Source organism: Microtus pennsylvanicus, chromosome 7, assembly GCF_037038515.1.
Source record: "Microtus pennsylvanicus isolate mMicPen1 chromosome 7, mMicPen1.hap1, whole genome shotgun sequence".
Lineage (NCBI taxonomy): Eukaryota > Metazoa > Chordata > Mammalia > Rodentia > Cricetidae > Microtus > Microtus pennsylvanicus.
This window is the reverse complement of record NC_134585.1, coordinates 120,874,919-120,947,007: the sequence shown is the minus strand read 5'-3', so window position 1 is coordinate 120,947,007 and position 72,089 is coordinate 120,874,919. Positions and strand designations below refer to the sequence as shown.

Sequence of the window (72,089 nt, the reverse complement as noted above, 5' to 3'; positions counted from 1 at the left end):
TCTCTGGGATTGTGATTATGGGCTGGTTTTCTCTACTTTATATTTAAAAATTACTTATGAGTGAGTACATGTGATAATTGTCTTTCTGTGTCTCGGTTACTTCACTCAAAATGAAATTTTCTAACTGCACGTGGCGCAATCGGTTAGCCCACGATACTTACATGACAGTGCAGGCAGAACTTTCATTTTTAATTGAAAACAATTCTTTTCATAGAATATATTCTGATCAGGTTCCCTCCTTCTTTGTATACTCCCAGATACTCCTCACCTTCTTCAAATCTATGACTTCTTTCTCTCTCTCTTTAGAAAGAAATCAGGCAAGTGAAAAACAAACAAAACAGAATAAACAAGGCAGGGGAGAAGAGGAGAGAACAGGAGGGAATGGAAACTGTATCATTATATAAAATAAATAAAATCAAATATAATAAATTTAAAAATATAAAAAGAAAACACACTAGAAACATATATATGTGGAGCCAACAACATTTGTTCAAATGTAAAATTCCTATAAACACAAAATCAGAAACCATAATATATAAATAAAAGATCATTAGCATTTAAAAAATGTTCAGCTAAAACATTATGAGACAAAAGTATCCAAAATACCACTAAGTCCATTGCTGGTTATTTGATGCTGCATGCAGCCTGGCCTTAAGTCTGGTTTTTACATCCAGTGAGATACCTAGGAGAAAGCCTAGTTTTTCCCGTGCTGGCACTTGAAGCTTGGAGATGGCTTCTGGAACAAGGACGGGGGGCTCTGTCTGTTAGGTCCAAAGTGTCCCATCCCTCACAATGGGAGTGCTGGTGACAATATCCTGAACAGAAGGACCCTCACCAGGTAGAAGAATTCTTATTGGGTGACCTGACCAGAAGTCAAATTCAGTTTTACTTGTAATCTGATAAAGCACATTTCTGTTTACCATAAACTTCATTCCTTCTATCCCCAAAGATCAGCAGCTTCAGGCAAGGGCATCTAATTGTTGGCCAATCCACACCCATACATGGTTGTACTTTCTTCCTGCTTCGCAGGGATGCTTCTTCTGCTGGCGCTGGTGTTTGCAGACTGTAGAGACAACTACACTCTGGATCAGACTCCTCAGACCTTATCAGAACAACAATTTTGTGCCATCAACACAAAATTCATGCAGTGCATCACAGCTGATCAAAGTTCAGAGAAGAAGTATCTGCATATTATCAGTCAACAATGAGACATCTGTGTCACACCCCTCCCAAGACTCAAGGACCATTACAGAGGGGGTTGTGATAAGATTGTCACAGTCAGAGGTCAGGCAGGGACAAAGCAAAGCCTTGTCGACAGGCTCATTCATAACAACCACAGTAGATGTGGCTGTCTGCAAGCTGAGTTGATGTAGACAGTTTTGACTTCAGGTTTAAAAGATCCAGTTTTCTGCACATCCGTGGCCACTCCCAGGCTGTCTTGCTCCAGAGGATGTCTCCACACTCAGGAGTCTATGAGCAGAGCAGAATTTCGTGTTAGTAAACAAAACCAAGAAGAGAATTTGAATTTGGAAGAAGACATAAAAAGATGTCTTATAGGTCTTAGTGCGATGAAAAGGGGTGAATATCATCAAAGTGCAAGACATACACGTAAGAAAATTAATGAATTAATAAATATTTTATTACAGCATTGAAAATAGAGCACATTGAAAAATAGTTTACCATAGTGGTTGGTATGACTTCATAAATACTAAGATGCTTGAGCAATTACTAAGCATTAAATGAAACAGAGTGTACGGATAGACTTAGACAGGATTGTGAAAATCTTCCCCACTGGTGGCAAAATGACACACCAAACTCAAACATCATTCATGATTAAGGCGCTGAGGAACCTGGGTGTTGGTGGTGCACACCTTTAATCCCAGCACTCGGGAAGCAGGGACAAGTGGGTCTTCATGATTTCGAAGCCAGCCTGGTCTACAAAGTGAGTTCCAGAACAGAGTCCAAAGCTACAGACAAATCTTGTCTTGGAAAAAAAAAAAGTCCTGAGGAAATTAGAAAGAGAAAAGATACCTCAACCATTTTCTGGGTGAGGTAAATGTCAAGCGACTTCCTTTATAATGTGTACCATGACAAGAGTGTACACTTCCTCTACTCTCAAATCTCAGCTAGAGGTCTGGTAGAGAAAGACAGAAGATAAATTATCTGTTTGCAGACTATAGTATCCCATATGTAAAACGCCCTAATTTTTAACTGGAATAAATTTCCATACAATGTTCAACAAAGTGATATCGTACAAAACTATATTCCAAGTTCAGTGACATCTCTGTAAGCCAACACTGAAATTTTTAACAGAGAAATCGGGAAGAGCCATGTTCATGGAATCTTAAAAAGAAAATAAAGAAAGAAAACCTTGGAAAAAATAGGAGCAAGGAAGTATAAGAGTTCTTCAATGAAAGCTTCCTAAAACGAAAGAAAATGTGGTGTGCATAATCAATGGAATTGTATTGAGTCCTAATAAAAAGTTAAGTCACTTACAGTTGAATATATGAGCACAGCCATAGCATTATGGAAGGAAAAATATTGCACATTTTCTATCATTTATGGAGTTTAGATTGAAATACCTGTGCATGTGTAGGAATGTGTAATGTGTATTATATGTTTCTAAACTGAAATCTTCAATCAATTCATTGGTGCTTTCTATAACATATAATTAATTTTATTGAAATTATGTTCAGTTGCAGTTTCATTTGTATGTTCTAGGAGGACTATTCTCTTTTATAAATTGCTCAAATAGCAAATGACAAGTTCTCACAATAATCACAGTTTGAGCAATATTACTCTTTATGGCATATAACTCTAAATGATAGGGGAAGGGTAGTTCAACTTTTCATTTATATAATGAATTTCATTGTGTTTAAATTATGTATAACACTGTGATTTAAATGTTTTAGGACATATTTAAATGTTATTACACATGTGTTTATAAACTTAAAACAGAAGGTTGAAGGACGAAAGACTGCATCTGGGTGCCGCTTGAATGTGAAGTGACACTGGGAAAATGACCACAAAGCCTGTTTCCTACTAAGGACGGGGGAGGGGGCAGAGTTAGAGACCTGAGGGTGTCCACAGTTCAGTGAGACCATTGTCTTAGTGCAACTTCAGTGACTTGATTTGAAAACAAATCACAGAAGATGGGGCAGGCACAGGCAAAGATTGCTCTTGAGTGCTGATCTCCTCAATGTCAAGATTTCCGCAGCCCCCAGCAGAAGGGAAGGAGGGAGACCATTGCAGTGGTCAGCTGTGCGGAAGTTCCCACATTGTAACAACTCAGCTACAGCAGCAAAATGAAGGGATGGAAACTATGCTAATCTTTACAGCTCTAGTTAAAATTTTGTCTAAAAAGGAGTGCTAATAGCTAATGTTGAAGAAAAGTGGTCGGTGTGTTGTTTTTTCTGCTTTAATCACAGGGTTTATCCTTGTCCTTCCAGTGAGTGCCTCATAGGGAACATTCTCCTTCAATTCCATTGATCTGGGTTTTTGTCCCCAAGTCTTATAATTGTGAAGAGTGACTGCCATTTTTAAGTTATCAACCCCCCCCCCAAAAAAAAAAACAAAAATCAGTTCTTACAGATACAGCTGAACTGCTGGTACAAAGTTATAGATGCACATACGTGTCTAAAAGGGTACAAGAACTCAGAGTGTCATTCTCTGTCAGCAGAAAAAGATGACTGTTGTTTGCAGGGCCGCTTGCTGGTTCCTAGCTGCTTAGACCAGAAACAATCACACAGAAACCATATTATTTAAATCACTGCTTGGCCCATTAGCTCTAGCTTCTTGTTGACTAACTTTTACATATTAATTTAATCTATCTCCATTCATCTGTGTATTGCCACATGGCTGTGGCTTACCGGCTAAAGTTCCAGCATTTGTCTCTGGCGAGGTTACATGGCTTTTCTCTGACTCTGCTGTTCTTTCTCCCAGAGTTCAGTTTAGTTTTCTCGGCCTAGCAAAGTTCTGCGCTGCTATAGGTCCAAAGCAGTTTCTTTATTCATTAATGGTAATCACATCTTACAGAGGAAAAGCCTACATAAGATGACTAAGGCATGGGATGAGGATGATGCTGAGAAATGAACAAGAGTCAGGACTGGTGGCCCAAGCTTTTTTATTTGTAACAAAGAGGCAAAGCAGCACTGTTATCTGGTGAGTGGAATACAAAACCTTTCACAGATGTCAGCATCTCAGAGCAAAGCCCAAGGAGAGAAACCAGAGGAGAGGGAAGCAGGCCTGGACCAGTCTGCTGAGCTTGGCTTCCTCCTGCAACACTTAATGAAGTCTTCTTCAGCTTTAGCAACAACCACCAGACTGTTGGCTACTGCCACAGCATCCACTGCTGCCACCACCGCTACCACAGCATCCACTGCCGCCACCACTGCTACAGCATCCAGAGCTCTGGTGTCTGCGACGGAGAGATCTGCGGGGCCTGTGGTGGCTCAGGCAGCAGCCACCACCGCCAGAGCTGCAGCAGCCTCCAGAGCTTGAACCACAGCAGCCTCCGGAACTGGAACCACAGCAGCCCCCAGAACCCAGACTGCAGCAAGAAGAGACAGGAGGGCACTTAGGGGGACACTTAGGAGGACACTTTGGGGGACACTTTGGTGTCTGGCACTTGGGAGGGCACTTGGGAGGAGGCTGGCACTGCTGTTGGCTCTGCTGGCAGGACATCTCAGCCTGTGGATGCTCAGGAGCTGCAAGAGAATCACAAACATGTCAGACTCTGTGGACACTTGAACCATTCTGGCCACACAGAAATTTCACTGGTCAGCATCAAATAACTTCTACAGTTATTTTATTTTGTTTATAAAATATTCAATCTGTCACATTGTGTTCATTATGAATTCAGAACCTCAGACAACCATGTAAGTGAGATACTAATTGTCAAGTTGTATCCAGCATGCTAAATGAACAACTAAAGATATGGCAAAATGTCTGCCTTTCTTAGTCCTCCTGGATGTGCCAGTATACGGGTTATTTCACGGAACAGTGACTGTAAAAGGAAAGAGCAGACAGGACTTGAAGATGACTTTAGTTTAAGGTCAATATTTCAATACACCTTCTATGTCACTGAGGGAGTAAGCTCAGCCCCTGAAAGAGAAAACTGTAAGCCCTCTCAGATACCATGGGAGTACAAATCCCTGCTTTGAAAGTTCAGAGGTATCCAAATCATCACCTTCTTAGGCTAAGGGAGGCAAGGTGTCTTCCTGCTGTGAGCAGATACCAGGACCAGGGCTCTCTTTTTCCCCCAAGTGAAAGTGAGACCCTGTTGTCCTTTCCTGACTCCAGTTCTTCTTCAGGAGTTAGGGGAAATTTTCTTCACAGGCCCTTTCTCCCCCTCCCCGAGCCTGCCCAGATGCACAGTTCTCTGTGCTCAGTGTCTTATCCTGACGGTTCCTGAAGATACTTTGTTCTCTCCAGAGCCAGAAGGTCCCTACTGTTTCTCATGTCTCTCAAAATCAAGGCTGTGGCTTCTGTGTGTCCATGTCCCCATTTCCTCACCCCTCACTCTTCACCATGTTTTATGATCTATCAATATGGCCTCGAGGGGGAGGAGACCCTTCTGAGGCTCCTCTCCAGGTCTAGTCTGGCAACCCCTTGGGAAAAGTCTCTGCTCTTGCCTCCCATGGTCACTTACCAAGAAGACAGGCAGCTCACGGTCTGTGAGTATCTCAGGAGGTGAGTGATGGAAGTGCCCTGTCCCTCAGCCCTTTTATTCTGATCGTGAGCTCTGCCTCAGCACACAGTGTCTGGACATGGGATGCTCTGCCTCCTACCCCTACATGATCATGTGACTGGTGATGACTAGATGTTCCTCACCAGCCTTACTCATATGTAAATTTATAGTTCTAGTTGCTGCCTCTTTCTTAAATCATGGCTTATGAGTAAGGGGAGGAAGTGGATTTTTGGATCCTTAAACTTGGCATACCAGCAGAGTAACCAGTCATTTCTCCATCTTCTTCCATTTCCCTCTGGTTCTTAATGTGATATTTACAGCCTGTAGCCCAAGTGTGTGTGTGTGTGTGTGTGTGTGTGTGTGTGCATGTGTGTGTGATGTGTATTTATAATGTATATATGTATGTATATATTGTTGTGCCCAAAGTTGAAAACCCCAAAAGACCACCAAGAAACCTGATTTGATGCAAAAGCAAAGACGCTTTAATGCAAGTTATCTTGGGCCTCTCCATCAGTCTGAAGTGACAGCAACAGAGCAGGAGAGACCTCAAACAGCACAGGACATGGGCTTTTATAGTGGCTAGTCAAGAGGGAGCTGGGGGATTCCAAAGTTGCATAGTTACAGATTTGGAATTGGCTCAAACCCTCGTTAGGAGTATCTGGACTGAGCTGATTGACGATCTTGGATCTGGGAAACTGCAATTTTTTAGTCTCAGCATGAGGACACCTAGAGTTGTTAGTTTCTGATTGGCCTCTCTCTGTGGGAGATTGTTTATGGTTCTTTCTATAACTAGGGCTAAGGTCAGGGTCAGTCAGGGGCACTGAATCCAGCTCAGGTCTTTGCGCCATGGCTGTGGTTCTGCTGAGGCCTGGTTCTCTTACATGTAACAAAAATTACTGAAAAAAGAAGTCATAGATTTGAATGAGAGTTACATAGGGTTACATAGGAGACTTTGGATGGAGGAAAGGGAAGGGAAAATGATGTAATTATATATACTCTCAAAAGTAAAGAAATAATACTAAGGAATCAGTCCTTAATAATTTACAACAATGTTTCTGTGTTGTTGTTAAACCTCTGTGTTCTTTCTCTGCCTCTTGATTTTCATTGGTTTTCTCCATGTGCACAGGTTGCACATGAAGCTACTTTGAACTTGTGCTTTTTTTGACCTTTAATGGAAACAGTCTGTGTTTATTATAGAATGGCATGGTTGTAGAGAATCATACTTTAACAGTACTCGAAAAGAAAAAAATCAGTGAAGTGTAGACAAAGGAAATTCAGTTCAGACTTGGTAATGAGCCAAGTCTCTTCTCCATGAATGCTGGTTGACTCTGGAATTGCCAAAATTTTGAGAACAAGACGAAGCAGGGTAACTTGAGAAGGATTAGCTCGAGTGAAATGTGTTAGAGATACATGGATATTTCTAAACATGTGTAGAGCGTCTACATAGAGAGATGCATACCTATCTACCTTCTACCGTTTATCTATTTATCATCTGTCTGTCTACTACCTTCCTTTTCTAAATGCATCTATTCTTTACACATATCAAAAATCCTATGTCAATCAGCTGTCTTGCCCTGTCACTCCCCTCCTCGCCTTTTGAACTAGATTCTTGTCAACTGAGACTGCTCTTTCGCTTCCCAGACCCGAATAATCACACAAAAACTGTATTAATTACAATACTGTTTGCCCTATTAGCTCAGGCTTCTTATTAACTAACTCTTAACTCTTAAATTAACCCATTTCTATTAATCTATGTGCTGTGGCCTACTGGTAAGTTTCCAGCGTCTTTCTCCTTCAGCAGCTGCATGGCATCTCCCTGATTCTGCCTTCTTTCCTCCTCTATTTCTGCTCAGATTTCCTGACTTACTATATTCTGCCCTGCCATAGGCCAAAGCAGGTTCTTTATTAAACAACAGTAATAAAACATATTCACAGCATACAGAGGCGAATCCCACATAGATTCTCAATGAACAGGAACATGCAGATTTGGCAAGATAAACTAGTAAGCAAGTCTCATGGGTCCTCCTGCCTCTGCCTCCCCAGTGCTAGGGTTATAGGCCCAGCTTTTTACATAGGAACCAGAAACCCAAAATTAGATTGTCCCATTTTCACAGCACTTAACCAACAGAACCACCCCTCTTAGGACACAATCTTTCTCTAAACCCCAAAGTACCCCCATTTCAGTGGATTCTTTATTTATTTATTTATTTTTGGTTTTTTTTTTTTTGAGACAGGGTTTCTCTGTGGTTTTGGAGCCTGTCCTGGAACTAGCTCTTGTAAACCAGGCTGGTCTCGAACTCACAGAGATCCTCCTGCCTCTGCCACCCGAGTGCTGGGATTAAAAGCGTGCGCCACCACCGCCCGGCTTGGATTCTTTATTTTTCTTCATAACATAGGTATAAGAAATTTGTCACCAAAAACAAAAAGCTATCACCTTGACAACAATCTATATTTTCCATTACACAAATAATCTACCTATTAAGCCATCTTTACTCCTGTCCCAACCTGTTTTAAATCTCGTCTCGGTTCCTGTACCTATTATTCCTTTGGTGTTTTTTCTGAAAACTTAAACCAAAAAGATTTAATGGTGACAAATTACATCAGATTGATTGCTATCATAAAATAAATCAGAATTTAAAATTAAAAAAAATCCTATATCAAAATATGGCACCCAAATCTCCTTTGTCGAGCAGTAGTTCAATGCAACATCAGACCCAATTTTAAAAAGCCTTAAACAGTTCTAACGAATACTAAGTTGCTAACAAAGACTTGTTGAGGACTGCATCCCACATATAACAGATAGATAGGCTTTTGTGGTACCTCTTCCTGGACCATTTCCACCTGCTCTCAACACCGTTCTTAGGTCAATGATGTTATTTTTGGTACTTTGGTTATGATTTTCCCTTAAACATATGCCACACACTTTAAGTGCCAGGGTAATGTAGCTGGGTTCCACTTTTGTTCTTTTAATCCATCATGTTTAATGCAGTTATCATTCATTCATTGGCAACATTTGTTAGGGGCTGTATGTTTCTTATCTTCAGTAGTTGAACACAGTACTATGTATGCAGTAGTGGTTTTATGCTGTCTAAGCCTCTCACTAACATCATCATTGATGTCTCAATGTATAGAGAGCTATTCCTTATGACTCAGGTCACCTCATAGGTGACCTACTGAGACAGACTGAGGCACGTGTTTCCAAATGGCTGTGACAGACCTGGACTGACGTTTGCTGTCCGTTCAGGTTGTTCCAAAGTCATTAGTAACAGGGAGAGACCAGGAATTGGTTCCTGGCTTCCATAATGACAGCTCTGCTCAGCTCGGCCCTTGACTTCTAAGGCAACTGCCATGAGATGTATCTGGTCCAAACCTGTGCCTCTGTACATGACAACATCCAGGTCCTCAGCTGACACGCATGGGTATAGGTATGTAATGTGTGAGTAGCATGCTCTCTGAAAGAAGACTGGGGCCCTGTGGACTTGGGCTTTATTTTATATTAACATCTTGACTACCAGTTGTCACACTCAGGGTTTTCAGCTATCAAGGTGTTTCCTAAAAGGAAAACAAAGGCAAATTTTCTTTGTCACATTGAATATAGGTGAACAATGACAGCTCTATGCAAGAAGCAATTCAAATGAAAAGTGTTCTTCTTTCACGGAAATACAATAGAGATTTTTATTGTTTTGTTAAACTACTTAACAATTACAAATTATGAAACAATGCTCTTACAAGTAAATTCAGGGTTTTTTTTTAAAGCTCTTTTTATATTTTGTATATTTCCCTTCTATCAGATGTGTGGTTGGTAAAAAAATCTTGTCCCATTCTGTAGGCTGCCACTTCATCAAAGTAATGGTGTCATTTGCCCTGCAGAAGCTATTCAGCTGATTGCTGAGTTGATCAACCCATCAGCTCTCCTTCTTTCTAAACACCAGGGTGAGTTCTCCTGTGCCACAACTGTGACACCTGCTGGCCAATCAAGCTTATTACACCAACAACAATTTTCTGAACATTATAATGGAGTTAAGTTAGTTTGATAAATAAATAAATTTGAATTTGTAAACCAACCCCAAGATAATTTCAGATAATATCATCATCCAGGAATTTAACAACCTGTTTGTTTCTACTACGGTTGAAATTCTGTAAGAGCTATATGACCTACATGGTATATATATTTTTGTGGTTATGGTAGCTTTTAGTTTTGTTCTTCATATTATATCCTTAGAGAAATGGTTTAATAGGAGAGTCAAGAATGAGCAATTTTAGAAGTGGTACAGTCTTTATCTGAAAGTAGTCATACTATTGAAAATGATAACCTTAATTTGACAGGCAAAATTCAATTCAGGTCAATGGGTTATAAAACTTTACAAAGTGGTACTGAGACATTTTTCTGAAAGGATTCAAACTGCTGAAATTGCCAATCAAAATCTGTTAAAAAGTTATGATAAAATAGTAGATAGAACATCTCTCCAGGAAGGCAATCTACAAGCCATCCAAATAATATCTAAGGATGTCATTAATGGAAAAATTTAAAATCTTGGAATCACATGTGCAGAATGAGAACCAAAAATTAATTGATTTCACAAAATCATTAGAAATATTCACAGGCCAAGAGATTAAAAATTTACAAAAGACAGTGTTAAAAAGATTTCAATCAATCAAGGAACTTGTCAGAACTGATAAGCAAGGAGAGAAGGTACAGGCAAAGAATTTAGCATTGCTAGTACCTCTCAGAGTTAGAGATACCGACCAAGATTTTTAGCTACTTATCCTGTTATTACCTCTGAAAAGCCAGCAAATATTCAATGCCCAAATGGATACACCAAATATAAATGGAAACCTATAAGGTATGAAAGATCTAAAAGATATTAAGCAAGCAATAGTATCTTATCACACGCATTCACTATTTGTTAGGGAATTAGTAAAGACATTTTAAGCAATAGGGTCACTCCACATGATTGGCTTCAATTAGTCTCAACTGTGCTAGAAGATGGGCCACAGTAACAGTGGAAGTGCTATTGGAGAGACGAGGCTAAAGTCCTGGAACATCAAGTCAAAAGATTTGAGGCCTCTCGAGATCAAATTCGTGGTGAGGGACATTAGGCTGATTCACAGAGTCAAGCTGTTTATAATGAACACATCTTGTCCCTAGGACAGTATTCAAGAACTAGGAATAAATTTTGAATTGTATACTAAAATCATACAAAACCCAAGAGAACCCTTTAGTGACTTTTTACAAATATTAACTAAAGCTGTACAAATAGGGGTAACAGATCCAGAAGATAGGCAAGTACTTATTGAATCTCTGGATTTTGAAAGTGCCAACTTAGAATGCAAAAAGATACTTGGACTTTTAGAGATCAAATCAGCACCAATGAATGGTTCATTTAAGTTGAGGTCGTCTATGGTTTTGTTATCTTTATTATGTTGAGGTATGTTTGTTGTTTTTCTCTTCCCTCTAGGACTTTTATCAAAAAGAGTGTTGGATTGTGTCAAAGGCCTTTTCTATATCTAATAAGATGATCATGAGGTTTTTGTCTTTCAGTTTGTTCATATGGTGGATTATGATTAACAATTTATTCATATTGAATCATCTCTGCATCTCTGTGATAAAACCTGTTTAGTCATGGTGGGTGATCTTTTTGATGTATTATTGGATTCAGTTTACAAGTATTTTATTTGAATTTTCACATCTATGTTTATAAAGGAATTTGGTCTGCAATTCTCTTACTTTGTCTGGTTTTTATATGGTTTAGGTATCAGGGTAACTGTGGCTTCATAAAAGAATTTGGACAATGTCCCTTCTGTTTCTATTTTGTGAAATATTTCAATTAACTCTTCTTTGAATGTCTGGTAGAATTTCTGCACAGGGGGTTATAGGTCTGTTTAAATTGCTTATCTGATTTTTGTTAAGTATTTTCTTCTGGCCAAGAAACCTCTCCACTGACACAAATAATCCCAATCAAACCAAATCAGACCAAATTAAAAGATGCCCGTGTTTAATGGATGGCAATACTCCCAGGTATCCCTGAAAAACACTGAGAAGGGAAAACAGAGAGGGGGAGACCATGGGGAACCTGGAGACCACAGGTTCATTCTCTGGGGGCAGGGGTGGTTTAAGTAGCCCGTGGGAGTGGTCTTGACCTTCCCTGGGGAGGGGTTACCATTTGGTGGGCTTTCTCAGAGGTGAAGTTTGGACTGAAGTAACTCCCAGGGAAGAGGGGCTTATGCCAGGAGCTGGGTGAAGTCCCCAGCCAAACAACCTAGACTTTTTGTATAAAGGGATATCAGGGAGCTGAGGTGTTGCTTCGACCAAACAAATTTTGACTTAGCTTTGGTAAATGGTATATTTAGAGAAAATTATCCATCTTTGAAATATTTTCCAATTTGGTGGAGGACAGGTTTTTAAAGTATGTCCTTATGATTCTCTGGATTTCCTCAGTGTTTGTTGCTATGTCCTTCTTTTTACTTCTAGTTTTGTTAACGTAGATATTTCTCTGTCTTTTAGTTAATTTAGATAAGTATTTGTTAAGCTAATTGATTTTCTCAAAGACAAATTGATTCTTTGTACTTTTTTTTTCATTTTTACCCCGAGTTTGATTATTTCATATTGTATATTCCTTCTGGGCATTATTTCTTTTTGTCTAGAAATTTCAAGTGTTCTGTTAAGTTACTAGTGTGAGATTTCTACCTTCTTTAAATGTAGGCACTGAGTGCTATGAACTTGACTACTAAGACCACCTTCATTGTGTCTCATGTGTTTAGGCATATTATGTATTCATTTTTATTTAATTCTAGAAAGTTGTTACTCCCTTTATTAATTTATCTTGACCAATTTTTTATTAAGTGGTGAGTTGTTCAGTTTCCAACACTTTTCTGTTGTTCATATCCAGTTTTAATTTGTGGCAGTCAGATAACATACATGGTGTTTCAACTTTTTTTTATATTTGATGAGACTTGTTTTGTGTACAAGTATGTGGCCAATTTTGAAGAGAGTCCTTTGAGGTGCTGAGAAGAAGGTATACTATTTTGTGTTTGGATAAGATGTTCTATAGATATCTGTTAGGTCCATTGGGTTTATAACTAGTGAGTTAGCTCCAGCATTTCTCTGATTAGTTTTTGTCTGGATAAATTATCTGCTTGTGAGAGTGAGGAATTGAAGTTTCTTACTACCAAGTTGTGAAGGTCAATATGTGATTTAAGCTGTAGTAATACTTCTATTATGAACTTGGGTGCCCTTATGTTTTGTGCATAGATGTTAAGACTTACAATGCCCTTTTGGTGGATTTTGCCTTTGACAAGTATGTAGTGTCCTTTTCTATCTCTTCTGATTAGTTTTGATTTGAAGTCTATTTTGCCAGATATTAAAATAGAGACCCAAACTTGTTTCTTAGGTTTATTTGCTTGGAATGTCTTTTTCCAACTTTCTATGCTTGAGGTGATATCTATCCTTGATGTTAAAATGTTTTTCTTGGGTGTAGCAAAAGGATGGGTCTTATTTTCACTTCCATTCTGTTAGTCTGTTTCTTTTTTAGGTAATTGAGAACAGAGATGTTTAATGATATCAATTAACAGTTTTTACTGATTACTATTATTTTGTTGTGATGGTGGTGGTGGTGGAGGTGGTGGTGGTGGGTGTTTATGTATATATTTCCCCTCATTTGGTTTGCTGCTCTGAGATTCCTTATTCCCTGCTTTTTCTTGGATGAGTTTAACATTTTTAGGTTGAAGTTTTTCTTCTAGTATCTTTTGTAATGTTGGATTTGTAGACAGACACTGTCTAAATTTGGTTTCATCATGGGATACCTTATTTTATCCATCTATTGTGACTGAAAGTTTGGCTTGGTATAGTAGTAGTCTGGGCTGACATGTGTGATCTATTAGAGTTTATAGGATATTTTCCAGGCCCTTCTGGTTTTTAAAGTCTCTGTTGAGAATTCAGGTGTTATGTTAGATCTGCATTTGTAGGTTTCTTGGTCTTAATCTCTTTTAACTTTCATTGTTCCTTCTTTGTGCTGTATGTTTAGTGTTTTGATTATTATGTGCTGACAGGAGTATCTTTTCTTGATTATTATGTGCTGAGGGGAACTTCTTTTCTTGTACAGTTTATTTAATGTCCTATAAGCTTCTTATACCTTGATAGGCATCTTTATGCTAGGAAAATTTTCTTCTATGATTTTATTGAAAACATTTTCTGTGTCTCTGACAAGATTTCTTCTTATTCCATGATTGTTATCATTGCTACATTTGGTCTTCACATGATGTCCCACATTTTCTGGGTGTTTGGGGCCAAGATATTGTTAGCTTTAACATTTCCTATAACATTATTCATTTTTTTATTATGTCTTCAATACCTAAGATTCTCTCTTCTATTGTTTGATGGTAAGACTTGCCTCTAATATTCCTGTTTAAGTTCCTAAATTTTTCCTTTCCAGATTTCCCAGTTTGGGTTTCTTTTGTTGACCCTATTTCTACTTTCAGGCCATAAACTGTTTTATTCATTTCCTTCCACTGTTAGTTTGTGTTTTCATAGGTTTTTTTCTTATGGATTTAATCATTATCTCTTTAAAGGACATTTATCATATTCATAAAGAAAAGGAGCTCTTTTCCTCATTCTTCAGCTATGTTGTAATTTTCAGGGCCTACTATGATTTGGTGTCTCTCGTGGAGACACGTTGTCCTGGCTGTTGTTGATTGTGTTTTTACGCGGCCATCGAGGCATCTGGAATGGTTGTATTCTAGGTACTGATATCTGGTCTTGTCTTTGTTAGATGGATGTCTTGCTCCTTGTTTTTTGTTTCCCTTCCTGGCTCATTGGAGGGTGTCTTAACTGTGTGTTTCCTGGTAGAGATTTTTTTCTGGGATACTGGTAGGTTTAGCCACTGGTATTTCCGGGTAAAACCAGTGTTTGTAGGTATTGAGAGCTGAATGAGAATTGGCTAGGAGGAGGATGCTGAAGGAATCCACAGGAGGGAGGAAAGCATAGTGTTCCACCAGGATGTTTAGTTCCCAGGATGGTTTCAGAGTGTGGAGAGGCCACAGCAGATAGTCTGCTACAGAGTGGGATAATACTGACTGGGGCAGGAGTGGACATTAAACTCACTCCCCTCCTTAGGGTCTATATTGACATATGGGTCAGGGAAAGATCATAAAACTTCCTCTGTTCAGACCTAATGCCTGGTGCCCTAACTATAAAAGGTGGATTCTGAAACTAACCTTTTACCACAGTTATCTCTGGCTGTGGTCTCAGCTAGCTGATAAGCTTCTGTGCCCGCGGTGTTTTTTATTTTTTATTTTTAAGTTTGCTTCTGGTTTTCCTGGGATATGGTTTCTGGAATAAAGTTTGTTTCTGGTTTATTAGACTTGGTGGTGTTCCCATCTTTGCGCGACCCCCCTGGACCCCAAAAAAACAGTTTTTCCAGCCTGAGTCCTGTTTTTGATTACTTTAAAATTCCATTCTTTACTGGAAACTATTTTAGGTAATGTATTGTTTTTCCTTTTTAAAATTTGAATTCCTTATTGACTCTCTGGGAGTTTCACATCATGCACTCCAATTCTGCTTACATCCTGATCCCCCCATATTCTTGCCTATCCCTGTTATGCCCCTGCACAAAAGAAATAAAACAGTAAGCAAGCAAACAAAAGTTACAACAACAACAATACAAAAATCTCTTTGTTTCTCCTTCTTTCCTGCCTCCCCAGTACCTCTTCATTCCTCCTGGTGGGATTCAGAGCAGTGTACCATACAGTGTGCCCTTTTTCCCATCAGTTCTACTGTCAAATGCTCACAGCAATGAGTCACTGGTCTGGTTCAAGGCCTCTTGGTTTCTGGTACACCATCCTCACTGGATCCTCACCAGAACTGGGATATCCTGTGGTCTTCTCTGGGATATCTTATGGTGCCCCCCAATCTTGGAGATCTTGCAGATATTGTTCCACAGGTCCAATCCCTTCAGGAGCTCCAGCAAGTCCTAGATAAGGTAGAAGCTAGGGTGAGTCAACCCAAGGCCCAGCTGTGAGCCTGGTCATTCTGGGCCACAGCCTTCACTGCCTCAGGCAAGGGGGCAGAGTCAGTTCCCCTATGTGTACGCTCTCAGGGTTGGTTCAGCCTCTCACGTAGTGAGGGATGGGTGTTATTGTTCCTTGAAGGTCAGGGCCAAATCTTTTTCTGTAGTGGGTAAAGCCAGCTTTCCCAGGGCATTGAAGGGCGGGACTGATTCAGCATGGCCCTCTGATTTCATTTCTCCTGGCTCCTGAGGCCTTTTGAGATGACATCAACACAGACCCCAGTTGCAGCTGGACCATGGACCCAGAAGTGTCACCATAATATATTGTATGAATTTTTAAAATTTTGTTTATGAAGCAACTCTACTAACACAATGCCCTAGTTAATGTATTTGATATTATTTCGCATGATGGGTATCTTTCTGGGTAATCTATCTGCTCACTTTGCCTCTGTTGTATTTTTTTCAGGAATAAGATCTAGTTTTGGCACCTGAAGGATTTGCACTTTGCTGGAGAGGTCATAAAGACTTTAAAACAACCCTCTTTGTCTGGTTGGATCTGCATAAAGGAAGTACTATCCTTGGGTTTCCAGGAAGCAAAGAGCAGGAAAGGAATCTAAAGGACTGATTAAGATCCTTAATTATGCTTACTCAAGTGCAACAGCAGGCATGTGGTTCCTCTGCCTCCACATGGAAGGGCTGGCATAGGTGAGCCATGGCAAATATCGTGACAGCATAGGTCAACCATGGTAGATACCTTGATAACTCTAAGCCTCTGTTTTGATCTTGAAGAATAGACTGGACGTGGTCTTATCTTTACAGGCATGAATGGTGCACAATGAGAGACCTGTGGCTCATGAACCTGCTTGTTTGGGATTAGCCAGTCAGTGGCAGCCCATGTAACAATTCACGATAAGAATGTGGAGAACGGGACAAGGTGTGGTCTTCAGAGAATGAGGAGCTGAGTGTCCCATCCTTCTGGACCATTCTCTGGAAACACTGTACCCTGAGTTTTCAACAGGGAGTGATAATCACAGAAGTGTCAGGAGCTGCTTGTATTGTTCAGATGACATCAGGATCCTGGCCTCCAAAACAGATGGGAGTTGTGGGGAATTCTCTTTTGGAGGAGGAGGGATTTTCATGAAAGAGGGAGAAAAATAACTCACATCCAGTCTTTGTAGGGGCCACAGAAGTGGGTCCATTCCACCCTGACTGAAAGAGAGTTCAGGCCTATTCTTGTTCCTTAATGACAAGCAGTTTGACTTAAGGTTTGGCTACTGACAAGGATATCTTGACCTAGGATGTGGTTACTTGGTGTTTGGGGTATTACGATGGTAATCACTTTGCTTGTTCTTTGCACCGTGATTTAAAAAAAAAAAAAAAAATGTCTTTTGTTTTCTTTCCCTCTTGTCAATTGGGATATTCAAAGATAATAAGAAATAAATGTAGGCACATTCAATATTCACTGGATTGCCCTCCCAGTACTGTCCTGTGTCTCTGTGTTTCTTTTGTATCTGTTTCTTCTGCCCAACACTTTTGATCCACACACCCTACCCTTACCCTGGAACGTAGGGACAGTCAAGGCTGGACCATGACAAGTCACCTTTGCTTGACACTGGGTCAAGAACTGATCAGAGGTCAGTCCCGTTCCTCTGGAATCAGCCTAGAGCAGTCAGGATTGGAGAACTTTGTGTCTGCCATGTTTTTCTTGGCACTGCGGGCCAGGGCAACTGGCCTCACTGCTCAGTGGGTAAGACATATAAGGAATTTGCATAAGACAGCTGTTCAAAATGGGGCTGGAGGAGCCTTATTTGTGCATAGAGATAGTCCTGAGAATAACCCAGATACTCCATTTGATTTCACACCAGAAAACTATAAGAGGATAGAGGCAATAGTGAAAAACTACCCAGAAGGGCATAAAGCAGCAGCTGTGCTTCCTTCCAGTCCTGGATCTAGCCCAAGGCAGAACGGATGGTTGCCCATATCTGCTATGAACAAGGTGGCAGAAGTTTTACATGTACTTCCAATGAGAGTACATGAAGTAGCAACATATTATACAACGTATAATCGAAAGCCAGTAGGAAAGTACCACATTCAAGTCTGCACTACTACACCTTGTATGCTTCGAGGTTCTGACAGAATATTGGAGGCCCTTCAAAGAAAGCTTAGAATAAAGGTTGGAGAGACTACACCTGACCAACTCTTCAATCTTATAGAAGTGGAGTGTTTAGGGGTCTGTGTAAATGCACCAATGATTCAAATAAATGACAACTACTACGAAGACCTAACACCCAAGGATACTGAAGAGATTGGGAAAGTTCCAAATCCTGGGCCAAGGAGTGGGCGTTTCTGTTGTGAGCCAGCTGGAGGCCTCACCTCCTTGACTAAACCACCCAAAGGGCCTAGCTTTTGTGTGCAAGCAGGCCTTTAACATATACTCAACTGTAAAAACTGTCACTGGAGAAATAAAACATGAGCCTACCTGAAAGAACTGATCAGAGACCCAAAAGGGAAAGACCAGAGAAGTTTACAATGACCTCACAACCTCATACTTGAGCCCTGGGCCATGAAGGATCTGTCAGTCTTCATAAGAGTGTCTTGGGCCCTAGGGACTGGGAAAGAACAACAGAGACAATCTTTCACCTCCAGAGTGAGAATTATGTGGTTTCTTATCCAACCCTGGACGAAATTACCCATTTTAAAACAGATTTCCCCAATATAGGTTTTCCCAAGTAAGGAGAGGGTTCCTGCCCTTGTCGTTTTGGCTTATAAAATGCTGTCAGGGCACTCCCCACCCATAGTTGCCAAGATAGACTGCTGGGGTTGCAAAACAAACAAGAGTCTGGTGAGGACCATGGGGGAAAGGCTTTATTTCTCTGAAACCCAGAAGGGAGGAAGCAATATAGGAACAAATTTAGAACCTCCACAGTTAAACTTCAGTATTGTAGTGACCTCGAGATGGAGGACAGGAGGAGAAGGCAGAATAGCAGGTGGGGCTAGGTCTTCTGAACATGGTTTCCTCCTGCACAGCTTCAAGTGTTCTCACAGCCCAGGTCAACAGCAGCCCCCAGACTGCTGGCTGCTGCCACCACTGCCACCACAGCATCCACTGCTGCCCCCGCTGCCACCACAGCAGCCACTGCTGCCCCCGCTGCTGCCACAGCAGCCACTGCTGCCACCACTGCTGCCACAGCAGCCACTGCTGCCACCACTGCTACAGCATCCAGAGCTGTGACGATGGCGACGGAAAGATCTGCGGGGCCTGTGGTGGCTCAGGCAGCAGCCACCACCGCCAGAGCTGCAGCAGCCCCCGGAGCTTGAACCACAGCAGCCCCCAGAACTGGAGCCACAGCAGCCCCCAGAACCTAGACTACAGCAGGAAGAGACAGGAGGGCACTTAGGGGGGCACTTAGGAGGACACTTTGGGGGGCACTTTGGTGTCTGGCACTTGGGAGGGCACTTGGGGGTGCACTTGGGAGGGGGCTGGCACTGCTGCTGGCTCTGCTGGCAGGACATCTTGACTGGCGAGTGCTCGGGAGCTGTGGGAGAGTTACACAAAAGTCAGATCCAAGTTCCAAGACCACCTTGTCCAGTATTGTCTTTTCAGTTTCGTTTCTAGTTCCCTCGTCAGTCTTGCGATCAGACACAGGAAGAGCGCATATGAGGTATTCACCACCTTCACCATTTACTAGGTGCTTTGTTTTAGTGTCTCACACCAAACTCCATTTAGAATCAGTTAAGCAACACAGTCTCCAAATATACCCAGAAAGTTGATCATTAGTGTAATGGATTAAGTGAAAATGCTGCGAATACCAAGGGGGCTCAGCTGCAGAAACGCTGTGCTGGGTATCCCCTAGTGGCTTCAGCAGCAGAATGTTGCAGGTCCCCAAGCAGCAGAAGTAAGGAGCAGGTACCAAAAGCAGCCAGTCCCAGGCAGGGATGGTGCAGTCCCCAAGTGGCTGCAGTGGCCCACAAGGAGTCCCGTGAAGACAGACAGACAGATGAGCATGCCACAAGACCACTCTACAGGTCTCTGAAGGCAGCTGGTCCTGGACAGGGAGCCACACTGAGGGCAAGAGGCAGACAGATAGGCATGCCATGCAGAGTGAGGTTGGATATGTATTTAGTGGGTTATGGAAAGAAAAGGGAGAAGGGAGAAGAGAAGAAGAGAGAGAGGGCGACAGAGACAGAGAAACAGAGAGGGAGAAGGAAGAAGTGGGGAGAGACAGAAGCTGCCTCTTGGAGAAGGAGAAGGTAAAGGAAGGGACTCAGGCTGGAAGCTGAAGATCAGATTGCCTTGGTGGAGGTGGAGAGGTGTGGCTTGTCTCTTAAAGGGACAGGACGAATCATTGCATTTAGAATCTCCTGAGTATCTAGTCAATGAGCTCACTCTGTCACATCACCCAGACCCCTGAAAACACTCAGGACAGTTTAGAGGTGAAAAGCTCTTTTAGAAAAGAACAAAGGAATTCTCTCTGGAGGAATTTCAGAAATACTTGATTTTGCAGAAATGTACAAGCTATAAGTGCAAAAGATGTAATGGTCTGTCCTGTCCCTTTAAGAGACAAGCCCCGCCCACTTCCCCTCCCCTTCCGCCTAGGCAAGCAGATCTTCCTTCTTCCAGCCTGCAAACTCTCTCTTCCAAAGAGGTAGATTCTCCTCGACCCCCTCCTCCCTGTCCCCTTCCCTTTCCTCCCATAACTCACTGAATAAACTATACCTAAACCCTCTCTCTGCATGGAGTGCCTATCTGTCTCTGTCTCTCATCCGCCAGGGCTCCTCGTAGGACTGGCTGACCTGCAGAGGTCTCCCACCCAGCCAGGCTCCCTGCCTGAACCTGCTGCCCCTGTGGCCCACTGCGCCCCTCAGGGAACTGCACCACAGCAGTTTACCATTACAAAAGGTCCTTGAGATTGATTTGTAACCTTCAGTTTATACATGGAGAAACTGAAGAGAAGTGCAGCTGCTGTCCCTGGCTGGTCTCCAGGCAGCCCGTGGAGCCCTTTCCAGACATGCTGGCTCCTGTACAAGGCTCCCACAGTGTCCTCCTGTTGACTAATCAAGGGGCTCTTTTTTCTTCCCCTAATACCAGGGTCCTCAGTGCATCTTTTCCAAAAATGAACATGACTGACTGACTTTCAAAACTGCATTCCAGTGCCCCCTACATAATCAAGTGGCCGACGTTCCTCAAAACCAGAGGGACACAGCAAACAACAGAAAATAATTTAGTCTCTTGGAAAATGTAGCACACCTCTCCAAATACTCTCAGATTCTACCTCATTCTCTACTTTGAAATAGCACCCTGACCCTACTTTTCTCTCATCATAATTCATGTTTTTTGCAGCCTGTACAGCCTCGCTCCTGCTCTGACCTGGCCATCCTGGAGAATTACCTGCTCCCGTGCTTGGGACACTTACCGGGGTGACACGCAGCACAGACTCTGTAGACACCTCCAGATGTGAGTGGATGGAAGCATTCTGGTCACGTCTTTTTATCCTGCTCTTAAGCCTGTGAGACAGGGCTTGGGCATGGAGGACTGCCTTCCAACGCCCACGTGACTTTGTGACAGGTCGTGACTGGATGTTCCTCGTCCGCCGCTCTCCACTGGGCTCACACTGCCTGCTCCCATCCAGGAATGTGTTTGCATGGTATGGGAGTGTTTGGACAGAAGAGATGGATGAGCCATCCCAGGAGGCCTCTTCACCCTTCATTCCTAGGTTTCCCTCCACCCTGGCAGTGTGCTAATACTTAAGGATTCTGGTCCTCCCAATTCCTTCTTCCTGTCCATGCTAAATAAAACTAATTTTTCATCTAAACCTCTGATTGTAGTGGCTTTATGTGAAATGCACTTTTGAGGTGAGTGTGCGTGTGTGTGTGTGTGTGTGTGTGTGTGTGTGTGTGTGTGTGAAGTAGTTGTACTACTTGGTGATAATGCTTCTCCCCAAAGCCCATGGACTCCCTAAATAAAAACACCCCAGTACCCCATATGAGAAATGTTTCCTTGACTTGTTGGTCAGCGAAGACCAAGAGACCATCTCCCAAAACAATATAGGCTATTACCATTGCCTTTAGTTTTCTCCCAGAATTTAAAGGTAAGACCCGGTTTCTGAAGGCACAATGAGCTTTGTACGCAGGGCTTGAAACAGTCAAGCTGGGGCTCACCTGAAGCCTCTTCCCAGAAGAGTGGTTTTAATAGTCTCAGAAGTTTCTATGTAAGCTGCCAAGGTAGAGGAACAATCAGTTGTCCCACCCAGTGACTAGACTGGCAAGATACCCAGAATAGTGAAATGGCGGTGCTTTTATCTTGTGGGTAAGCAATAACTGTCTAATTGGACACAAGGCCCAGTCAGTGGAAGCGAATTAATCTCGGGGGCATAAATTGTTTGTTTTCTGAAGAAGTCATAGACCCAAGAGGAGACCCTACTACTGCTAAGCTCCTAAAACAATATAATTTATGACTGTTTTCTGAATCCTTACCTTATCCACAGGTAAGTGTCAAAGAAGCTCCATCGTACAACAGTGGAGACCATTAAAGATTCACAGCTGAGAGAAATGCAGGAAACAGGTCCCTACAGGATGCCTATCTCAGCTGATACTTTTGCAGCACAATTGCCAAACCTAAGGCTCAGGGAAACTTGTGGAAGAGAGAGTTGAAAGATCCTAAGAGCCAGAAGCCCCGTGAGTCTATGCATAGATTGAATCCCCTAGAAACGAGAGGGAAAATGCTGCCAGGAGTATTTTCTCAATAATATGATTGCCTGAATGAGAGGCCACTATGATGGCAACACCAGTGGACATGCCAGTGGGGACGAGGGGAGTTTCACTTGGTCACACCCTGAGGGAAAGAGCTTCAGGTGGTCAACGGCCAATTGAAAGAAGGAGCATCAGTTGCCTTCAGGGATAACCTCCCTCTTAGGTCTAATCCCATGTGGTCAGTCCTGGACACATGCAGCACATATAAGCAAAGCTAAATGGGTTCAGTAGTGTGTGTGTGTGTGTACGTGCGCACACACGCACGCTCGCACAAAAGAGATTTAAAAAGAAGCAATCAATTTGAGAGTGAGGAGGCACGTAGGAGATGCTGATGGGAGGAAAGGAAATTGAGGAAGTTGTGTAATTATATTTTGATTGTGTAAACACAATTTTAAAGAAAAAAATATTCAAAGCTAGCATCCACACATGAAAAGGACATGTGGCAGCCGGGCGGTGGTGGCGCACGCCTTTAATCCCAGCACTCGGGAGGCAGAGGCAGGTGGATCTCTGTGAGTTCGAGACCAGCCTGGTCTACAAGAGCTAGTTCCAGGACAGGCTCCAAAGCCACAGAGAAACCCTGTCTCGAAAAACCAAAAAAAAAAAAAAAAAAAAAAAAAAAAGGACATGTGGCATTTTGCTTTTCTGGGTCTGGGTTATCTTATTCAGTATAGTGTTTTCCAGCTCCATCCATTTACCTGTGAATTTCATTATTTTATTTTTTGACAGTTGAATAATATTCAGTTGGGTAAATTTATCACATCGCCATTATCCACTTATCAGTTGATAGGCATCTGTTTTGTTTTTTTATTTATTTCTTGGAGGTTGTGAAAAGCACAGCAATGAACATGAATGAGCAAGTTACCTCTGTAGTACAATACACAGCTACTTTGCCTGTATGCTCAAGAGTTACATAACTGGATCATGCTAAATAAAGATAATGAATGTAATCACATATAAAAATCTTCTGTAAAATAAGTATCATTCCATGACAAGTCTGAAGATCCCTTGGCTTAAAAACAAATACCTTCTATAGATCCCTAGTGCTGTGACTGTTTGTTTGTATTTAATGTACTTTTGTTTACTTTTTAGAGCCTTTTTATTTTTAATGGCTGGTGATTTGGATGGGGAAGAAGAAAGGCCAAGACTTCAAGATTTGACTCTTTTGGATTGGGAATGTCCTGGGGAAAAAACCCGAGTTTCTTCCAGTCAGTGCGTTCAAGGGTAGAAGAGGGTAAATGAATTCCGTAACTTTCCTCTGCCTCCAGAAGATAGTATCTAAAAATTTGGAAACATGTTTGTTATAGCCACCATCTTTTGAATCAGTGATTCTCCTCAACACTACAATGCACCAGAAATCCATTCCATAGCAGGGTTATCAGAGGATCATTAGGGCCAGTTTGCATTTAGACAAGGTACTGCTGATATAAGTCTCTGTCATGGGCTGAGATGCCCAATGGTGCTCATGGTAGATGGGTAAAATGGTCGACATTGAATGTCTGGGGAACCCAAGAGTAAGCAATGTTAAACAGCTATTCCTGGCAAAACCAAAACAACCAATTCGTGAGGTTCTGTAGAGGACTTTATGCTCAGCGGTCTTACTGTGAGTGTTTGTCTTTATGCCTATGTACCAGTGGTCCTTGTGTGTGGCTGTATCTACCTGCGTGTGGCCCACATAGGCTGCCATGTGCTTAATGGCTTGGGTGCTAGTACATAAAGTATGCCATGTTTGTTTATTTTCAGTCTACCAAGCTCCTCTGACCCTCCGCCAATCTTGGTGTTAGAACTTGGACCCTACAAGCTGAAATGAGAAGCTGTGCATTGCTGTGAGAGGAATGAGATGATGTGCCCTGGAAACAGCTCCTGGCTTACCGATGGAGCAAGCCTCTGAAGAATGCTAGTGAGATCCTACGGGAGTGGATGGTTAACATTGCTCAGCCCTGCCTTTGCCTTTGGGCCACATAAAGCCAGAATACCTGTTTATGAATAAGGGCCCAACCCAGCTGCAAGCCTGAATAGTGTTCTGAATTGACCTCAAGGCCTCCTCTCTTGTATTTTGTTTCCTTTAGCTGATCCAGAGAACCATCCCATGGCAAAGCTGCTCTGCAAGGCCAGAGTGCACACGGGTACTCACCATGTCCCCGCTGTCCTTTAACACCAAGCACTCATCAAAGCACACGAACTTTCTGCCTCATGAATCTTTTATTACTCCTAGACTTGGAGTTTTCCTAAGCTGTGTTCCGCACCAACTCACTCATCCCTGTTCCTCTCTGGTTCCACATTCTTTCAATCCTTAAATTCTTCCTCCTTAAAGTGTCTCTGAATTCCCATATTCGCATCCCTTTCGCTCATCCAACTCTATCTGAGGCAGGGCTTGGCTTCCCTGGTAGCCGGCCTCCCCTATCCAGCATGCATTTCTCCAAGCATTGCCTCTTCCCTCTTCCTCTCCCCAGAGGGCTAATATTTCAGTGCCAAAAGCAAATATATGTTTAGTGCTTGATAATGTGTGAGATATTTTAAGTTATATTTCATTTTATCTTCACTGTGATCCAGACCAGATGTATAACTTGTTAGCCACATTTTATAGATGAGGAATTGAATAGTAAGAAAATCACCAAAACCAAATCCGCTCAACTTGCTGAATTCAGATCTGTACCTTAGGATGCCATTCCCACTTCCTGGGAGTTCTCTGTCCCACTCATTTTGTTCGGTATTTACATTTTTATGATGCCTTGATTTTCTTACTCATCATCTCTAAGCTACATTGTTATATTATTTTTAGTTCCAGTATTTAATCTGTTACATAATTTAACATTATGTCTATTAATTATGCATTTTTCTGTGCTATAAAGTCAATTCCTTGGTAACCAGATTCTGTGCTTTGTTTGGTGGTCTGTCCCAGGCCATCACTATCTATCATATTATCAGCTATCACTGTCTTTCTATCTATCTGTCTATCTATCTATCTATCTATCTATCTATCTATCTATCTATCTATCTATCATCTATCTATCTATTATCTATCTATCTATCTATCTATCTATCTATCATCTATCTATCTATCATCTATCATCTTATCAGCTATCACTATCTATCTATCTATCATCTATCTATCTATCATCTATCTATCTATCTATCTATCAATCAATCATCTATCATCTTATCAGCTATCACTATCTATCATCTTATCAGCTATCACTATCTATCATCTTATCAGCTATCACTATCTATCATCTATCTATCTATCTATCTATCATCTATCTATCATCTATCTATCTATCTATCTATCTATCTATCTATCATCTATCTATCTATCAATCAATCATCTATCATCTTATCAGCTATCACTATCTGTCTGTCTATCTATCTATCTATCTATCATCTATCAATCTATCATCTTATCAGCTATCACTATCTGTCTATCTATCTATCAATCTATCTATCGTCTATCATCTATCATCTTATCAGCTATCACTATCTATCTATCTATCTATCTATCTATCTATCTATCTATCATCTATCTATCTATCTATCATATCATCTATCTATCTATCTATCTATCTATCAATCATCTATCTATCTTCTATCTATCTATCCTCTTATCAGCTATCACTATCTATCCTATTATCAGAATAATTAGTGGCATAAAATTAAACTCAGTATCTTTATGCATGGATAAATGACACATTCCATTTCCAAATCGTCCTGTTTTGTTCCCCTGATTTAAAACTAGAATCTTAAATTAATAAAAAAAACTAGAATCTTCTTTTGCTGGTGTATTTTCACTGATTTTGATTCCTTAAGTTTTACGTGGTGACTGATTTGTTTTCTGAATGGAAGTTGCTTCAAATAAGAAAAACTATAACTATATTGCTTCTTTCAGAATATACCAGTAGCCTTCCTCCCATGGGAAGTATTGAGAGCACAATAATCATAAGCTTGGGTTCTAGCAGTGGCAGCTCTTAGACATGTGTTTAGACATACCAGTCAACCTCTCTGTTTGTACAGTGCAGCAGATACTAACACAGCAGCAAGTTACTGGACATATGAGGAAGGATTCCAGCCTCCTATGGTGCTTAGTGGACAGTGGGCTACCACCCCCTGTCTTCACTGCAATTGGCAACAGGACCCAGGAAGCATTGCCTGGGCCACAAAGAACAACACCTTCAGGCATTGCACAGCTGTTAAGAACAAGGGACCATCACCTTGTAGAATAGGTAATTTCACTCTTTACTAGGATTATAATCAACCAAGCTCTCTTCATGCATGTAACTGTATACAGAATGACTCCTAAGAGCAGCTAGTCTAGGCCTTAAATTGGGTTTTCATATTGAACTTATAACCAACATTGGGCTAGCAGTTTACACCTCAGTTCTTCCTCATAGCTTGAAGACACCTAGAATCCAGGTCACTTCCTCTTAAAGTGTACTATCCTCAACTTTCTGATGCAAAGGTAATTGAAGGAGGTCTGAAGACTGAGTCCTGAAACCATCATGACATCATCATGACATACAGTACTGGGCACCAAGAGAAATGTTTCTCCAGTGAGGAGCCATGTCTCCCTCCCTAGCCTGCCTGTCTTTAAGTCATGCTGGCAGTATGACTGTCGCAACACCGTCCTGAGCCAGTTTCCTCCTTCCTCATCACAGTCAGCTTCCATCTATGACCTGTAGTTGCCTCCTGAACACTTGGCCCACTACACACTCCTCTTCCGTGCTTCCAGGACTCCCCGTGCCTTCCATATCACATATGTTATCTACGTCACTCATTAATGCATCTCCAAGATCAACCACTTCGTGGCAGTTAGCCAAGCCCCAGTAAATACTTGTCACATGAGTGGATCTGTTGACGCAGGCTGACAAATGGCCTTCTTCTTAATGGGCATAACTTTAGGGAGCCGGGGAAAGATGTTAGCTCAGCTCAAGATTTCTTGGCAGAACATGAGGCCTATGGCAGGTAGATGAGGTAAAGTCTGTATATCTAGTTTCACTTCGCAGATCAGGATATCTCATATTTAGAGAGATTAACTTTTGATGCTCCCTGACTATGAGAAACACAAAAATCATCCATTAGCCTCCATTTCCCAGGGTCACCCCAGTCACCATATCATAGAGCCTCTTATCATGGTCTGGTACCAGCTCAGACACTAAATTATTTCTTCTGGACCTGAGGGGAGGCATGGGAATATAGACACAACTCACTTGGCTTAATCAAGAGGGAGATTCTCAGGGATCCCTCATGAAGGCCTGAGTTCACATCCTGAAAATTCACCTGTGTTTATTCTCCAAACAGCCTTTATACCAAAACATAAACTGAGGGTAAATTCATTAGCATTCTGTTTCCTAGGTAACCAGGCGAATGACTTTAGGCACCTTCACATCTTTCTCTGCCCTCTAGGTCTTCATCTTCCTTCTCTGTAGCCAGCTCTGTCAAGTAGGCTGAATTAGCATCTCTATCCCAGGCGTCCTCCAAATTACAAAGAAGGAGCAGAACAACATTAGCATATCCTGACCCTGAGGACAGCCTGTCTGTAAATGTTAGGTGACCACCTCCTGTGCGGCAGGTGCAAGTTGTGGCCTGGGATTCTGGTTGCCATGCCAGGTAGAAATATGGGCCCACATCCTCTGTAGCACCCAGTCATGTCACACTAGCCTGTGACCATAGAGCAAACCTGCTCACCATCTGACTATTCCGCCACCTACCAATCAGTAAAGTATCCACATGAGCACCGTCCTTTTGTCACTCACATCATCAGCTGGCCTGTTCTCTGGTGCACGGCAGGCATATTTATGTATCCAAGGATACTTAGTTGATGGAACAAATTGTAGAACGTGAAGTTTCTCCCTCCGCATGACTGTGTGATGCCTAGGTAAAGGACAGATACTTCGCAGCTAAGCTTTATCTGCTGGTTAAGAGCATCTCTGACATAAGCCATATTCCACATCACCCGCCCATGCTCACAGCCTGATTCTGAGGTTTGGGAAGCAGTGGCAGAGGAAAGCAACATCTGACTCCAGATAGGGGTAATAAACTTCTCATAGAACCAAACTCTCCTTCCAGTACTTGTTTTTTACACTTTTAGATTAGAGCAGTTTTCAACCCTCATCAGAGCTGCTTCCTTTTGTAGTCGATGGTGATCAATAAGATTCACAATTGGGCAAAGTGCAGGGAATAAGACACTGGAGAGAGCTCAACCCAGACATTTGTATCAGACTTTCCAGCCACAGGTCTTAGAGATCATCACAGGGGAGAGGGTGGAAAGATTATAGAGGGCAGAGGTGGTGGGGACAGCCGTGGGACAGTCTGTGAAGGGCAGAGGTGGTGGGGTCTGCAGTGGACAGTCTGTGAAGGGCAGAGGTGGTGGGGACAGCCATGGGACAGTCTGTGAGGGGCAGAGGTGGTGGGGTCTGCAGTAGACAGTCTGTGAAGGGCAGAGGTGGTGGGGACAGCCATGGGACAGTCTGTGAGGGGCAGAGGTAGTGGGGACTGCTGTGGGACAGTCTGTGAAGGGCAGAGGTAGTGGGGACGGCCGTGGGACAGCCTGTGGAGGGCAGAGTGAAAGACCCTACAGACCCCCCCTCAGAACCCGCAGCTAGCATGCTCCCGTGAGAACGTCCTGTTTGTTTGAAAGATTTTCAGGACCTGCAGCTAGCCGGCTCTCATGAGAACATCCCGTTTGCTTAGGAAAACAGGATACCTGTAGTCAGCACATGTGCCAAACTTAGAATATTAGCAGTTTACAAAAGGACCAATTCCCCCTATGAAAGATCCCAGCTTAGCTGCTGTAATGTCATTTCGCAAGGCTCTTGACAAACAGATGTAAGTGCAGAGTGAGGTCTTGGCCCCTGGCTGCAAAGCAGGATATCTGTGAGATAGGACATCTATACAACAGGATATCTGTTGCCATACATCTGTGCTGGGAAAGGAAAAACCACTTATGCCTCTTGCCTCATTCCAACCGACCAATAACCACGCATCTGCTTCTGTAATCTGCTTTTGCAGCCCTCTTTCCTATAAAAAGACCTCCTCCCAGTCTGCAGGCCCACAGGTACCTGTGTTTACCTAATAAACCTCTTGCTAATTGCATCCTGTGGTCTCGGAGTGTCCTGAGTTCTGGGGTCTTCGTTGGAGGGAAGGTCCTCTCCGAGGGTCTTTCACAGAGGTAGTGGGGACAGCTGTGGGACAGTCTGTGAAGGGCCCAGAGGTGGTGGGGACGGCTGTGGGACAGTCTGTGAAGGGCAGAGGTGGTGGGGACGGCTGTGGGACAGTCTGTGAAGGGCAGAGGTGGTGGGGACGGCTGTGGGACAGTCTGTGAAGGGCAGAGGTGGAAGGGACTGCTGTTGGACAGTATTTTCTTGACATGATGGGAGACAAGGACAATTACCACCAATGTCAGAAAGTGCTCCTTTCTATCATTGTCTACCATCTTCCCACATCAAATCCCAGTAAACCTGGTAGCCAGAGTCTACATAATTTTTTACAGAGGATACTGCAGGCCACAGAATATAATTGACATCAAGAGTCCAAGTGTGGTAACCTGGTCCCTAAACATGAGGTAGGTTGCAGGATTATCTATATGGTCATCCTTTTTATTGCAGGCAACTAAATGTTTCTTCTACATTTTGAGGAGGGAGGCCTTACCCCTGTCCACCTCAGAATGGGGGTCATTGTACAGCAATGTATTTAAAAGAATGGTGGAGATAGGTCCTTATTCTGATAAAGTGATTGATGTGGGAGGGCCCAGGCCATTGTGGGTGAGGCCATTCATGAACTAGTGGTTCTGGATTTTATAAGAAAGCAGGCTGGGCAAGCCATGTGGAGCAAGCTAGTAAGCAGTTCAATTCCATAGCCTGGCATCAGCTTCTGCCTCCAGGTTCCTGTTATGACTTCCTTCAGTGATGGACTATGATATGGAAGTATAAGGCAAATAAACATTTTTCTCCCCAACTTGCATTTGGTCATGGGTGTTTCATTACAGCAATAGTAACCTTAACTAAGACACTTCTTCCCCTCTCCTGTGTCTCTAACCCAATACCTGACCTCTGTGGTTATATGTATAATAGAATGCCTATCAAAAGCTTTTGGTAGGATGGCTATTTTTATTAAATTAATTCTACCAATCCATGAGTATAGAAATGTTTCCATCTTCTCATATCTTCTTCAATTTCTTTATCCAATTTCTTAAAGTTATCATCATAAAAGCCCTTCATTTGCTTGGCTAGAATTATCCAAATTTTTGTGATTGTTGTTGTTTGTTTCTTTAGGCTATTGTGAAAGGTATCACTTCCCTGATTTCTTTGTCAATTCATTTGTGTCTTGTATATAGGAGGGCTAACTGGGTTTTGTATATTAACTTTATATTCTACTATTTTGCTGAAAGTGTTTATCAGCTCTTGTAGAAATATCCTGGTAGACTTCTGGGGTCTTTAATGTATAAAATCATATTTCAGCACAGAAAGATACAATGACTTCTTCTTTTCCTGGAGCTCCTTCAGTGTCTTACTGCTCTAGCTAAGACTTCAAGTAGTATATTAATTATATATATGTATATATATATGGAGAATAATTAATATATATATGGAGAATAATTAATATACTACTTGAAGTCATATATATATATATGGAGAGTGTGTGTCCTTGTTTTGTTCTTGACTTTAGTAGAACTCCTCTGAGTTTCTCTCTATAAATAGGTTGATGTTAGCCATGGGCTTGCTGTAAATTGCCTTTATTAAGTTGCTGTGTGTCCCTTATAATCCCTAGTTTCTCCAGAACCTTTATAATGAAGGGATGTTGAAATGTGTCTATGGGATCCTCCTGCAACCTCAGTGGAACTCTAAAACACAGTTTGCTACAATACAGAGGGGACCAAGAGGTGAGTGACTAGCCACACAGCAGGACACCCCACTCTCAAGGCCCTCCATAGTGGGACAAAACCTCGGGCCACTCCCCTAACTGCATAGGCTTCTAAAGCCAGCAAGCAGGAGAGTTTCCTGCATGTAGGCTCCCCCAATACCCACCCCCATCCACTGGACACCCCCTCACACAAGATACAAGCCCCATCCTGCCCCCAAACTCGCCTATTCTCCTGCAACTTCAGTGGAACTCTGAAACACAACTTGCTACAATATTGAGAGGATCAAGAGGTGAGTGATCAACCACGCAGCAGGACACCCCATTCTCTAGGCCCTCCATAGTGGGGCAAAACTTTGGGGCTCTCCCCCAACTGCCTTGGCTTCTCTAGCCAGACAGCAGGAGAGTTTTCTGCTGAGAGAACCAAAAGCAAGGACCAAGAGAGAGGACCGAGAGAGGACCAAGAGAGAGGACCAAGAGAGAGGACCGAGAGAGGACCTCTAAAGCACAAGCTGTGACTGCACAGAGAGGATCAGGAGAGCGAACCAGGAGAGAAGACCGAGGAGCAGGCTAAGAGATACCTCAGTAGCCCTCTGAGACACAGACATTGACAGTACAGAACAGACCAAGGTAAATTCCCAAACACTCAGACAGTCACTACAAGGATTGGACCAAGTGGCAAAGTCACTGCGCACATCAACTGAAGGAAGAGATGGATAGGTACCAATGCAAGAATTCATCCAACAACCTAAAACGCAACATGGTAACACCCAAACCCAGTGGCCACACAATAGGAAGACTTGATCCTCCCAACCCAGAAGAAGCAGAAGAATACAGTTTTAAACCTAACTTTATTAAAAAAAATGATGAGGAACTTTCTTTAAAGAGGAAATGAAAAACTCCCTTAAAGAAATGGAAGAAAAGACAAAGAAAAAATTGGAAGAAATTAATAAATCCCTCAAAGAAAACCAAGAAATACAAGAAAAAAAAACAATCAAACATGTGAAGCAAACAGTTCAAGACTTGAAGACTGAAATAGAGGCAATAAAGAAAATACAAACCAAGGGAATTCTAAATATGGAAAATCTAGGTAAATGAACAGGAACTACAGAGGCAAGTATAACCAACAGACTACAAGAGACTCAGGAAAGAATCTCAGGTGTTGAAAACACTGTAGAAGAAATTGATTCATTGTTCAAATAAAACATTATATCCAACAAATTCTTAACACAAAACATCCAGGAAATCTAGCACACCATAAAAAGACTGAACCTAAGAAAAATAAGGTTAGAAGAAGGAGAACTCCAGCTCAAAGGCACAGAAAATATATTTAACAAAATCATAAAAGAAAACTTTCTTATCCTAAAGAAGGAAATGCTTCTGAAGGTACAAGAAAGCTTACAGGACACCAAATACACTGGATCAAAAAAAAAAAAAGTCTCCTCAACACATAAAAAACAAAATGCAAAACAAATAGAGTAAAGAAAGAGTATTAAGAGCTGCAAAGGAAAAAGGTTAAGTAACATATAAAGGTAGACCTATCAGAATTACACCTGACTTCTCAATGGAAACCATGAAAGCCAGAAGGTCCTCTGCAGATGTGCTGCACACTAAGAGATCACAGATGCAAAACTAGACTACTATGCCTAGCAAAGCTTTTAATCACCATAGATGGAGAAAACAAGATATTCCATGACAAAACCAGATTTAAACAATATGTATCCACAAACCCAGCCCTACAGAAAGTACTAGAAGGAAAACCCCAACCCAAGGAAGCTAACTGCATCCACAAAATCACAGGCAGCAGATAACACCCCACCAGCAAAACCCAAAGAAGGAAAACACATAACCACTACTACCAAAAAAATAGCAGGAATTAACAACCATTGGTCATTAATATCTCTTAAAATCAATGGACTCAATTCAACTATAAAACAACACAGGCTTGGAATACCTTTCTCCATCCTTTTTCCCTGAGGTAATATCTATCCTTGATGTTATGGTGTGTTTCTTGGGTGCAGCAGAAGGCTGGATCCTGGTTTCACATCCATTCTCTCATTATGTCTTTAAACTGAGACCACTAATCTTGAACCCCACCAATGAACAGTGTTTATAGATTCATGCTATTTTGTTATGATGGTGTGTGTTTTTCTCTGCTCATTCGATTTACTGATCTGGGGTTATTTATTCTTTGCATTTTCTTGGGTGTGATTAACGATGTCATACTTAAACTTTTTTGAGGGGGGTTTTTGTAGAATTAGCTTGGTAGATAAATGCTGCTTGAGTTTGGCCTTATAATGAAATGTTTTTCTTTCTCCATCTATTGGTGATAGATGTTTTGTTGGTATAGTAGGCTGTGCTGACATCTATGATCTTTTAGAGTTTGTAAAACATCTGTCAAGCCTGTAAGCTTTTAGAATTTCCATTGAGAATTCAGGTGATATTCCAATGGGTTTGTCTTTATATGTTACCTGATCTTTTTTCTTTCAACTTTTAATATTTTCTTTGTTCTGTATGTTTAGTGTTTTGTTTATTATGTATCATGGGGAATTTATTTTCTTGTTCTGTCTGTTTAAGAATCTGTATAATTTTTATACCTGTAAAATTTTTGTTGGGAAATTTTCTCCTGTGATTTTGTTAGAAACTATTCCTGTGCCTTTGATCTGGGTTTCCTTTCTTTCCACTATTCCTATTATTAATAAAGTTGGTCGTTTTCATTCACGGTTTCTCTGTATTTTCAAGGACTTTATTAAGGGATTTATTCATATCCTCTTTAAGATCTTTGAACATATTCAAGATAGTTATTTTATTTTGAAGTCCTTGCCTTCTGTAGTAGGGTTACCAGATTCTGGTGGAGGCCTATTTGTCTTGGCTGTTAGTGTTTTTGCAAGTGTCTAAGCACCTGGGTTTGAGAGAATTGGGATTCTAGGTGTTGATGTATGGTCTTGTCTTTGTTGGGTAGGTGTTCTGTTCCTTGGTTTTTGCAGACCTCTCTGGATCTTAGGAATGTGTCACACCTGTGGGTTCCTCAGCAGAGTGTGGTCCTGCATGTTGGTGGTGACAGAGGGCCACAGAGAAGGGCTGGAGGAAAGCCTGAAAATGGCTTTGGGAAAGAACTAAAGCATTCCTGTTCCCACCGAGAAGGGGTCCCCAAGTTGTTGGAGTTGTTGTGGAAGAAGGGGTTCCTAAAATAAGTTTTAGTAAGTCAAAGAAAGCATTTGGGGAGACAGGGATGAAAGGGCCAAGGGACTCTGGGTCTGTCCCAGAGCTGAGTCCTCAGTTAGTGGAGGGGCAGCAGCAGGGAGGAACGTGCAAGCAGCCTGCTTCAGGGCTGGGGACAAGATAAGAGCAATCACAATGAAGTATCAAAAGGAAATTGGCTACGTGATTCCCAGGCCAGTGTGGGGATCTCTTACTGGGATCTCAGGAAGAGTGTTTCTAGGTGTTGCTGGTTGACCAAAGGAATGGGATGAGCTGAGGTGGGCAACAGTGAATAAGAAAGCCAGTTTTGCACTAAGGTTCCACAGAATCCCCATGGCATGGAGGTAAGGAGGTAGGGAGATAGGAGGGGTACCAGTAAGCAGCAACCTAGATTATTTTAGGAGAAGACTTTATACACACACACATTATCCACCTATTGTGTGTGTATGCATGCATATTCTACCTGCATAGGGTGTTTCACTGGTTCAATGACGACCAAACATTACCAGGCAACAGAAACACTGGAGGCCTAGTTAGAACAGAGCCTATCAATGTCTCTGCTTTGGTAAGTTTATGAGATGTGTTTGCATTTATAACAAGAGCCTAGTGCACACTCTTAGAAGGCCAGGCTCTAGCCATGACATAGCTGGTGACCTCACGTTCTCAGAAACTGCAGTTACACATAAGTCCTGAATAAAATTGTTTTGGCTGGATGTGGGGCAAGGATATTGGCAGTCAATGTTACTCTCGCTGAGGATTTGTGATTGATTCACTACTGTTAGGAGAGGGGCACTTTCTTCAGTGCTATAGCCATTCATAAGTTGCCCATATTCCTGTAAGAAGCCCCTCACCCGTGCTAATCATAGTGAACTCATCGGTAACCAAGTTACAGGTATGTGGAATCATCTTTAACCTTTTGTTTTTGTGTTTCCAGAGAAAGTTCATGTAACACTTTGTGCCTGGCATGGAAAGTGACAGAACTATTGATGAGTTTGGGGGAAGCTCTTGGAAACTATCTGTAGTTGCTGAAGCTAAGCTGGTGGGGCATCTGTGGAAACAATCTCACTGTAGCCATCCTTCCCCATGTGGCATAGAAGGGCTTGGCTTCTTGTCCCCATAGGACTTGGTGTGGGCAAGACACATGCAATTAATGCCGCTTCATCTGAAGGGTGACTGTCTTCAGCTGTGATGCATGGAATGACATGCCTTCTTCATGAATGTAGCCCCACCATATGAGCCTAAGGTGTCTTCAAAACAGCTGATGGAGTACGGAGTATATTACAGTCCCTGAAAGTAACACACAGAGGACTGGATATTACTTAGGCAGCCTGTGATGTCAGTTGCATGGCCCTTGTTTTGGGCATACAACTGAAGCTGAGCTGCCTGGAAAGAGTTTGTCTGGATAAAGGAGGAATAAAAACAAGGGAAAAAACAGATAGACATTAACCTCTATGTTAGCATTTGAAAAAGAGGGAGGGGAAAAACGGTGCTGGCTTACTGTTTCTTAAGGTGGGGTTGGGAACCATAAAGGAAAGGACACAGGTTAAATATATGCTAAATAAACATGTATTAATCAAGTTTCTCTAGAGGAACAGAACTGATATAATGAATATAAACATTCAAATTCATATATGATTTATTATATTGACTTATGGACTGTGGTCTGGCTAGTCCAACAATGGCTGTTCCCACAGAGTAGAAAAGTCAGAAATCCATCTGGTAGTTGTTCCGTCTTTAAGGATGGATGTCTCAGCTGGTCTTCAGTCCATACTGGAACCCCAAAGAAGTTGGTTCCAGTGCCAGTAGAGGAATGCAACAGATTGGTTGAGCTTGAAAGGATGAAGACAAGGTGGCATGAAGAGAAAACTTCCTTGTTCTATGTCCTCTGATGTGGGCTTCCATTATGAAGGTAGATCCCAGACTTAGGATGGGCCTTTCCACGCCAAATGATCCTGTTGAGAAAAATCCTCACAGAAATGTCCAGCTGCTTGGGTTTTGGTTGATTCCAGATGCAGTCGAACTAACAACTAAGACTGACCTTCACAAGTCTCTTCTTGAAAATTTGAATCCTTGGGGAAAATAAGATAGTGAGGAGGGAGACCGTAAGGAAGAAGTGATAGATTGTGCCCCTCATGTCTGACTTTTAATATATAGGAAGGGAAATCCATCCCTAGTACACCATGCAGATAGAGGTTATAGTAGGGAACTGTAGAGGCCATAGATAATCAGAGAATAATATGCCCCAGAACTGCTTAAACTGGAAAAGAAACAAGAAATGAGACTCTCACAGCACAGCTCATGAGGTTGTGGGACTTGGGGGGAGGTAAGATCAGTCTGAGTGCTAAAGTGTAGAAATTGAATAAGACGGAGTTTTCATAATCGGAGACAAGATGAGGGATACTTGGTTATTTGCTGCACCTGAGGTATCTGTAAATACCAGGTACGAGGGGTCAATAGAGGAAGAACAGGGGCCACGGCAGAGTCGAGCATGAGTGAGGCAGTGTCTGGAGCCCAGTTCACTGGGTAAAGTAGTCCTGAATTCCCAGAAGAGTGAAGAAAATGGTAGATTCATCACGGACCAGGTATGGGGCTTCTGTAGTTCTGATGAATCCCATGGTAAGAAATGGTCTCTATGAGTTGGGAAAGGTCCTGTTTGGGTCATTCAAAATCAAATGTGATAAGATGTGTATAAAGCCAGAGTTCTGACATAACATTGCATGTGGAAAAGACTAACCTTGTCCCAGGAGTACAGCCTTATAATCACTACCACCCAGAGAAGTAGGTGCACAACTCTTGCCTTCAAGAAAATATACTATAGTTGGAAATTATGTCCAGGCCAAGGCCCTCTCAGCAAGCAGGTAGGGCTGATGGAGGGACAGTGACCCAGAGATGCTCTCAAAAGCCACAAAGTGATTAGATGAAACTCTCAGCACCAGGAATAGTTTACCTTCCTACAAATTATTAATCAGGGAGGTCCCTGAGGATCCCCCCAAAATATAGGCTATTAATTTTGCTATTCGTTTCCCACTGAAACTAGACAATAAGACCTTATTACTGAACACCCTGCAGGCCTTGGTCATAGAGCAGAGAAATGAAGCTGAGGTTGAGACAGAGCTTCCTTTCTTGCTGGCTAGCTGTCATAGTGTCAGAAGCTACTGGAGAGCATTGCCGTCAACATTCTTACCCAGCTAGAGATTCTGCACGCTGCACTACCAACATGCTAGGCAAGATGCATCCACTTGTACAATCATGACTTTTATGGCAAAACTGCTTTCTTGCTGGCCTTAAGGCTCAATCCACAGAAGGGAAATCACATCTGGTACCCAGGAGTCCAGTCAAAAACAAGTAGATGGGAAAGCCCTAGACCCTGGTGGGGAAACAACATTGTTGTTCTGCAAAATGGATGTGATGTGTCTGTCAAACTGTCCTCTCAGCATCAATGTTTACATTCATGGCTATTACTGCTGTCGTCCTTGGTCAAGTAAACTTCTATATGCGGTGGTTGCCAGTTAAGATAGAGACTCACATCTGGTCAAAAAACCCTGAGAAAATAAGATTGCTGAACACCCACCTGTGAAAGGGACATCTAAACCATCCCCTTTAAACCTCAGGGAATATTAAAGAAGAGGGGCTGAAATAATGTAAGAACAAGGAGGAAAGGGGAGAATGTCGTGAATGCTGTCCTCCAGGAATGGCTTGGCCATTGCCCTTCTGAACTTTCTCGAGCCGTGATAACCTGCATGAGAGTCACAAGAGATTGGGCCCACTAATGTCTGTGATGGAAAAAGGAGGCCTGACCCCTTCCTGAATAGACAGAGCTGTCTGATGGTTGCTGGGCAAGACATTTTCTTCAGCTCTTCAGGCACTCATAAGTTGCCATGCTCCTTTAAGTGACTCTACTTGGGCTCTCTGATCCACCGAGCTAGACTTAAACGGAATCATTTCTCTGACCTGCCATTGGAGCCATATCCTAGAAGGGCTGATGCTCGTTTGTTTCCTTGAAAAAGTCCACACAACAATCTTGATATTTCTGCTCCAGGTACCACCAAGAACCACTTTTTAAGTTGTTTAGTGATAGTAAACAGGATTTATGTCCCCTTTACCAGTGTCTTCCTAGCAGGTAAACAGTGGTGGTTTGTCCATAGTGCATGAAGGAGTGAACCACACACAAAGGCCCCAGTTTTCCTTTAAACCACACAGGGTTTTGATGCATAGCCTCTAGATCTCCAAAATTGACATTGTAGAGCTAGGTCCCTGGGACAAGGGATCAGCATGTTTAGAGCCAAGATTTGACTCTGTGTTCTCAGTTCTAGCCTTGTAGTTTTGAGTTGTTTTGGGATGTGTCCCGTGGAGAGGTCACTGGAATAAACATTCCAAGGGGCATGTCAGAGCCTTCCCCTGCTGTCTCCTCTCCAGAGCGGCCTTCTCATCCTCTGTGACCTTCAGGTACCATCTCACACTGTCGGTCCCCCAGTGTGCTCATTCTCCAGGTCCATATGGTGGCATCAGAGAACAGGAGAATTAGACTTCTCTATCTTCTGCCCCTTTGATTCTCTCCCCCCAGACTGCACATAAGGTACCATGCATAACAGGATTTGAAAGCAATTGATTAATTCTGAATTTGGCTCAGTCTTTGCTTTCTATATAATAAAACAATAGATAGATAAGTGAAAATAAGTTAATTCAAAAGAAAACATATTTCCAGAGAGCCTCCATGTGTCCTCTGTCCTATATCCCTAGAGCCAGAGGTATCACGGCTCTGACTACATCCTTAGTACTGCGGTCAGTCAACTACCAAATCCAGGTCTGAACACATTTGCTCTTAGCTGAGGAGTCATCTTCCCTACTCCCTCATTCATCAGGAGACAAGGACATGAAGGTGAGACAGAGAACCATAAGCCAAGCCGCTTCAACTATATTAAGGAATCGGTACGATAAACTTGAAACCGAAATAATACATTCCAGTGAAATCCATACTACATCACATTGGGATGGTTGGTTTTTAAGAAAACACAAAAAATAACAACAGTTGACAAGGATGTGGAGAACTTGAGACCTGCACACTCGGGTAGGGCTGTGAATGGTGCTACTTGGGATGGGACTGCAGATGATGCTGGGATGGGACTGCAGATGCTGCTGGGATGGGACTGTGGATGCTGCTGGGATGGGACTGGGGATGCTGCTGGGATGGGACTGCAGATGATGCTGGGATGGGACTGTGGATGCTGCTGGGATGGGACTGTGGATGCTGCTGGGATGGGACTGTGGATGCTGCTGGGATGGGACTGTGGATGCTGCTGGGATGGGACTGCGGATGCTGCTGGGATGGGACTGTGGATGCTGCTGGGATGGGACTGCAGATGATGCTGGGATGGGACTGTGGATGCTGCTGGGATGGGACTGTGGATGCTGCTGGGATGGGACTGTGGATGCTGCTGGGATGGGACTGGGGATGCTGCTGGGATGGGACTGCAGATGCTGCTGGGATGGGACTGCAGATGATGCTGGGATGGGACTGCAGATGCTGCTGGGATGGGACTGCAGATGATGCTGGGATGGGACTGTGGATGCTGCTGGGATGGGACTGTGGATGCTGCTGGGATGGGACTGCAGATGATGCTGGGATGGGACTGTGGATGCTGCTGGGATGGGACTGGGGATGATGTCACCACTATAGAAAGCAACCTGCCTTAGCATGTGGTGTTGAAACTCCATTTCTTGATATCTACTCAATAAATTGAAATCATATACTCAAAGAAGTAATTTATACTGGTGTTGATTGGACCATTACTAACTAGAGCCAAATGATGGAATCAACTCAAGTACTTGTGCATTCATTACTGAGCAAATAAAGCGTGGTGTCTACATGCAGCATGGTACCATGCTGCCTTAATTGCAGTCATATGCTACAGCAAAGATGAACCTGGAGAACATTATGCCAAGTGAATAACACAAGCACAAATACCATTTGAGTCTATCTGTGGGAAATGTAGTGTCAAATTTTATAAGGTAGAAAATGGAATGCTAGTGTGTAGAGGCTAAAGGGAAGTGGAGAATGAGGTATTGAGAGTTTCGTCCTGCAGGATAGATGAACGGTGGTGATGGAAATATAACAATGCAAACATTATTCATTCCACTGAGCTGTAATGTATGCTTTGGCATGGCTACCCTAATAAATCTTGTTATATGTGTTTTACCATATTTTAAAAAGACACCATCTCAGCAAATTGGTATCTAATAAAGAGAAGACATTACTCGGGACTCAAACTGTGAACACATCCACTTTTTATTATTATGCATCCTCCTCTTGCCCCAGTTCCTATAGTTTCCCAACAGGACAGAACACAGCTCAAGCTGTCAACTACAACCTTGATCAACTATTGCCTGACCTAAGATAGGCACAGAGATTTAAGGATATACTGACTCCACTCGAATGAAAGTTTACAACGTTGCCGGACAGAAAAGGCAAAAACTGCAAAGAAAAATTAGTTCAGGAGTACTGCAAAACTCTTGCTAAATGGATGGAGCTATGGGTGATGAACTCTAGGAAGTCAGAATAGGCTCCTGTGGATGGAAACAGGCAACAATGATAACAAAAGGCTTCAAAGAAGAGGTGTTGAAAGACAGGTACAATTTTGGATCCTGGGAAATGGGTGAGAAATGTCTCAGGTGGAGCGAGCCTCTGCAGAGGAAGAGCATCTGGGGAGTGTCAGGAGGAACACCCAGGGAACACCCTGGTGGCCAAGCTGGTCTAGTTAGAATTTAGACAGGGCGGAGGAGGAGTGAGACATAGCTGGAATGATGTCTGAGACTCGGGTGTGGAATCCTAGATGACACTCAAGGAGTCCGAAACACAGCTTTGAAGCAGGGACCACCTCAACATCTGTGGAGCGATGTAGACCAGAGGAGAAGGGGAAATGTTCTAAAGAGCCTGCAGCAGGGACATTTGAGCTACATTTTGTTTAAAAGTAAGCGCCCTTTGCTCCAGCATAAGCCCCACCTTTCGCTCCGCCCTGGGTGTTTCCTTGGTCTCCACAACCACCTAGACTCTGTGTCCCCAGGAAGGAATCATCATGTCTACAGTTGTCGTTACTCTCTTGCCCCTGGTTGCAGCTGTATGGGCTCGGGCCTTCAGTATCCAGGCGGCACGGATTAGATTCATGACAGCCTAGTTCTTGGCGGTAGGGAACTGGATTAGGGCCTGAGCAAGGACTGGTACAGCGCATGGGTTCCCCACAAGGCTCTGGGCTGGAGCAGCGCGCAGGATGCGGCATTGGCTCTGGATATGGACAAGGCTGTGGTTGTGGACGTGGTTCTGGATTCTCACAGTGAACTGGGCTCGGGCGTGGCACTGGACGTGGGGCTGGACGTGGTGCTGGTTGAGGAGCTGGACATGGTTCTGGATAGAGACATGGTTCTGAAAATCGCCGAGGTGGAGGACATGGCCGGGGTTCTGGACTTGGGCATGGCTCTGGACGTGGACATGGGCGTGGTGCAGGAACTGGGCACCTCTGCCATGATGATTCTGGAGACCGGGCACGACGCTGTGGCTCTGGACATGGACGTGGTGCAGGAACTGGACACCGCTGCCATGGTGGTTCTGGAGACCAGGCACGACGCTGTGGGCCGCAAGACCTTGGGAATTGCTGTGGCTGTCTCAAATCCGGGCAGGAGACACCCCAAGAGGGTTGCCGGCCACAGCTCTGGGATCTACCTCTGATGGGAGGAATCTGGACAGGGCACCTCTGTGGGGGAACCTGCCTGGGGCAGCAGGGTGAGGAAATCTCTACTCTGCACTTGGGTCCACATCTTTGAGAACAGCTTGAAGGGCGGCCCCGAGGGGGACAGTGGCTGCTATAGATGGGCTCTGAGCGGCGGGGTGGGGTGCAATAGTTGTAGGAGCCTGAAGAGCATCGGGATGGCAGGCAGCTGCTATAACAGGGCCCGGAACGTCTTGGTGGAGAGCAGCTTCGATACGAAGGCTGCAGCTGACGAGGAGGGAGGCATCTGCTGGTGCTCTGAGACCTGCGCTGCTGTGAAGTGAAGCTTCCATAGGAGCCCTGGGGCTGGCATTGTGGTGCACAGGTGCTAAATGAAGCCCCAGACCGACGCTGGGAGGAGCAGTGGCCGTAGGATGCTCGTGATTGGAATTGGGAGGCACAGCCGCCGTAGGAAGCCTGTGACTGGCGCTGGGGGCCACAGCTGGTGTAGGAGGGCCCAGACTGGAACTGTGGCACACAGCGACTGTAGGAACCCTGGGACTGAGACTGTGGACCACAGTTGCTGTAAGAACCCCGTGACTGTGATTGAGAGGTACAGCTGCCGTAGGAGCCCTGGTACTGGCCCTGAGTGGGGAAACTTCCCTGGCCCTGGCCCTGGCCCACTGAGGGACATTCTACATAAGTGCGAACAGGCTGAGAAGCTGGAGCAGGCACATAGGTTGGAACCGGATACTCCACATAACTCGTTTCTGTGTAGTACACCGGAGCACATTCTACATAGTAGGTCGGAAGAGGCTGTGGGACTTGCACGTAAGAAACCTGAGCCTGGCAGGGAGCCTGGCATTGAACACAGGAAACCTGAGCCTGGCACGGAGCTTGGCACTTTACCTCAGTGGTCTTAGGCTGGCATTTTACCTGGGTGGTCTTTGATTGGCATGGAGCCTGACATTTAACCTTAGTGGTCTTAGATGAGCCTGCAGCCTGGCTCTTCACTTCAATGCCACTGGACTGGCATGGAGTCTGGGAAACTGGAACTGAGCACGGTACAGCGTATTCCACAACTTGCATCCCACATGGAGCTTGGACCAACACCTGGTTGTTGGCATAGGAATACTGTGAGGGACCAAAGGAGGAACCCTTGACACAGCACTGGGGCACCGGCACGCAACACTGAATCTGCTGCTGATCACACATGGTCCTGATGCAGGGGGGTGAACAAGACCTGAGGGTAGAGAAACCAGGGTCAAGAGGCTGAGAGTTGCAAGGGAGGAGCTAGGATCTACAGCCAGGAGCCTGGCATCTTCTCCGGCCTGTCTTCACATGCCCTCAACCTTCACCCAAGAACCCTTACTGGTACTGACTTAGTTGGAGCCCGTGCTAGTCACCATTGGCTATGAGACCTGCCCTGGTTTTGCAAAAAGGGCTGGATTCTGCACAGCTGAATGTAAATGTAGGCATGCCAATGTCTGCCACCAGAGAGCACTGATGTCAAGCAGATTCTCCGCCCTTACACAGCCTGGTGGTGGGAACAGTCCTGCAGGAAGAACGGGCGGCAGCTTGCTTACAATGCATAGCCCAAATTGAGGTTTCCACACCCACAGAAGTCTGCATTTCCTCACACATCCCACACGTGTATGTAAAAATGAACCCAGGGAAAACAAAAACACAGGCATCATCTAGGTTCATATTTCATCGAAAAGTCCCCTGAAAGCAAAGGGTTCAGGCAGATTCCAGACCTCTTGGGCCGGGAGTTTAATGTTTGCTGCCTTGCATTCAATCTTTTTAAATGAGCTTATTTTAATAGACCCTTCTAGAGATATGCAAATCCATTTATACCTCATATACGAAACACACTGTCCTTGGGATTAGCACGAGCATTTGCCCAGGAAGGTTGCTGTTACCAGTGATCTGGAAGGAACAATTTGCTGAATTCAGAGACATTTTCTCCCCAGACCCCCTGAGAGGCAGCAGAGCTAGCTCGCTGCTGTCAGTGATCTGGAGGGTAACAGTCTGCTGAATTCAGAGTAATTTTCTCCCCAGACCCCCTGAGGTGCAGCATAGAGTTAATTAAGCTGAGGTAATCCAGATACTAGCAGATCCTTTGTCACATTCGAGGCTTTGTGTAAGGACATTCAGGCACATTTGTGCATCTACATAGCAAGGTCATAACAGCAAGATCTAAGACACTCAGTCATACACTCCTATATTACCCTTAGCTAACAAGAAAACACATCAGATACCGCTCAACTGTTCTTCCTAGAGCTAGCTGTCTGTATCTGGGCAGCCTGGTGGCCAGCACAGCACAGGGCTAATTTGGCAATTGAATCATACAACATAGCACCTCTCACAAGCTCTCAAAAGACCAAAAATGCATCCACTGGAAGGCAGAGCTAGGCATTTCCCATTTGTAGCAAGTGTCCAAGTTTGTGTCCTCTAGAGAAGGTGATCCATCCTCGGGAGTCTTTACTCACACAAAATAGATAACTGGCGTATCTTCCCCGAGGACAAGCTGCTAACAGAAGAAAATGGTATCTGGAGAAGAAACCAGGGGCTGTCAAAGACGAATACGCTTTACAGCCTGCCTATTCTCATCAGTTCTGCATGTCTTATATTCCTTAGGCAGTTTTTCTCTTCAGGCTGATGAATGTCTGTCCCAGCTTCTCCTTGAATATCACCTAAATATCACCCCCAGCACAATCCCAGGACCCAGCTTCCAGACTCACCCTCCTCAGCAGGCACAAAGTCATGCAGGCTAAGGCATCTGGGCAGAGGGCTGTGTTTATATAAAGTGTTGTGGGTCTGGCTCAGACCATGAGACAGCTGATTGGCATCTGCCCAAGGTAGCATTCCGCCAGCCAATTCCCTCCCCATGCGCTGTCCGTCCAGTCACCTACAAAGCTGGGAGTGTCCTGCCTTAGTGCGGAAGCTTCCAGGCTGTGAAGGAGCAGGTCATTGTTTTCTTCCTCCTGTCAGTTTCCCCTCCATCCCAGCAGGACCCAGTGGTGAAGGGGATGAGAAGGCATGGAGGTATCATGTCTCCTGGAAAATGGTTCCATACCTTACCTTTTCCTTGCCCCAGACTCTCACAAGACAGAGGCAACAACAGAAGTATCCCTTAACTTAATGCGGTCTAATCTAAAGTCTAAAATCGAGTCAGCTTTAGAGTGTGATGAAAAGTTGGACTCCGAGCTCATTGGTGTCTCGTGTTGATGACTTACAGCTTGGGAACATTCATAACTGAACTAGATGTTAATTTACTCTTCTGTAAAATACATAAAACTCAATCTCCTCTTTACAGTTGTCATGGAGACTACAGAAAATTCTTTCAAAAAAATCTTCCCAAGAATAATGTTTAAAATATCCAGCACCCTCTCAAGAGTAAGCATGCCGCAAGCAACAGATGCCTCTGGATCAATGGGCATCTGCTCCAACCCTGTCTGAAGCTGAGGGACAGCAGGTGCCTGGCAGATGCTGTAGAGCTGTCTTCCAAAGCAATGTAAGCCATGTAATGTGATGGAGTAGCTTTTAGAGACAGCACAGTTCAGAACAAAACTAACAAGGTGGCCTCCAAGCCATATAAACACAAGGTGGGTATCTTCTATGTTTCTTTGGATCTTGTTAGAAGTAGTAACTAATATTTATAAATAAAGAGACTTTAGTTAAGGTTCTAGGACTCCAGGTTTTCTTTTAAAAAACAAATCTGTCTAGGGAAGCCTGCCTCCCATAAATAGGTCATACAATTTCCTAGTCTCCAAAGCTTCATCATTCTTTGTTCTATATATTCCATGCAATATAAAGTACAAGTCTCCTTATATTATTTTTCTTGCATTCTTTTTATGGTTAAAAAGAAAGCAACAATTGGACTGGGAAGATGTTCCATGGTTAATAGCATGTACTCTGTGATCCTGAGGACCAGCGTTCAGATCCCAACAGTCGCCTAACAACCTGGCAGGCATTCCCTGAAAAAGTCGATAGCTCCAGCTTTTGGAGTGAATCAAGGCAGGAGGATCACTAGAGCAGGCCTGCTGACTTCCAGCCTAGCCCAGCTATGAAGCTCCAGGCCCAGGAAGAGACTCTGCCTTAGATGACCATGTGAGGAGTAGCAGAAGAGGACGTCTGACATCCTCTTCTGGCCTTCACATGAAGGTCTAGACATCAGCACCCACATGCATACATCCACAAACACTCACATAGGCACCCCCTCGTGCACATAAATAAACAAACATAAATCTTTTAAAATGAAATGCTGATAGTCTTCCCTTGATCATTCCGTGTGCTTCCATCACCCGCTAGCCCCTGCAGTCACTTGGATTCTCACCAAACTTGTAAGCAAATATTTTAAGTGCAGATGTAGTTGTAATTCAATGAGGTGAAATCTTCTTAGTCTCATAAGCCCAGATCCATTGTCTATAAACTGGTAAGAAAGTAAAGGAGGACTAATGAGTGTGAAGGAGGAGTAAGTGTGGAAGGCCTTAAGATTATTGCATGATAGTCGGTTATGGAAGCTCTTTATGACCTACAGTGCACGTGCCAATCATCTCTCTGAAGTCTCTCCCAAGATGAAGTCTGCCTAGTTCAATATGACTTCAGAGTCCTAGCTCTCATTCCCGTCACTCATTCCAAGGAGTACCCAGATTTCAATAGCATTGCAGACTTTTAGAATGCCATGACAACCAACACCCTCAAGAGTTTCCAGGTCCCACTCTGCCCTTCTCCAGATGAGGATCCTAAAGTCCAGGCAGAGGAATCTGTCTGGGTTCCACATGCTAAGGATTGTCTCCGAGAGACGAAATCCTAGGTGGATCCAACAGGGCCAATGATTCTCTGCATTGAATTATTTCTCCGATCACATCCTTTATCCAAGGTTTGTTTACCTTGGGTTATGATGAATAATGTGGAAACAGCAAACAAGAAAAACTAAGAACCTATACTAATTGACATTTAGGATGTATATTATTAAACACTAATATTTGCCTCTTCCATTTAACTTTTGTGGAATCTGCATTTTTGAAGGGAAATATAGCTCTGGTGCTCCTGTTTGTCTATATCCTGACATAAGACAAATCTGTTAGTAGATTCATGATAGATGAGTAGAAGATTGGGCATGGCATTGGGCTTGGCTCACATATCTCAGATCCCTAGACAATGAACTGATAAGAGGAACACTGTAAGCTTTGTTACTTCTTGTAACTTACAGGGAGACATAGAGGGTGGTGAGGAAGGCTAGGGTTTAGAGTTAGTCATACGGTTTTCAACAATACAGTTTCAGACACTGGTCATTGGAATAAAAGCAAAATGTTAAACTCCTGACATTCTTCCTACTGCTATGTGGAGGGTCCTAGAACTTAAAAGTTATTATTTGGTAGGGCCATGGAATGACTCATTCTGTAACATGCTTACTACACAATCAATAAGACCAGAGTTCTCATTTCCAACATTCTCGTGTCAAAATCTAAGCTCTGCTGTTTCTTGTTTCTTTCTGTCATCCCAGCGGTAGAGGGACAAACACAGGAGATCCTTGAGGATTGCAGGACAGTCAACCTGGCTTAAGTAGTGAGCTCCAGGGTTAGTGAGCGATTCTGTCTCAGAAAAACGCAGGTCTAGAATGAGTGAGAAAGAACGCATGTTGACCTTGGTCACATACACACGCTCCTACAAACATATAGATACACAAGGTTATCTGTGGTTAAGAACTAGAATTAGTGCTATAATTGTCTGGAGGCAATGATAAATGTGGCATATTAAATATTTTTTTCAACAAGGTTTCAAGCTATTCCAAAGGGCATTCCTTATCTGGCAACATCTTCAAACTAAGTGGTTCCAGGATGGGGGAGATGGTTCAATCAGTACAATGCTTGCCACACAAGCATGAGGACATGACTTCAGACTGGCACACACATGAGCATCAGGTAACCCTAGTGCCGAAGGGAAGGTACAGGAGGACACTGAGGACTCCGTGGCCAGCCAGCCTTGCTGACTATGAGCCTGAGTCTCAATGAGAAACCCTATATCAAGAGAAGCAATAGGAGAATGTATCCTATGTAGTATAATCGTCTCATTATTTCTCTGCATCCAGGCTTTTTCTGAAAGTAGTCTTAAGAGTGATTTTACTAAAGTAATAAGATAAAGGCATCTCATGTTATTTATTTTCCATTGTCTGCTATAAAAACACCCTAGTTCCTTAGCAGGAACATGGACCCCTTCATGAGCTGCTCTATTCTGCCTTTCTAAGCTCATGCCCCTGTCACCATCACCAACTCCCCCTTGCCCACCACGTCCCACAACTACAAACAAACTCAAGTAAAGCGGCTTTCACCCTCTTCACATGCCTTGCTCTTCCATGTTGTCAGGAATTTTCAGGTGTCTTTTCTTCTCCCCAGAACATCCTTTCATCTCTTTCCACATGGGAACTCTGGCTCATTGCTTGAGACAACTCCAATGACAGTCTTGGGTAACTCCAGGACCATGATGGCCATGACTCACCTGGCACTCAGGCAGCACTTGAAGCATGTCTGTCACTGAGATTGTCATGTGTTCTGATCATTTGCATTCCTGTCTTTCACACCAGCTGCACTTTTCACAAGGAAACAGGTTGCAGCATTTAAAGCTTTGTATCTAAGCAACAGGCACCAAGCCACTGCATGTGGTGCATTTCCTCTTGTAGGTTAAGCCATTTCATTCTGATTTATTCAGATGAACACATGTACACGTAAATCTAGTGTACGTGTCTTATGTTAGTTTATGGACTGATTTGTTTCATTGCATGCTGAAATGCAGCAGCTGAGCACATGATACAATGTTATTAAAGTTATACTGAAAGCAACCATAGTTCCTTCAAGACAGGGAATGTATCAATAGAGATTATAAATCAAAGGCTACTGCCAGGAGGAAGTTATTAATTGGTTAAAAAAAATTTCCAGGTTCTGGCTATTACAAATTATGCTGCTATGAACACAATTGAACAAATACTTTTGTAGTATGATAGAGCATCTCCTGGGTATATTCCCAAAAGTGGTATTGCTGGATCCTGGGGTAGGTTGATCCCGAATTTCCTAAGAAATCGCCACACTGATTTCCAAAGTGGTTGCACAAGTTTCATTCCCACCAGCAATGGATGAGGGTACCCCTTCCTCCACAACCTCTCCAGCAAAGGCTATCATTGGTGTTTTTGATTTTAGCCATTCTGACAGGTGTAAGATGGAATCTCAAAGTTGTTTTGATTTGCATTTCCCTGATTGCTAAGGAGGTTGAGCATGACCTTAAGTGTCTTTTGGCCATTTGAATTTCTTCTGTTGAGAATTCTCTGTTCAGTTCAGTACCCCTTTTTTTAATTGGGTTAATTAGCATTTTAAGGTCTAGTTTCTTGAGTTCTTTATATATTTTGGAAACCAGACCTTTGTCTGTTGTGGGGTTGGTGAAGATCTTCTCCCAAACTGTGTTCATAGCAGCATTATTTGTAATAGCCAGAACCTGGAAACAACCTAGATGCCCCTCAATGAAAGAACTGATAAAGAAAGTGTAGAATATGTATGCATTAGAATAGTACTCAGCGGTAAAAAAACAATGACATCTTGAATTTTGCATGCAAATAGATGGAAATAGAAAACACTATCCTAAGTGAGGTAACCCAGACCCAAAAAGATGAATATGGTATGTACTCACTCATAAGTGGACTCTAGCCATAAATAAAGGACATTGAACCTATAATCTGTGATCCTAGAGAAGCTAAATAAGAAGGTGAACCCAAAGAAAAACATATAGTTATCCTCCTGGATATTGGAAGGAGACAAGATTGCTAGGAAACAATTAGAAACTTGGGGGTGGAGGTGGGGTGGCGGTAAGGGGAGATAGGGAGAAAAAAGGGAGAAGGGGGACGGGGAGAGCTTGAGGGAATGGGATTGTTGGGATAAAGGAAGGGTGGATATGGGAGCAGGGAAGTATATATCTTAATTAAGGGAGCCATTTTAGGGTTGGCAAGAGACTTGACTCTAGAGGTGTACCCAGGTGTCCATGGAGATGTCCCCAGCTAGATCCTTGGGCAGCTGAGGAGAAAGAGCCTGAAATGGCCCTGTCCTATAGCCATACTGAATATCTTGCATATCACCATAGAACCTTCATCTGGCGATGGATGAAGCTAGAGACAGAGACCCACATTGGAGCACTGGACTGAGCTCCCAAGGTCTAAATGAGGAGCAGAAGAAGGGAGGACATGAGCAAGGAAGTCAGGACCACGAGGTGTGTGCCCACCCACTGAGATGGTGGGGCTGATCTAATGGGAGCTCACCAAAGCAAGCTGGACTGGGACTGATGGAGCATGTGATCAAACTGGACTCTCTGAACCTATTGGACAAGGAGGATTGACTGAGAAGCCAAGGACAATGGCATTGAGTTTTGATCCTACTGCTTTTACTGGCTTTATGGGAGACTAGTCTTTGTGGGATGTTCACCTTCCTAGACCTGGATCGAGGGGAGAGGACCTTGGACTTCCCACAGGGCAGGAAACCCTGACTGTTCTTTGTACTGGAGAGGGAGGGGGAGGGAAGTGGGGGAGGGGGAGGGAAATGGGAAGAGGGGAGGAGGTGGAAATTTTTCAGTAAAAATAAATAAATAAATAAACAAATAAATAAATAAAATTCTCTCCGTAGTACACATAATTATTTTATAACTGAGAGAACAGAAGTATTTTTGAGGTCTCAGGCTTGGAAATATCAGAGCAAGGGTTCATTGCCACATTATCCAACAAGAAGTTTCCAGAAGCAGATCTGTTACTTGAGCTAGAGATAGAGATAGACAGAGAGGCTCTCTATTTCGTTATAGACTCTTTTTAGGACTCACAACCCTTTGGGAAAAGGATTTAGTGACAGCTTTGTTATCCTGAGAGCCAGGTGGACTCACTCCATGCTACAAAGATAGGCATTTTAAAAACATTTTATGTGTTATTCATACAAGTACATAATGTGTTTTGATCAAATTTCCCCATTCCCTCACTTTCAATTGCTCCCCTATAACCTCACCACTTTTCCTTATCAATTTTGTGGGGGGTTTTTTTTGTTTTTGTTTTTGTTTTTTTGCTAAGGTCAGCTACCCCCTATGGCTCTTGCAGCCTTTCTGCTTCTTACAAGATCCCCAAGTCTTGTTAGAAGGTAATAGGATATACATGTCCCATTTAGGACGGAGCACTTGACCGCCTCTTATTCTCTGCACATTGAACACTTGTGGGTATTCCCCTTTCATAGTGATGTCTTTGCACAGGCTTCCTGTTTCGGCTTCTGTGCATCACTGTAATAGTGAGTGGCAGTGGGCCTCTGCACTGAAACAGAGATTGTATTGGTCACCATTATCTTTCAATCTTTTCACACAAATTTTAGAGTTGTTTGTCATTCATCCATTGAAGAATTGCAGGTATTCAGTCTGGTGCAAGAGTACCGTTGAGTCTTCTGACCCAAGTCCAGCTCCATCACATCAACTGCGTATCTCTAACTGTTCCACACCTACATAACAACTAAGATGTAGACAAAGATAAAAACACAGCATCACAAGTTTTTGACAAATGACTAAATAGCTGAAGAAACATGAACGTGCAAGGACTAGGATAAGGATGACAAGAGGTAGCACTCTATAGAGCAGAATGTCTTCTCAGTCCTGTTTCCTGCTCAGCAATGCAAGTAGCAGAGAACACCAAATGGGCATGTGGACGGAGGGCTACAGACAGGAGATGACGTTTAACACTGATAATCAGAGACCATGTGAAAGCAAGGATATGGTGTGAACACCAAAAGTAGGACTATGACTCCAATTTAACACCTTTTCTATTTTGCACATTTAATAATGTTGCCTTAGCTAAATGGAGTTATATGTGTCTTTTATTGGCAGAATAAAAACTAATTGAAAAGGTGACTTCCTTGCCATATCCACCTCCCAGAAACAATGGGATTCTCAGCCTAGTATAAGGCTGAATCAACTACTTTTTAATATAAAAAAATCACAGTGTCTATTTATTATGTATAATGATGACGTGCATAAAGGCAATTTCATGGAAGCAGGTCATGTACTTTGACCATGTGCAACCTTGAATTCTCCTTTGAATCAAATGATTTTTTCAAATCATACTAAATTCTCAGTCATCACAATTGGTGTGTGCTTGCTCTCTGTTTGCTGTGATAAAGATCATGGTCAGAAGCAACTTGGGGGGAAAGGGTTTATTCAGCTTATACTTCCAGATTGCAATACAATACTGAAGGAAGTCAGGGCCGGAATTCAAACCATGGAAAAATGATGCTTGCTGCCTTTCTTGCTAACTTATACTTAAATAGTTTTCTTATGCAGGCCAAGACAACCTTCCCACGGATAACACCAGCCACAATGGGCCCTCAAAAATCAGTCAACAATCAAAGCAATTCCTCACAGACCTGACCACAGGCCAAGCTAATAGAGACAATTCTTGAGTTAAAGTCCCCACTTCTCAGGTGACTATAGGTTATACCATGTTGGCATAATCTAAGCAACACCATGTGTCATCTTTGTTCAGATCCTTGGCTTCAGTGAAAGATATCAAATAGCAACCCTAGCATATCAATGCCCCCAAATTTAGAGACAGCAAAGAAGGATGTATTGTTTCTTTCTTTTTTTTGATAAGCCTGAGCCACATGCAAGCCTTCACATTGGTCTTACTGTATGATGATGTATCATTTTCTGCTACTTCTCTGAAATCTTCCTCTACCCAGAATTCTGTCATCCCTTATCCATTTCTAATCTGTGCTACCATCACGTTAGAGGGAGAGCTGAATGGGGCATTTCAAAACCGCCAAGAATTTTCTTCATAGGACCAGCCAATGCTGCATGTCTTTGCTGATGTTTTAACTCCTTCACTAGTTGACAAGCATTCCGATAGCACATGAAGAACTACTTAAAATAGGCTATCAAAGCCAATATTGTAAAACCTCTTAGAAGAAAACATGGAGACAAATCTGTAGAGTAGAGTGGGGTGCTACTTTCTTAGATGTAATATTAAGAGGATAAATAATAAAAGGTAAACATAGAAAATATGGACTTCATAAAACTGAAAACTTTTTGATGGCAAGATTTTCTGTATTTTGTCATATGTGCATCACATTACATACATATATATGACATATTATATATGTATGTGTTATGGTACTGGTGAATCAAACCCAGGGTTTCTGCATGCTAGGTAGGTACTGTACAACTGAATTAAATGCACAACCAAAACCAGAATTTTTATGTTGTAATACTTCCAATAAAAAGTATAAATTATATATCCGAACAAAGACATTTGCAACTAGAATATTAAATGACTCTTAGAACCCAGTAACAAAGAATAATGCAACTTACACGTGAGCAGTAAACTTGAACAGATGTTTCTTCAAAGCAGCTGTGCAAATGGTTAAGAAGTGCTTGGAAAGATACTCAGCAAAATCAGTCTTTGAGGAAATGTAAATTAAAGCCTTAATAACACATTTCACAGTCCTTAGCATGACTATAATAAAGCAGAAAATAACAGGTGCTGGGAGGATACAGGAAAAAATTGGAACTTTCAATAAAGTCCAGTGGGACATGCGTGGCATGGTCACTGAGAAAATAGTTCAGCAGTTCTCCAAATAGTTCAATGAGAGTTACTCTACGAACCAATCTCATTTGCAGTAGAGGGAAAAGCCCCCCCCAGCCCAGTTCAGTAACAACACACGTGCAGTCACAGGTCCAGGTTCGGAGATGTTACAGCAGCAAAACTTGCAGTATGCAAAAGGCAGGAACAATGCATGCAAATGCCAACTGGTGGATGGGTGATCTCAGGTGATTTGCCTGTAAAATGGAGTATTAATGGACTATGGAAAGGAATGAGATTACACACTCTGTAACACAGCTGGACTTCACTGATGGGTGAAAGAAGCCAATTTCAAGAAAGCATATGCTGAGTGCTATAGAAAGGAAGACTTGAAGGAATGTAACTGCTGACAGCCACTGTCTGGGTATTCTACATCACAGTAATGAAAAAGCTCTAAAGTTATATTGTGGTGATAATTGCATGGTTCTGTAAAAACACAAAGCCATTGAGTTTTATGTCTTAAATAGACATGATTTTACAATCTATGAATTATAATATCAATAAAAATTGTACACATATTTATATGCATAATATATGCATACTTATAAAATTTGCTCTATGCATATGTTATTCAGAGCAAACAGATCAATATAGATATCATACCCATGTGCCCTAGAGAAACCTAAATCACATTCTTGAAATATACAGCACAAACTTCTTGAGACCCACCCTCTCAGGCACACACCCATCTTCCACCTTCCTATGACCCAGCCTCTCTAGTGAATCTCCCCCAGCCTCTGTCGTGTTCACTGGAAGCCAATTTATAATCCAAGGCAGCAGCTCAGTGCTCCTGAAGACAATTACTTTTTAAATTTTCTTCACTGCTAATGGTCATTATCTCACATAATGGATGAGATCTTAGTTTATCTGGAGAAACTTCTTACATCCAGTTCACCCAACAAGAAAACAAGCCACCATTAATTCTAGAATTAGATTAAGAATGGCCATCATCTCTTCATCCAACTAATAGCCTGAGCAACAACTCAAAGATTTTGCTTCAATGATCTTATAGCCTAATAAGTAAAATAAAAAGGTAAATGGAGGAGATAATGTTCAGTCTTTTAAACCAGTACAGATTTCTATTTTTTTTAAAAGATAAACAATCAATATTATTGAAGCATAATGACTTCTTCCAGAGACACAGGTACAGAGTAAAAGCATGAAACATGAGAATCTGGAAGCAGTAGCATCCTGAGATGAAGCATCCTTAGGCACAGCATCCTGGGGCGGCAACATCATGGGACACAGCATCCTGCGGCAGCAGCATCCTGGGGCAGCAACATCCTGAGGCACAGCATCCTGGGGTACAGTGTCCTGGGGCAGCAACATCATGGGACACAGCATCCTGGGGCAGCAACATCCTGAGGCACAGCATCCTGGGGCACAGCATCCTGAGGCACAGCATCCTTAGGCACAGTATCCTGGGCATAGTATCATGGAGCACAGCATTCTGGGGCACAGTGTCATGGAGCACAGCATCCTGGGGCACAGCATCCTGGGGTACAGAATCATGAGGCATAGCATTCTGCCTTCCTCTATGGGGGAAAACTCAACCTTAACACCAGGGAGAGGATGAGACCATGAGCCTCCCACTACGAAATGGATTAATCCAGGCCACACAAAAGCTAGTGTCTGAGGTAGAGTTTCCTAGCAAATGAAAATACAGATGTTCATCTGAACATAAATTTTAGATAAACTACAAATACTTTAACACTATTTGAATTAATTCTTTGAGAACTTCATATAATATATTTTGATAATCTTATCTTGCAACTAGTCACAGATCTATTCCCACCCCACTATGTACTGTTATGTCCAAGTTTCTGGTCCCCAAATAAAGTCTGTGAGCCAGATTTCCGATGCAAATTACATGAGAGTTTTTAATATTCAAACTCAAGTTTGGACAAACACCTTTCCATAACCCCAGCATGGAGGGAGCAGAAAGTGTGGCAGAGAGCCCTGGGAGGATAGAACTTTTAAAGGGGAAAAGTAATCAAGGGGGTTCATGTCTTATCGTCTTGGGATTGGGTAAGGAGGGCAGAGAGTAAGGTAGTTTCTGAAACCATTGTGATGTGGGACAATGGTCTATATTCTGTCTATTATATTTTTAAAAAATGCTGGTTGGCCAGTAGCCAGGCAGGAAGTAGAGATGGGTCAATGAGAACAGGAGAATTCTGGGAAGATAAAAGCTTGGTCCGCAGTCTGTGACCCAGCCACAGAAGAATCAAGATGTGACTGCCTCGCTGAATAAGGTACCAAGCCACGTGGCTAACATAAACAAGAAAAATGGGCTAAAATAAGCGTTAATAAGAAGCCCAAGCTAATGGGCCAATCAGTTTATAACTAATGTAGACCTCTGTGATTTCTTTGGGACTTAACGATTATGGGAACCAGGCAGGACAGAAAACTCAGGCAACACCATTGGTCAGTTTTTGGGTACAAAAACCTAACAAAGAGCCATAAATTACTGACAAGGTATCTTCAAGGACAGGGTGCCTCCCAAGAACATCTGGACCTCATTAAATTTTATGGCCCTGCTCACTGTCTTCTTAATTGGCCATTTTTAGGGTATCTGTTCAAATTTCTGCTATGGCAGCACATTTCTGGAGCTGAAAGCACCCACCCCTCTAGCTCATTATATGGCACAAGGTGAATCCCCTTCTTTAAACTGGAGTTTGCAAAGTCAGGTCCTCACAGTACCCAACTTTCTGTTGCTCTATCATTTTTTTAATTCCATCATATATATAGTTCCATGGGACTGTAGCAGTTAAAAATACTTCCAGGTCAATACATATCGGAAGGATGATAGCTATGAGGGAGGTTATGCTGACTCATTCATCCATACATGTATTTATTCATCAGCAAATATGTATTCAACCGTGAGTAGGTGAAAAGATTCATACTATGATCTGATGACTGAGGAAAGACTTAAAACCAGGCACATACGACAGCTGTAGTAGTCCACATAATTTGACTGAATGGAAAAGATGTCAAATTATACTATGAAATGGCTACAGGTGAATAGCCAGTGACCCTGACTGGTATTTGATGGAATTCATCTACAAAACAATGAAGGTTCTGAAGCCAGCATCCTTAGAGAAAACAGAAGAGCTGACCTGGCTAGGGAGACCAGAAAGGGCTCTTATGACAAGGAAATGTGAGATGTAAATCCCGCAGGGGTGAAAGGAATGAGAAGAACATGCAGGCCCAAGAGAGGGTCTACGAAAGAATAGCACATGCCATGGGGGACTGTAACTCCTTTAAGGGAACTGAAATCACCCAGAACAGGAGGGAAAGGCTGCTCTGTGAGTGGATGTAAAGACCTCATAAAGTGGTCAACTATTTTAGGTAGAGGTGGGATGTGCTCTGACTGTGAGTTCCCTGGAGGGAAGACGTGGGAAGCTAGAGCAGAACCAGGGAGATGGGCGACCATTCATCTCATTCAGTTAGACTCACCAGGGGCCTGTGCTCACCATCAGACACAATCTACAGCCTTTCCTTTAATCTCAAGAATTAAAGACCCTGAGTAGGAGGCTGAGACGTGCCAGGGAAGTGATAAATCCTCCCTGCTCAGACATCTGATCTGTGTCTGTGACTCCCTCCAACTAACTGTGTGGCAGAACAAGTCCTTTACTTTTTCCGAGCCCTGGTTAGTTTCATCACATATACAAGGTAAATAATCTCCATCACACAGCTTGCAGAAAAGGCATATAAAGAGACAAGCTATGAGTCAGCCCCGAATGAAGATAATTACCTGGTTAGCATCATTAAGTCATTATTACTTAACATTATAGATGCTCATCGCATCACGACCGCACCTAATGGAAAATAACAATTTTCAAACATTCTCCAATGAGCCGAAGTCATCTGGGATCTGAAATTCTCGGCTGATACTGTGAACATGATTTAAGTGAAAGAGCAACAGACTAAAGCTGCAGACTGTAAACACTCTATCCAGGTAGCTCCCTCCATTTCTCCATACAGTTAGTTCTTTTGTTCTTGCTTACATTCCACAAACTGTAAAAATAACATGTGATAATACTTAAGTGTTTATTCAGTTGATATAAATCTCAGCGTCATTTTGGTTCCCAACGTTGGACCTTGCAGAAGGGTGATTTTTCTAGATTAAATGATAACTCATTAATTTTTCTAGGCCTACGTATTGTAGAGAGTCACAATCTACTTCCTACAGTGTGTGGAACTGAACTCGGGCCTGTTGCCTAGAAGCACTGTAAGAATCCATTAGAGAAGGATCCAGACAGGGACGCTGATTAAGCCTATTAAAAGTGTGTGAATTCTTTATCAGCCAGCGAACAAGAGTGTTAAATAAAAATAATAAGAAAAGGCCAGCTCTGCCAGAGCAAGAAATCCAATTAGGTCAAATCAAACCAAATCAAAATGTCCATTGTTTTATTATAAGTGACATTCTCGGGTGGCCGAGCACATGGCGGGGAGACAGGAAAGCAGGGAGCCATGCAAACCTGAAAACCACGTGTTTCTCCTCTAGGAGCCCACTCAAATACCCTGTAGAAGTGGTCCTGACCTCCCCAGGGAGGGGTCAGGACCTGGCACGCTGGGATTTAGAGTCCAGACCAATACAACTCCCAGGCAGGGAGGCTGGGATGGATGCCAGGGGGATTGGGGGCTATGCTTCTAACTTAACAAAGAGCTGGCTCATGTCTCAAAGCCTCTTAATGCAAAAGCTCAGGGGAGAGCATTTTAAAGACAAAGACCACAAAGACCATAGTCTACGCCAGTTATATGAGAGCCATCTCATATTTATTTCATCTCAGAAATGAATGAAATATTCATTTTTGGCAGAATATAGTAAATATTTTAGACATAATTATTTTGTGTATGTCTTCCTCAGTTATATTGGTTTATGTTGTTTGTATAAACATACATTGTTTTGGTTCATCTGCAACATGGTCAAGATTATAAAACTCTCCATTGTGTTGCCAAGGCAGATGTGATGGCTGGGAGCTAGGGAAGAAGGCTGAGAACTGTTTATGTAAACACAAAATGGAGTCAGGACAAGACGTCATCAGAAGAAGAGTTAGCATTGTGTGTCAGGAGGGTGAAGGAGGAGCGTATGTATGTGTGCATGCGTATGTGCATGCAGTGGGGGCAGGATAGGGTAGCAGTTATTTAGAACCTGGGGTCACAGAGCGGGCTACAGAGGTGTAGGTTTAGAAGTGTTTGTGTGGAGCACAGAGAAGAACCCCTGTTCCCCAGATTCTTGGATGGAAGAATGTAAGGGAAGGGAAAGTTCAGAGGCAAGTGGGGGCTAACTTCTTATGCTTCTCCCTGCAGAAAGGGCAGTGTCAACCCCTACAGCCATGGCAGTAGTAGGGAATCCCCAGGCGGTTCAGAAAAACTTTGGCTCAGGCTCTGGGCCTGAAAGACCCTACAGACCCCCTCCTCAAAACCCGTAGCTAGCATGCTCCCGGGGGAACGTCCTGTTTGTTTTTTTAAAAAAAATTCTCTGGATCAGCAGCCAGCCTGCTCCCTTAAGAACATCCCATGTGCTTGAGAGAGCAGGATATCTATGAGATAGAGATAGAAAGACTGCAAGGCAAGATGTCAACAAAGCAGGTTAGCTATAAGATAGGAACAGGATGATTGTTGCCAGGCATCCATGCTGAGAGAGGAAACCATTCATGCCCCCGCCTCATTCTGGTCGACCAATAACCACACTTTTGCTTCTGTAAACTTGCTTTTTGCTCTTCCCTATAAAAAGCCCGCCCTCCAGTTGGCAGGTGCGCAAATCTTCCGAGAGATCTTGCTGCCCACAGGTACCTGTGTCTACTCAATAAACCTCTTGCGATTTGCATCCGTGTGGTCTCGGCCTGTTCCTTGGCATTGGGGAGGTCTCCTCCCAAAAAGAGGTCCTCGTCGAGGGTCTTTCAGGCCAGACAGGGAGAACAACAGAGAGAACACAGGACCTTGAGAAGCCCAGGCAGCAGCTACCAGCCCTGAAGCTTTCCTGAATTTCAGAGCTGAAGACTCAGTAGAAAGCACTTGAGGAAGACATTTGACTGAACACTGGCTTTGGTGCTAGGGTCCTTGGTCTTCAATCATGTCACTCTTCTTGGCCCCTTATTCTTCCACTAAGGCAAATGAACGTTTGGCAAGAAGAGAAGGAAAGGACAGACTGTAAGAAGAGGAAGGAGTGGGGCCTGTTGTCTTTCAAGGAGTGAGGCACAACCTATATGTGTCACTTTCAGAGCAGGAATGAGGCTGACTGTCCTCCGTTCCCAGCACTTGGCCTCCCGGAAGCCCCTTGAGGCCAAGAGAAATCCTAGAAGATAGAGCTGCCAAGATATCTGTTCACAGAGCTGTTGTGCTCAGCCGTTCCACAATCACGTACACAGTTCTATACTAATTCAATAAATATGCCGTCTCTATTTTGGTCCTAGGTTTTGCAAGCTGCTTTTGTCATAAAGATTAGCTAAGCTGCCTCGGGGGCATAATGTGTAAACAATGGCAGTAAAACATTCTGCTAAGTGCTAGAGCAAGGCTCCATGACCCAGATGTGAACTCCTAGAAGGCCATTATGCCAGGACAATGCCATTCCTAGCTGTATACCTTTCTGTTTCTCCAAATGGAATCCTGCTTAGAGCAGAATTATTGCTAGAATTCATTCATCTTTATTTACCTGGTGTTGACACAAAAAACACCGCTCTTAGCACAAAGGGAATAAGAGGCTGATTTTTTTTTTTCTGGAGTAGAATTCCAGCGACCATATCCAGCCCAAGTACATGGATTTAGGTTGCTTCAATTTCTGTGTTTCAATGTCGAAGCAGTTTCACAACATTTTTATAGTAACAAAATAAGAAAGTTATAAAACAAGGAATTTTTCAAAGACACTTGTGGAAATACCAGAAGCAGGTTACAGTCAGACAGGGAGGCCTCAGATTTTATCTCACCCTTTGATGGGTAGAGAATAGAGTTTCCTTAAGCTAATGTATTTCAAAGGGCTTAATTTGTTTATCAGGGTGCTAGGTCTGACTCAGAGGTGGATAAGCAATGGTTTGTTAGGGAGCTCTGGGACTTAGAACTGTCTGAACTCTCCACAGACACTTGACGTTAATCTGTCAACCTTTGTAGACACAGCTTCCTTTCGGATAGGAAGCCTTAAAGAACTGATTAACTAGTTGAGTAAAAGCATGAATGATTTGAGACTTTTTAGACCAATGGGTGAAGCCAGCAACTCAGGACACCATTATTCGAGATTTAGGATTTCCCTGAAGGAGGGCACACAATAGGACTAAGGCAACTTGTCTTTAGATAATATCTTGTCTAGTGTTCCCATCTTGTTACCTTAACTGAGAGCAGAGGCCCAAGGGAAGCACATTTGGGTGGAGTGTAGGGTAAACAAGCAGGTCAGGAGAAGAGGTGAAGCTAAGGCCAAGGAGGAGGAACAAGGACTCAGGGAGTAAGCAGAAGACAGCCTAAGGCATTGTAGAATTGTGGTAGTTAGCATTACTGGGGCTGTTGAGGCTGAAAATGGAGATACTACAAATGCTCTTTAGTTACCCAAGATCCTGTTGGACTTAGTTGTGAAACAAGATAAAAGAGTAGGTAAGGTTAAAATGTGTGTCTGTATGCCTCAGTGATAAATCTGAAATTAGAAAGAAAAGAACTTAATCAGAAAGTAAATTTGTCCTACCTTATAATAAGCACTCTGCTAAGTAAAATATAAGGAAAATGCTTGTGCTGAAGAATTCAAGAGTCAGTGTTTATGTGATTTCCCCATGAAAGAAGTCCTGGGTGCTACTCGTTTTGAGAGAGGGCACCCAGAGCCACACACAGAACCACATAAGGATGACGAAAGCCACATAGCCTAAGGACCTGTGTAATGCTAAGAGTGGGAAGAAGCCAGAAACACCGGCAGGATGAAATACAAGGTGGCATTTTTGGCTTTCGTGTATGGATGTCAGATAATGAAAGAAAAGAGATAAGGTACTGAGAGGTCAGAATTCACCCAAGACAAGAAAAAGAGAGAGAGGAATTATTTAAGCAGAGAAGATTTAAGAGTGATCCAGGGAGCAAGCCTCCTCCTTCAGTTTCTTAGACAGTAGCTGTGTTTCTGGAGAAACTGATTTTAAGATGAAAGACAAAAGTCTTTATTTTCCCTATCAATGAATGAATAGGCTATAAAAATAGTAAATAATCAACAAAAATAACTTTATAAGGAATTATGAAGGACAAGTATATAATAATTATAGAACCAAAAACTTCATTGGAGTATAATGTAGTATCTGAGTGAGTGTCAGCACTGTGGAATTTATTGCAGGGATCTCAGATGTTTAAAAAGGGAAGGGATAATAAGGACTGAGTTAAGGGTGGTTTGTTCATGGAATGAAGCTCATTGTTTGGAGTGGCCATGATTTTAGGGATGTTGTTCTCATAATACAGTTTGACTTCGATGGTGTTGGCAAAAGAACCACACTTCATGCAATAAACTTATTCCAGTAGGATTTTTGTTTTAATATTTTTCCCTGGTCCATGGCACAAAACTTCAAAAATCCCTGGGTGTTCCTTGGGGTCTGGGGCAGCCTTCGTTGTTCACAGCAAGACCCTTTAGACTCTAAAGTTTAGAGCGTGCCTGAGTGTATACTTATAAGATGATGAAAAGTACAAATACCTTTAGGAGTGAGGCTGGAACATGATTAGAGAATTGGAAGCCAAAATGGTTGACCTATATCAAAAGCCTGTAGGAACATCACTCACCAGCTTCTGGGTTCGTAACTATATTACCCTTGTGGGATCTGAATGGGTTCCAAGAAAAGAAAGAAAGGGGCTTGAAAGACTTCTGTCCCCCTTCCCTCTATACATGACTTTATGCATCTTGTACAATTTATAAGTGTCCCTCCGAAAGGACCGATTGCTGAAGACTAAATTCCATCCCCAGAGATGCTTTGGGGGAAGTGGTAGGACCTTCAGGGCATGGGACTTAAAGAAAAGAAGGGAAATTACCAGAAGCATGTCCTTGAACAGGATATTGGGCCCCAAACTTTTATCTTGTTCTCATGGCTTACTTTAAACATGAAATGAGGGCTTCTTCCATCACACAATCCCTCATCCTGTAAGGACGGACTGAAATCTCCAAAAGGTTGAGCCCAGATAATTTGCTCCATATAATAGCTCGGGTATTTTGCCATGGTGACAGAAAGCTGACTAACACAGCATCTCTCCCATTAGACTATTATGCAGTTGAAACTTTAATAACAAACACATCATCGTAGGTGAACCCTTGCCTGAGTTCTATGAATTGTTCTAATGAATCACTGAACTCAGGAGGAAGTCTGTAGTCACCCAGGTAGGAGAATGATTACACCAAGAGCCACTTTACAAAGGGAAGATGAAATAAGAGGAAGGGAAGCAGGTCAAAGCCTTAGCCTGCAGGGGTCCATGCTGACTCTGGGAGTTAGGAACAGATTTACATTGAGTTATTTAAAAGCATTGGTTGTTAGAAAGTTGTGGAATTGGCATAGGAAGCTGCTATATGTATGATGTTAAAATCATTCGCACATATTGGCTCAATTTTTTCAACAGCCTAGAACATAGACAACTGGTTTTCTCTCCCCCTTTCAAGGACTATATTAAAGCACAGTTGAATTCATCTTACTTCAAGTCATACAATCAGAATTTTACTAACTAATATCTAGCTATCTGGTTGATGCACATCACTGATGAAAATGTTTCAAGACATAATAAAACTCTCAAGACAACATGCGTGAATGGGCATAGCAATTGTTTGATTTAAAAACATTCTTAGAGAGTGGCCTGATTGTCATTTGGGTTAGGGACATTGTTGACTCTCACTGCACGAAGCATGCAGCAGAGATGGGAGTTCTCTAGAAAGAAGGCCTGACTCTGGCCTACCTGAGAGAGAATACAGCACTGTGATAGCATGGCTAGAATCATGCCACCTCCGTCATTATTTCATATCACTCTGTAGGCTCCATGTAACATCTCCCTTCGGAAAAGAGATGTATCATCACTGGGAGCCAAACAGACTACAGGCTTTAGATTTAAAAGCCTCCTGAAGTAACTTCCTGCCTTGTGTCCTGTGACATTCTGATAAGGAGGCAGAAGACACTCAAGCTAAATCTCTGAATGTTGTGGCATCCAAATTCTCAGAATTATGCCTACTGGGGCCCCTGGGTTGCTGAGCAAGAACCAGAAGTAATGTAAGCCTCTCCTGGAAGAACAGTAAGCCCTGGTGTCCCCATGGAGCAGAGATGAGTCAAAAGCAAAGAACACCAAGACCTTGTTACCTTGGACAATTAAGAGTGTAAAGCTGGGCTCAAATTTTTGTTTATAAAGGTTATGGGGTTTTCAGTGTGGAGAACAGACAAGAAAAGTGTAGCACAAGGCTCAGCAGTCAGTGCACAGAAAGACAAAGCTTGAACTCTTTAAATCTGCTGACATGGGGATGAGTAGACAAGTTCAAGAGAGGCGGAAGCAGTAGGATTTGGTGAACACTACTTGCAAGGGGAAGAACATTGAGATGTGTTTTTCTTTCCTCCACTGGAAAGGTAATGATACCTCTCCCTTGAATGAGAGAGATCGATTGAATGGAGGCAGGTGCTGAATTTCATGCTGTCAACTTTGAATCCCTGACTAATGAGATCTCATAATAATCTTATAATGATCAACCAGAAACTCGAGAGCCAGATGTAGACTCTGATGTGCATTTGGAAGCTGTCTTCTAGCTTCAAAGCAAGCATGTTCTAGGTAGAGAAGATGCCACGGTGGGCCGGAAAACAAGCCCCTTCCCTCCTGAAGCGTATGTTAGAGTGGAGAGACACAGACAGCGGAGAAGCATGTAAACAAGAGACTGCTTTCCCAGGAAAAGGAAATTCTGAAAGCAGAGTGAAATAATTGTCTGCAGGGAGGAAGCTGCATCGGGTTAAGGGGTCACGGAAGAATCATTAATGACAGCCTCGACACACCCTTCACTGCCGAGGAGGGGTGGAAAAGCCGTGCCTGGGAGATAAGGGAATGAGAAATGAGCACGTGGGGAGGCTCTGAGCGGCCCATGCTCTTGCTGTGTAAACTTGGGCAAATTAAACTTATGAAGCATAATTTCTGATTTAGAAAGCAAAGTTTCAAAATAATATATTTAAAGGACTAGTGAAAATGATTTGAAAGCACTGAAAGGTTTTACAGAGAAAACACGTTGGGGCCCTAAGGAGGATCATAGGAACCCAGAACTTTGGAAACAGTTCTTCTAAAGGCCTCCTGCTCTGTGTACCTGTGGCCTGTGATGGTTAGTCCTTATTGTCAACTTGGCAGAAGTCAGAATCACTATGGAAGCATACCCCTGGACTTGTCTATGAGTGTTTAACAGAAGAGGGATAGGGCCTCTTCCCTCACACAACTATGGGCGACATCATTACATGGTCTGGGGTCCTCAACAAGAATAATGAGAGGCAGTTGGGCGATGGTGGTGCACGCCTTTAATCCTAGCACTCGGGAGGCAGAGGCAGGAGGATCTCTGTGAGTTCGAGACCAGCCTCGTCTACAGAGCTAGTTCCAGGACAGGCTCCAAAGCCACAGAGAAACCCTGTCTCGAGAGGCGAGCTGACCATCAACATCATCTTTCTCTGCTTCTTTGTAGCATGTGCACCGTAAGCAGCCGCCCCAAGCTCCCTTCACCATCATGGTGGACTTCAGTAACAAATTGTGAGCCAAATATGCTGTCTTTCTTAACTGGCTTTTTCAGGTGTTTTTTTCAAAGTGACAAAGATGTAACCGATAGACTCTCCTAAATTTTCTAGTTCGTTGGTTCCACCATCTGTTTCTCATTTATTTGAGAAAATTTAACCATGCAAAACCAAAAACAAACAAACACAAAAACAGGAGCCAACTAAAATGAAAGTTGTGTTTCAGACGGTGACCTGCCACTGGCTACATGCCTCGCCTCACCCTCTCCTGCTTCTTCACATCAAATGTATCCACCACTGTAGAAGAAATTCTCAGAGGTATGTTTCCTTTTCATACAGCCTTTTATAATTATGTGCACGCCAATATCAAAAGATACATTTGCTAATGTGAAACTTATAGTCAGGATAGTACGCTTGCTTTACCTACTGTTTGAAAATCGTTTGGCTCATCAGCCAAACTTTGCATGTGTGTGGCCTCACCCACATTTCTGTACCAGACTTATTTCCAGAAAAGACCACCACTGAACCCCACTTTCCAACAATTACCTTTGGGGAGAATGCTGGGGAAAGCAAGTAAGATCAATGAAGATTGGTAGGAGAGAGTTTATTTTGAATCACAGAAGGGGGCGTGGCTAGGGGATAATTGAAGCTTCACACAAAATTTCATCATCTCAGAGCCCAGAACATGGAAGACAGGAAGAGAAGGGATGAATAGCAGGCAGGAGCAGGTCCTCTGAACATGGCTTCCTCCTTTACTGCTTGTCTGAAGTCTTCATGACCCAGGTCAGCAGCAGCCCCCAGACTGCTGGCTGCTGCCCCCGCTGCTACAGCATCCACCGCTGCCACCACCGCTGCTACAGCATCCACCGCTGCCACCACCACTGCTACAGCATCCACCGCTGCCACCGCTGCTACAGCATCCACCGCTGCCACCGCTGCTACCACATCCAGAGCTGTGACGATGGCGACGGAGAGATCTGCGGGGCTTGTGGTGGCTCAGGCAGCAGCCGCCACCGCCAGAGCTGCAGCAGCCTCCAGAGCTTGAACCACAGCAGCCCCCGGAGCTGGAACCACAGCAGCCCCCAGAACCCAGACTGCAGCAGGAAGAGACAGGAGGGCACTTAGGGGGGCACTTAGGAGGACACTTTGGGGGGCACTTTGGTGTCTGGCACTTGGGAGGGCACTTGGGGGCACACTTGGGAGGGGGCTGGCACTGCTGCTGGCTTTGCTGGCAGGACATCTTTGAGAGGATGTCTGTAAACCTAAAGAGAAATGTAAAAACCATCAGTGCAGGTGTCAAGCAGATATATCTGTCCTCTTCTGTTAGATGCTGACATCAAGACAAGCTCTTCCATGAGCAAGGCTTATGACTCTAATTGGGCAGCTGATATGAAGTGAAATCTGGTATGGTAAAGCTCTCATATTCCCTCTTCCACCAGTGAGTGGTTCTGCCCATCCTCTGCCGCACTCCGTAATACATATTCCATATAGACCTGGGCTCTGAGACAGAGCTCCTCAGCACTCAGGCATCTCACTGTGATGCACCGATCTTTCCTATACCTGCCGGCGGGACCCTGTCCTCGCTAAGAACATTTCCTGGAAGACGATTAGAAGGTAAGATGTTCAAGACCCAGAAACCAGCAACCCAACTCTTGTGACTCTCCTGGTTCGGTGCACTCCCCCATTGACACTTTTCCCCATTTGCTTTTCTGTCCCAAACTGAAACAGTCATGGCTCCAGTACTTGTTGCTCCAGATATAACCAGACCAAGAGAGGTCGGGAGATGTCACAGGCCTAGGTCAAGATGAAACTAAGGAACACTTCACCCTAATCCCACCACCCTGGGAGGTAGTCTCACTACTTCCAGGCCTTCTTCTGTCCCCCTTGATACAGTTAGCTCTCCTTCCCTTCCCAGCCTTCCTTGTTAGCACTCACCTGTTTGCAGAAGGAGCAGGCACCGAAACTGGTGAGGCTGGGGACTGGTGAGGAGTACTGAGCCTGGTACAGGAGCCCTTTTATGCTAGGCACAAGGTCTGCCCAGAAGTGAGACACAGCCTGTGCATGCCGAGCAGTCACTTTCACGGGTTGGCATGAGGATGATTCTTCTCCTACTCCCTCCTTTGGAACTCCAGGATCTCTGGGACCAGTCCAAGAGGAGACTTCTGAGGCAGAGACGCCACAGATATCTGCTCACCAAGCCCACTGCAGACCAGCCATTCCACCTTTAAGCATCATTCATTTACCAAGACAGTGACGACAGGGCATCTCTATTACTTAGGCCCATAATTTTGCAAGATATTAATGACAAAAAGATGGCATGATTGCCATGAGGAACTTACAGTCTTAGAGCATGAATATGCAAGTAATGGTTCACAAGTAAGTATGTCATGTGATCTAGATCTTTTGTTTGGCTCCTTATAGCTCTTGCTATTGGTGGCTTCACGGTCTTTCTAACCATTTGAAGGTAGGATATATTTTTGTCACCTGTGGATTCCACACGCATTGTATAGTGCTTGGCACAGCAAACTTATGAAGAGGATTAGCCATCGAGAAAGAGGAAGACCGATGTTCATGCAGCGTTGACAGAGACTCAGTTAATAACCCAGCAAACCTTTGGGATTCAGAGTCCATTGAGGCAAGACAGAATTCCAGAAAGATGGAGTGTTGCTTCTACTAATACCAGATATTAATACTTGAGATTAATTACCTGAATGGATAACACTCTAGGAATGAGACTAAGCTGGCAAAGTACGAATCCAAAGGAATTCATGAGATGTAGGAACTAAAGGCCAGAGATTCCACAGGCCTGGGTTGGCAGAGCACAAGGAAGGGCTGTCATAAGGAGGGGCAAGGAGAGAAGCAAATATTAACTTTACTTTCAAGGGTACTATGGGCTTGTGCTTCAGGAGTGAGCTGAAACTTCTTGAGAGTTAGCACTGTTGTTTATCCTATCCTGTTGTTTCAATCTTCTTAATATTTCACAATAGGAGGTCAAAATGTCAACAGGAAGTCATAGGGGACTCTCACAGCCTATCTAAACTAAAGCAGGAAACATGCATTTAAGGAATATATGAAAGAAAATTAAGATGGTTAGCTGGAAAAAAATCAGAAAAACAAAACTCCATAACACTCAGGAAAAAATTAGGAAGAAAGTTTCAAACCTCCTCAAACGGTTCAGATTGCCAAATACTACAGAGACAGATTCGAGAGTGACATCCATATTAGTGCAATAGTGAAAGCTAAAACCATTTTTGGTAATGCCAAAAAGCAGTGGGTCCATGGAAAGCAAAGACCACTGTTTTAGAAAGATGATGGAAGAGAGGAATGTTGAGTAAGAGTAAGGAAATCAAGGGTGTTGTAGTACACGAACCTACTGAGATAGCCATGGCAAATCAGTCTTCAGATCCGTGGCACTGAGTCAAAAAACTAGAGCAGCTGAAAGGGCTTGGTTTTTGAGAAATACCCTTTTTCAAGTAAAAAAAAAAGTTGACTTTTAAGAACATATGCATTTTTTAAAAAGTATTATTCAAAATCCAATGGCAATTTCAATGATATTGACTCTATATCTTCAGTCAAGAGAAATTGGAGCTAGCAATAGAAGAACATAACATTAAAAGAAAAGAAGGAAATGATAGCTTTCTGTGAAACCTATGAAATACAATAATAACCACCCTAGTAAAATACAATAGTGGCATGAATGTTATAGAGATAACCAACTGCTTTACAATAGGATTTAGGCTCCCACTCCATGGGAGAAAGCTCTAGCTTTATACATAATCTGGCCAAGAACACGTAGATTTAGAGCTCACTGGCCCCAGGTGTGAACCTACTATTGCTAAAATGAAATAGAATCAAACTGCCTCCCAAATGCAAATATCTATACCAATAGGTTAATGCATCTCCATTACCAGACGTGTCTTTGTGCAGCTGACAGAAAGGTTAACAACTGGACAGAGTGGGGAGTGCAGTGTGTGTGGAGTGCTCAACCACAAAGGGACATCTGTATCACGTCTCTCCCGACAAGGCTCAGGGAACATGCAGAAGGGGGGATGGTAAGAGTCAGAATTTGGGAGCACTGCTGCAAGACAATGTCTTCTGGATATGGTAGGGACATTATACCCACAAGCTCATAGCAGCTATAGTTACCTACGTATGGCCAATACAAGATCAAGCCAGTCAACATTCCAACATAGGTGGAGAAAGGGCACGTATATCCCCCTCCTCTCTGTGGAACTATTGACAGCTGATGGTTACTAGAGGAGGAAGCTTGATAGGTTGATCAGGATCCTGTGAATAACCCGTACCTGGGTGCACAGGGGTATTAGTTGGATTCGTTAAATTATTAAGACATGAATTTGGGACAGGAATGTGGGGGTTATCTAGAAGGAGTTGGAGGAAGTAACCAGGGAGATATGACCAAAATACATTATTTACATGTATGAAATTCTCACAGAATATATAAAAAAAATTTTAAAAGAAGAGCTGAGTGAAATGAAGAGAAGGTTTTAATATTTTAGAATATTATTTTAAAGGGACAGTTTTCGAATAAAAGAAACTTAAACTGCCATTGCTGCTTCCCCCAAGACAAGCTGTGCATATGTAAGCTACACATTTTCCTAAGGTGAAGTTTCATCGTCCCTACAACTGTGGTTGTGTTCTGATCATCTGCAAAGTATAGCCCCGTCCAACTGCCAACAGAGTGAGGATAGCCCTGTCTATAAAGCTCTGAGTGTAGGCTCCCAAGTATGCCTGGGGCTTAGAGGTGGCAGCAGCTTCCATGGGTACAAGAGCTGCTGGTCTGCACCTGATTGTTACCATTTCACATGCTTTGGTATTTGAATAATTGCAATTCTGCCCAGCAAGACTCCCTTACTTCCTGAGGGAAACTGATGTGACTAAGGGTGTTATTTTGTCCTACTTTTCTTGCTTTCAATTAAAACCATTGGCTGATATTTATAGATAGCAAAAGAATGGGGGTGAGGCGTTTGTTAAACACTCTGCATACAAATAGTCACATTAGATGCACATAGGTTTGAGAGATACTGGAAGCCACCCTTATCTTCAAAGACGTCTCTACAAAACTTTCCATCTAGAATCCAAACAAGTACTACACCGACTTTAACACACGGCAGAAAGTAGTCATTACAGAGAAGGTTGTTCTTCGGGAAACCAAGGTGTGGCAGTCTGTAGATAAAGAATACATGATAAAAATGTGCAGAGATGCATACAGAAAAAACTAACATCTAATTGTGTAAAAATGGGGCAAATAAGAGGGCAAAAGTTTCTGCATAGTTCAAATGTTTCTACATAGTTTAAACAGCAATTACATCAAGTAGTGAAGAAGAGATTATGATATAAAGTGATGTGAGGGAGTCATATACATCTCTGATTTGTTTGCTTGGTTTTTTTTTTTTTTTTTGTGAGACAGGGTTTCTCTATGGTTTTGGAGCCTGTCCTAGAACTAGCTTTGTAGACCAGGCTGGCCTCAAACTCACAGAAATCCACCTGCCTCTGCCTTCCAAGTGCGAGAATGAAAGACATGTGCCACCACCACCCAGCAAAGCCGTGGGTTTTGTTTGTTTGTTTGTTTTTCGAGACAGGGTTTCTCTTTAGCTTTGGAGCCTGTCCTGGAACTCATTCTCTGTAGACCAGGCTGGCTTTGAACTCACAGAGATCTACCTGCCTCTGCTTTCTGAGTGCTGGGTTTAAAGGCGTGCGCCACCACCACCTGGCCATATCTCTGATCTTGATATAAAACAAATGGACTACACATGAGTCTCTAATTGAATTAATGACTCTATGGATTGTATGGATTTCAGAAGAGTGCTTGCTGCTGTCCCAGAAGCCTGGAGTTGAGTTCTCAGCTCCCACACAGAGCAGATCACAGCTGACTGTGCGTCTGGCTTTGGGGGACTTGATGTCTCTTGCTCCCTGGGGCTCCTGTGCTCATATGCATATACTCATCGCTAACACACCAACACATAATTATCAAAAAATAAGATAAAATTATGACAAAAACTTCGCATTGTAACTAAAGATTTTTTTTTCCCTTTGGTGCAATGGGACCTAACATTCTTCATGGGGCTTCTCTTTGCCCCAGTCTGAACCATGAGGATGGTGTGTAGGGGGTTTGCAGAGTGTTTTCCCATCTGTTCCTGTGGAGGCACCTGTTTCTCAATGAAGATGTAGCTCCACCCAGCAATTAAGAATACAAATTTATTTTCCACAGAGTTATTCATTCATAAGCAGACATCTGGGAGGAATAAAATGTAAATAAGCAAATAACATGTCCTGACCTGCTTATGCACATTTATAATGGGGAGATGGGGATGGGTCTATTGAACCATGCTTTGCAGAGAGGCTGGACCTGGAGGGAGATGGGTAGAGATGTCTGTGCCTGAGGACAGAGGCAGGTCCTAGGCTTCTCTTCCACATCCATTTATACCTGTATCAATAGATGGTTGGGCTTTTTGTCTTTTTTTTTCCTGGCTCAGACAGCAGCAATTAATTAAGAGGACTCTCTCACACGCTGCATGCTATGGTTCATCTAATCCTAACAGTGACATGTAAAATGAT

At 43.0% G+C, this 72,089-nt stretch overlaps 1 protein-coding gene and 1 pseudogene across 1 annotated transcript; one reads left to right on the top strand and one right to left on the bottom strand.

Moving 5' to 3' along the window:
• The first annotated feature begins 17,389 nt into the window (after window positions 1-17,389).
• On the top strand, window positions 17,390-18,121 carry LOC142853936 (NADH dehydrogenase [ubiquinone] flavoprotein 2, mitochondrial pseudogene; annotated as a pseudogene).
• A 23,332-nt stretch (window positions 18,122-41,453) lies between these two features.
• Kprp (keratinocyte proline rich protein) lies at window positions 41,454-43,406 on the bottom strand. Its single transcript, XM_075979088.1, has one exon. It carries the CDS (start codon window positions 43,404-43,406, stop codon window positions 41,454-41,456), a length of 1,953 nt encoding a protein of 650 aa, XP_075835203.1.
• Between the last annotated feature and the right edge of the window lie 28,683 nt (window positions 43,407-72,089).

Coding starts and splice junctions, on each gene's coding strand:
- Kprp (XM_075979088.1), bottom strand. CDS start 43,406: ATGTGTGATCAGCAGCAGATTCAGTGTTGCGTGCCGGTGCCCCAGTGC.